The 72,089-nt window shown below is 37.5% G+C and overlaps 1 protein-coding gene across 1 annotated transcript; it reads right to left on the bottom strand.

Annotated features, from left to right (window-relative positions):
* Window positions 1-456: 456 nt before the first annotated feature.
* Window positions 457-27,964, bottom strand: GFPT2 (glutamine-fructose-6-phosphate transaminase 2). Its single transcript, XM_032238877.1, has 19 exons — window positions 27,725-27,964; window positions 22,419-22,526; window positions 19,870-19,968; window positions 18,497-18,622; window positions 17,595-17,653; window positions 16,846-16,980; window positions 16,162-16,223; window positions 15,922-16,001; window positions 15,438-15,555; window positions 14,303-14,466; window positions 11,954-12,049; window positions 11,736-11,833; window positions 10,591-10,711; window positions 9,840-9,997; window positions 9,360-9,474; window positions 8,673-8,800; window positions 7,985-8,152; window positions 3,262-3,423; window positions 457-2,337 (listed from the first exon to the last, which is right to left on the bottom strand). The coding sequence occupies exons 1-19, from the start codon at window positions 27,729-27,731 to the stop codon at window positions 2,293-2,295; spliced, it is 2,049 nt and encodes a 682-aa protein (XP_032094768.1). The 5' UTR covers window positions 27,732-27,964; the 3' UTR covers window positions 457-2,292.
* Window positions 27,965-72,089: the final 44,125 nt, after the last annotated feature.

Consider the following 72,089-nt stretch of genomic DNA (forward strand, 5'->3'; position numbering starts at 1 on the left):
ATGGATGGAAACTAATCAAGGAGAGAATCAACCTAGAACTAAGGAGAAATTTCCTGACAGAACAATTAATAATGGAACGAGTTGTCTCTAGAAGTTGGGAGTTCTCCATCAGTGGAGATTTTTAATTAGAGATTGGACAGCTATTTGTCTGAAATGGCATATAGATTCCGCAAGCAGTGGTTTGGACCAGAAGATCTCCAAGGTCCCTTCCAACTGTATTGTTCTGCTATCTCGGATCTTAATACAATGGGTTTTTAACAGATTATACATCTTGATACAATGTCTTTTTTTGCTTACAATCTGCCACTGACTCCAGACTTTAAAAATCAAATGTGACCCATTCTGCTTAGTCACAGAATATTGTAGACAGCTTTTATACATAACAGTTCTAGTAAAAAAAAATCAGATGCAACAAAATCAAGACATTTCTGTAATCAATGATTTCTTTAATTTGCATAGTGTTTTGGTTGTATGATGGTTAAGTAGAAATGTATGCACAAAATATGCAGTAAATTTATAGGGTTAAATACAACTATTCAAGAAAATATAGTCTGAGGCATGTATAATGTATTTCATCTAAACACAACAGTTTAACAAAAACACAATCAACTTTAAATGATGTTTGAGAAGTTTCCATTAACAACAGTACAGAAATATAAAAAGTCAGGTAAATGCAATAGAAATTCAGTTAAAAGTATACAATTGCCCAAAGTAAAATAGTCAATATACATGTGACTGCATTCACATTGTTTAAACCAGACTCATTCGTGGTCTTTGAACATTTCTGCTTGGCTGTCCTATAGCTGCCAACTCTGGTTTGTAAGCAGGAAGAAAAAGAGAGTTCCTGGTTTAGTTATGTTAACCAAACCACAGAATGGGATTCTACAGGTGTGAGCTACTCTGGCAGGAAGTCAGGTGAGAGTGACTGCATCATTTATTCTGGCTTAATAGATGTGTAAATGTAACAAATTAATACAAACTTAACAAGGATTCATTCCAAGCATTATCTACTAGTAGAGGTAATCCATATGCTAAATAACTTAAAAGCTATACATGTGTATATATAAATAATTTGTATTTAAAAGTAAGACAACCATTGTATGTACATGTACCCAAAAGCAAATCTTACCAATTTCAAAAGGACTTAGTTTGAGTAAACATGTATAGCATCAGGCTGTTCATAGTGTTGATTTATTCACAGTAACTCAGAAAAAAGCTATATACATATATTGCACAGTTGTAAAAAACACTATTCACTAAACATATGTAAACAACAGGTTTTTCTTTCTTTCTTTGGCAATTTGATTATTTCAGTAATGCTACAAGCAAGAGCACTTAGTAAGGTATGTAAAGGCACATTAAGCAGTTCCCCCCCCCCCAAAAAAAAAGTAAAGACATCTTTCCAAATATTTTTTACTTAACAATATGCTGGTTATTGGTTCATTACTCTCATGTTAAAAAAACTCACAGTAAAAAAAGTTATGGTTTGAAGTGAAGGGTCAGAATAATTAGAATACTTGCTTGAAACTCAAAAAAGACATTTAAACAAACCAGAGTCGATCTCTCAGACAAAAAATTACCGTGAGTTGTTCTGTAATTTCTTTCTCTACCATTTCCTAAGCATCCTATCACATAAAGGATGGGGCTGCCTGTAGCAATGGCAGGTGTGCACATGTATTTTATATTGATAGTTGTACATTTATTTCTAAAGTTGTTTGCATGTTTATTGGTCTCTTTAATAATATGTGCATTTTGTTTGTGTTTTGTGGACAAACTTTCTGGAAAGGATTGTATATGCTTTGATTCTGTTTTCTCCATTTTTTTTAAAAAACTGTACATACGGTTTTAGGATTTTTATTTATTAAAGTATGCTTTCCCTAATGATATTTTATTGAGTCTCGTTAGTTTCCCTTCTGAGAAATACATACTGAGCTTTTAGGAAAATGAGATGCTTGATCTCTGCCTTACACATAGAGAGTTCACCTTGGAAAGAAGAATGTTAACAGGAAAATTAAGGATTTGGGAAAGAAGAGCATTTATCCTGATGAATGGTATCTTTTAAAACTTTTAAATTGCACTGACAAAATTAAAAAACAAACCAGGAGTCCAAGTTTAGACATAACAAGTTGATTAAAATCACTATTTGAAAATCACTGTCAGATCATGGCTTCAAACTGCCAAGAAATAGCCATGATTGTGGTGAGTTTACCTATTGAAACCAGACTAAGTTAGGTTAAACAAAGCCTAACTTAGAATCATGAAATTATCAGGCTACATTTTATAACACAATACTTATTCTACAGTCACAGATTTAGCCAAATTTCTTGGGAAATCCACCTGAAAAAAGAAAAAAAAAGATTTTCATCATACCATAATAGAAATTATTCAATTTAAAAGGAAAATAAAATAATGACTGTATGTCTTTCCAAATTATGTAGATATTTGCCAAAACACTAACATCCTTAGGTAGCTGGCCAGTGGTAGGTTGCAGGCAGTACCCCCCGGTACGGGCGTACCAGAGCCAGCCTGAAGCACCGGATACTATTCGGGTATGGTGGTCCGGAGGGCCCACCCGCCGCCCACCCTCGCTTCTTACCATCCTTTTATGTCTTCAGCGCTTCTGCACATGCGCACAGTGCGTACACCTGCATGACGCTCCGCTGAGCAGCTGGAGCATCATGGAGGCTCGCAGAAGTGCCAAGACGCATGCATGCGATATGCGTGATGCATGTGCATCCACGTGGACGCCGGCAAGCCCGTTTCAACTGTACTGGTTGGAACAGAATCCGCAACCCACCACTGTAGCTGGCTTAGTTTGACTTCTGCATGACTCTAACTTTTCTTTGTTTCATTTCATTTGTACCATGATCCCATACTCTACATTCTTTGTCATCTTTTCATCTGTTTGTGATCTTTTTATAAGCTAAGAAAATGACAAAGTCTACAATATTCAATAGTGGTGATTCTGCAAATCACCACTGATTCTCTCATCACAATCACTGCTTGGCTCTTACTCCTATATTTTGGATAATAGGTATCACACACCAAGCAAGATGGTTAGTTCTGTCTTTACTGAAGTTTGCGGTTCAAATTAAAAGATGCCTAAATGCTAATCATTTCTTAATCTTTATAGTGACCAAAATTATTTCTAGCTAGTTATTTAAATTCTATCACATATTCTTGTTACCAATTTTGAAGAAACTAGGAAGTATCCAACTGTGCTTGCTTTAATTGGAATGACTAAATATGGAAGTAACTTACATCATATCCTCTGAGAACAGCCAGGTGGAATGAAAGCAGCTGTAGAGGGATCACACTCAAGACTCCCTGTAGACAATCAACTGTCTGTGGCAACTCAATTGTTTTGTAAGCAAATTTGGAGCTCTCCGTATCTTCTCTAGAACATAAAATAATAGGACGGCCCTAAGAAGCAAAGCAAGTAGTATGGATTAATATTAATAATTAATCAATTATTGATTATATATAGATTTGTTGTATTTTGCAAACTTTTCCAATATGTAGCAGGTTATTTTTAGTAATTTATTTATTTATTACATTTTTATGCTGCCCACCTCCCCTATAAGATTTAAATTAGGTTTTTGACTTTGTAAGTAACCCAGAGACATTAAGAGTGAGTTGGGTGGCCATGTACGTTTTAAAAAATAAATAAATGTAGCAAGAATATTAAACATTGAAAATACCATTGCATTTAAACTAAAATAATGCATACAGGTATTGATCATTTTGGCTTCAATCTAAAATGCAACATTCTAAATGCTTTAGCATCATTACTGATAAACGTTAGAACTGCAGTAACCCAATATAATATTAGATGTAGTCTACATGGTATGACAGGAATCATTACCCCGATCATCATCACTAGGTAAGGCTATTGCAAAGTGCAGTAATATCGATTAGTGATGGCAATCCTGACAGCCTCAATTGCCGTCATAACTTCAAGATTTGTGGGTTATTAATCAGAAGTGGCAAGCTCCTCAGATAAGGAGCTTGGGGTGCCACATTGGGATGGGGAAGGACGGGCAAGAGAGCTTAGAAGGCCCAGTGAAGGCCTCACAAGAGCCAAGAAGAAGATGAGTTTGCAAGCCGAAGCAATTTTCCAGAATGACTTGAGACTTTTGCTGCCAGGTTCCCCATTTACTTTGATCTTGGTATGTCATAATTTTGAGCTGCATCTGGATTGCAATTACTTGATCGTGGGGGTGCTACAACAGTTGTAACTTCAGACACTGCTTGTACATCCATTTTTTTCAGTGCTGCCATAACTTTGAACCGTGATTGAACAAATGGACATAAACCAAGGAGTGTATTACTATTATTACTATTTTAACAAATAGGAAACATTGTACTTTTTTAAAATGCCTTTTTTGTCTTCACTTGCCCCCAAGCTCTCAGCAAATTAAAAGCATGTATCTAGAAAATACAGCAAATTAAAATTATGTATAATGGGTAATATAAAAATATATTTTTGTGGGGGATTGAAAAGTACAGGGTGATATTTACATGCTCAATTTATCTAAAACTAGAGCCTGGAGAGAAAAGAGAATTCCTAGTAAATGCCACAAAAGCAAAGGCATTGCTACTGAAAGAGCAAAAAAGGAGAACTATAACATTCAAGAAATGCAACATCTCACTTTCCTTAAGAGGAATAAGTGAATTTAATGGTGGAGAGGTAGTGACTGAGATCTTCTTAACTTATAACTTTATGGAAAATATAGAGCAAATGGGAATATTTTCGCTATTTTCTCTTGTAACGCTTCTTATTTTAAAATCACTCATTCAGAACAGGTAAAATCCTCATTCAATTGGCTATTACCGTATTTTTCAGAGTATAAGATGCACCGGAGTCCAAGATGCACCAAGATTTTGAAGAGGCAAATTTAAAAAAAAAGTAGGTAGGTAGATAGAGAGGGAGAGAAAGAGAAAGAAATACAGTAGATAGGTAGGGAGAGAGAGAGACAGTAGGTAGGTTGGAAGATAGAGGGAGATAGATAGATAGATAGATAGATAGATAGATAGATAGATAGATAGATAGAAAGAAAGAAAGAAAGAAATACAGTAGATAGGTAGGGAGAGAGAGAGAGAGTAGGTAGGTACGTAGGTAGCTAGAGGGGGGGAGAGAAAAAGAAATACAGTAGGTAGGGAGGGAGGGAGAGAGAGAGAGTAGGTAGGTAGGGAGATGTTTCCATGTGTTGGAGAAGGAATGCCCCAACAGTGGAAGTCTTTAAGAAGATGTTGGATAGCCATTTGTCTGAAACGGTATAGGGTTTGCTGCCTAGGCAGGTGGTTGGACTAGAAGACCTCCAAGGTCCCTTCCAACTCTGCTATTGTATTGTATTGTATTGTATATTGTATTGAAATCGCTGATAATCTGCAGCACCTAAGACTTTGTTTCTGCTGGCACAGTACTTGATCAATGTAATTTTCATCAATCAGTTAAAGAGCTTTCCGAAAGGGGGAAAAAGTTTTTTGCACTCTGCAAACCTCGCGAAAATGGCCCCCCTTTTTTAAAGGGCATGAATAGCCTTGGGGGGAGGGGAACTTGCAGACTACTTCTTGGGGGGTGGGTGAGCCAAAAGCAAGCAAAAAAAAATGGCCCATTTTTCATGAAAACGGGTCCGTTTTTTTGTCAAAAAAATTGCATGCATAGCCTTATGGATGCTTATAGTGTGTTGCTGGGGGATGGGGGGAGAAACCGGCCTGTTTTTTTTTTTGCTCATTTCTGCCCTCCCCACCCCATAGGAGCTCTCTGAAAGCCTTCATAAGGGTATGCATGGCCATTTTGGTGAAAGGGCAGGGCTTCGGGAGGCAAAAAATGCTGAATTCAATGTATAAGACACACCCAGATTTTCAGCCTCTTTTTTGAGGAAAAAAGGTACGTCTTATACGGTATATGAAATGACAAAATATAACAGATAGGTTAGTTGACATCAAAAAGAGATTGTATCCATTATCTATGAATTAATTATTATATTAATTATTAAAAGCAGTTTTAATAGCAATTTCATTGTTTTTACTATCACAGGCATACCGTCAAGAAAACAACAAAAGCTTTTTGTCTAGTTCCAAACTCTAACACCATTGTGAAAAGAGATCGAACTAGCTTCACTTTTGTTCTTGTTTCTTTCTTTCTATTGACTTACAACAGTGGTTGTTAGGATGCCCTTTTGAGAAAAATTCTGCTGTTAGTTAAGTTCATAGAAATATCTACATAGTTACTTGCAACAATATACAAGTAGTTTACTATTGCCTTTTTGAGAATATTTTTTCAACTTTTTTGATTTAGCGAACAGCACTGAAATCCCCCGATTCTAGTTAATTAAAAATAGATGACTAAAACAATAAGAAAATAGTTTTTCCCTCTCTAATGGGGTAGTTTATATTGTTTTTATATTACAAAAGAGTGGTAGAGAATAATTAAGTATCTTATACTTCTGTTATAAAAATATAAATTTCTGGAAAAACATAGCATTAAAATAAACTACTAGCAAACTCCTTACCAGTTAAAACTAATTAGCATTTGAAGATTTTATGGATTTAAGAGGCAATAATATGTCTTCTTCAAAATATTTTTACAACATTGTCTTTTTTTCTCCCACTCTTACCTCTAAGCAGTTTACCGAGCTCTGAAGAATCAATTTCAGCTGAAAATTACATATTCCCAAATGATCTTCCAGATCATAATAGTATGACATAATTATACAGTTCTTAATATATTATTAAATTATTAGTATTGTACACATTGGGTCTCATAGTCTTAGTGACTCAAATAATTTTTATGAAATTAAAACATGTAAGAAGGCTTGATAGGATTAATTCTATACCTGAAATAGCAAACTCTGAACTCACAAACCCTCTATTTGCGTTATCTGAATTAAATTCAGCAAAAATTTACTTTGTTTGCTTTTGGAGTCAAATATTCCTAAAATTCAGACAAAACTTCAGGTCCAAAAACTTTGGCTTTTAAATCCTAAGACTGCTAAACCAGGGTTTTGCTACATGAGTAAATTTTGTACTCTATCAGATGTTTATAATTCTGCAGTGTTTAATCTCTTCCAGTTACCAGTTATATGTATAGTTCAGACCTTCGGTAATACATTTTATTTAAAATATAAAGTGTTTTCTGGGAACTAAGAAGATTTAGTTAGTGTAGTAGTACTGTTTGATCCAAGTATTCAGGTCTTTAGCGCTTCATTCTTCAAATAATCTTTCAAATTTCAAATGATGAGCTTTGTTTCAGTCTATAGATATTCCCCAATGATCTTGTTCATATACATTCAGTTAGTTTAATATTATTTTGGTCTTTGCAACTTCTCATGTAGCAAGCTTTAGAAGTCTCAGTAGACATCTTAAGAATTCTAGAATTCCTTCTTAATCATTAATAACATAACGTCTTTAACAATTCTAGAATTATTCTTTTGACATCTGTGACAGGCAAAAAAAACCCATTCCTGTTTAAAGGTAAAGGTTCCCCGCACACATATGTGCTAGTCGTTCCCAACTCTAGGGGGCGGTGGTCATCTCCGTTTCAAAGCCAAAGAGCCAGCTTTGTCCGAAGATGTCTCCATGGCCCTTTGGCCGGCACAACTAAATGCTTAAGGCACACGGAACGCTGTTACCTTCCTACCAAATATGGTTCCTATTTTTATTACTTGCACTTTTACATGCTTTCTAACTGCTAGGTTAGCAGAAGCTGGGACACGTAATGGGAGCTCACTCCATTACGAGGTGCTAGGGATTTGAACCGCGAACTGCCAACCTTTCTGATCAACAAGCTCAGCATCTTAGCCACTGAGCCATCACATGAGGTATAATCAGCATAATCAGGTATAGAATAACATGCATGTTATTCCTGCTGAAATGTTATATATAAATAATATATTTCATTAATATATATTCTTTATTTTATTCTTGCAACAAATATAAATATTCATCATAAAGATGAAATGCAAATGACAGTGTTTACCTGTCGGGCAGTGACCTGCTGTAAAGCATTCTGGCACTTGGTAAAGCAGGGATCCTTCATAATTATCATAATAACAGGCATTTGTTTATCTATAAGAGCCAATGGTCCATGCTTCAGTTCTCCAGCCATGATGCCTTCAGAATGCATATATGTAATCTCTTTAATTTTCTGCAAAGCAAATGAAAGAAAATCATGGAGGACAAAATAAAAATGCATTATGTTGGTGATAACAATCAAAACACAGATAAACACCAAAATCAGAACTGCAAAGCTGCTTTTTACATGCCCAAATTTTAATTAGTGATCATTGCTGTGATATGCAATTTTTGGAATTGCCTAGCTACTGTACATTCTAATTCTTAAATGCAAGTTAATATCAAATATTGTGCTGAGTCTAAGATGAAGAATCCCAAGTAATAATTATCCATTAAAACATTAATCATGTATTCTTTCAGTACACTTTAAAATTTATTCCATGGATTTATTCTCTCTGTATATTTCAGTTTAAGAAAGAGGTGGTGCAAAGCATCAATAGTTTTGTATAATGTGGGGCTGTAAATGTATAGGTGAACAAATAATCTGAAACACATATCAATCTTTTTACTTTCTCCAAAGCACTATTTACAAATATGTTTTATATGCTATGTTAGTTGTACTTTTGAAAAACTCAAAAGTTAAGTATTCATACCAGCGCCCCTTCCAAGCAAGTGGCATAATTATATCCGCGACCCATAACCAAAAGTGATCGTTGTTTATATAGTTCAAGCGCCAGATCATGTATTTTCTCATCCAAAGACAGTACTTCTTTAATCATCTCTGCCAACAAATTAAAACAGAATTATTTTCATTCTTGCAATACTATCAAATTTCAAAATATTTCAAAATATTAAAATTGAAAATTTAGACAGACTACATCAATTAATTTATGTCCTTTACAGTATAAAACATACTATTTTACCCTTTGATAGCACCTAATATCTGTTCATGAAATTTTACAGGGGTACAAGTTTCAACAATTGTTTATCCTGAACAGTTTTTAACCTTCACTAAAGATGAGAAAGAGTGGGGAGGGGGGCAGGCAGACAGAGATTGATTTAATTAAAAAACAGCGCTCTTAGTTTAATTCTACATAAGTGTAAAATTGCCCATCTATTAACAATACATCACACCTTCAAAGCATGATTCTATTTTATAAGAGTGAAGTACAGTTTTGTTCTCTTATCTCTTTGTCAACATAGAAATTAAAATGCAAGCAAATAATAAGAATCCTATAATGGAATACCTTTCAGAATTACAAAACTGAAAATTGATTTACAAGTTCGTGACAAGATTTTTTCCTTTTCACAACAAACTTTAATTTCCCATATGAACATACCAGGTAATGACTTTAAACTACTTATGATCTCCTGTCTTCTGTTTTGCAAGGATATCCTGTCTTCCGACATCATCAGACCAAACATTACGAGAGAAATAAACTGGCTGGTATAAGCCTAAAGATAAAAAAAAATCCTTTATTTGGTTGTATAGTGTATGATTCTAACACTATCTATTAGCATCTACTTTGATGAAACAAGTACCAAGTACAAGTACAGCCCATATCTGTGAGTATCAGATCCTGGCTCAGCCACTCATATCCATAGGTAAAGCTGCACAAGGGATACTTTGAAATCCTGGATAGTCTCTATAGTATAGATAGTATTACTATAGATAGTAATACTATAGTATTGACAGTTTCTTGCAACACAATGCTTTCTTAACAAGGAAGATACTTTATTGCTGCTCAAGGCAATATCAAGGCTATGATTTGATCTAAAAGAGATGAAGGTCAATGACAAAAAAAAAGAAAGAAACTTACCTTTGTACTTGCAACGCCAATTTCAGGTCCTGCATTGATATGTACTCCACAATCTGTATCCCTGGATATTGAACTTCCCACCGTGTTTGTAATGCCAACAGTCAAAGCTCGACGATTCTTACAATACTGTAAAGCCATCGAGGTATCAGCAGTTTCTCCTTTAACACATTATGACAATGACATCATTACTTAGATTAGAATGGCGGTCAAATTTAGAATGCTCTGATCTGCTCTATTCATCATGATACTAAACAACTTTCCTGTTTTGTGAACTTGCCAAAGTTTTATGTTTCTTGTTTTGGCTGTTTTAAATAGGAAGTAAGAATTATCTGCAAAATCTTTAAAAATGACTGCCATCCATCCGTTCAGCTTTAGTAGGAGATAAAGTATCATAGAGTATTCCTCAGGTCAGGAGAAGATTTGCATTTTAGAGTGCAAAAATAAATCTTAAATTGGTCCCAGAAATAGGAGTAATATTTTCTTTAAAATACAGGCACAGGGAACCTCAGCTTTGAAAAGCTTACATTTCAAAACTGCCAGGTGCAGTTTATGAGACACTCTGTAGAAAGCCCATTATACCAATAATAAAAGTCAACGTGAATTATAATAACATCATCTTTCTCTTGTAATGTAAATACAATTAAAAGCTTGCAATCAGGAATCTTGGTATAAATTAAGGTAATAATATATACCAAAAAGCATGTTTGTCAAATTACCAATATCTTCCAAATTAAAATGCAAAGCAATTTACCTGACTGGCTGATAAAAAAGCATACATCATCTCGAAACACAGGGGTATTCCGATCCAGAAAATCACTAGCCAGTTCCACCATGACAGGTAGCTCAGTCAGTTCTTCCAATACTTGTCGTGTCTGAATAAACATAAAAACAATACAACTGGCTTTAATTCTTTTTTTGACATCATGTGAGATTAGTATATTAGCTGAGTGAAGCAAAATTAATTGGTTTTATATAGGAATAATGCAAAATATTGCTTTAATTCACACTAAAAGCTTCAATGTGAATCAGACTGAGTCCAGGTTGGCAAAGGAGTGAGATAAGGTTGTATACACTCTGCTTACTTATTCAGTCTATATGCTGAATATATTCCTCGGGTTATGACAACAATTGGGATCAATAGTAAAAAAAAAAAAATACAGCACAGACCAGCATTTGATAGAACAGCCTTGAAGGCATTATATATTCAGGATGCGGCTGTACCTACAAAGATCAAAATCATGCAGGTTTGTAACAGTTTGTGGAAACAATATTTGCACTTTGAAGAAGCAGGATGGTAAGAGTTTCAACACTTTTGAACTCTAATGAAGGAGAAGACTCCTAAGAATACCACAGGTAGCCAAGAAAACAAACAAAAAGATAATCAAATCAAGCTAGAGTTTTCACTCAAGATACAAATGGCCAGGTTCAAATTATCATACTTGTGGCACATTATGCAAAGACATAGTTCTCTGGAGACATTTACAATGAGGGTTCCATGGTGCTTTCTGAGCTTGGTTCAGAACCCTAACCCTAATCCAAACTACAGTGCTAAACTAGCTTAGATGTTATCTAGTTTAGGTAATGAAATGACTTCAACCCTGAGTTACCTATATTATCTTTTATGAAGTTTTCAATGCTGGAAAAGATGGAATGAAAGAGAAAGAGGGTAACAAATAACAGGTGGATGGATTCAATTGCACTGGTGATATAATTATGTACTATACGAAAATCTGAAGGACCAAGCTGGAATCAACATCAACCCAATCAAAGAGTCATAGTTCTATTATTAATACCACTCCAAAAGCTTGCTCTTTTAAAACATAGAAAACTGCTATAAATATACTATGAAGAAATTAATTACATATGTTTTCATTTGTTGAAATAATTTAAACTTACAGCCACAGCAGCATGATAACTGGTTCCACATCCAATAATTATTAATCGACGGCATCTTCTGATTTCTTTCAAGTGATCTTTTAAGCCACCTAAAACAACTATAATTTCCAAAAAAAAAAAAAAAAACCAGAAATGATATAAAGACTTTAGTTCCGGGCAAGTTCCTATCAGACATGAATGGTAACATTAAGGGAGATTAGAATTTTCCTCGCATTTACCTTTGTTGGTTTCAAAGTTCACTCGTCCTCTCATAGTATTGAATACAGATTCTGGTTGTTCAAATATTTCCTTCTGCATGAAAGCACTGAAATTCCCTGTTGTTGTCATTTGAATAAAAATGGTCTGTTAATGTTACTATTTAATCAAGGATGGTATTTACAGCAAAATAACCTGTGACTGAATAGCAGTTTCAGTCACAAGCCAAATTGCTTACACTTGGTTAAAGAAATGCCTATTCCCATATGATGTGACCATGACAAAAGTCTTCCTTGGGCCCTTTTTGGCTATTACATTACCAAACAAAGTATGTACTTCCAAGGATTAGATTTTTACTAACATTTAATTTTCAGGACTAGTTAAGTTTTTTCCTCCTCATTATAATGATATATGTAGATCAGATAAGGAATCTTCTTAAAAGCATATTCAACTTACAACCTTAATAGAACCTGGAATTTCCATTATATATCATGACAGTTGTAAGTCAAAATAACCATGTGACCAACCATATTTTGTGTTATATATTTTGTGGCAGTCGTAAATGTCAGTTTACAGCAAAAAAGAGAGCCATAAATCATGGCCATGTAACTGTGGGACACTGCAAACAGCCCTAAATATAGGCAAATTGCTGAATACCTAAAATACAATCATTCTGCAGTGGGGGTAGGTCTGTTGGAACTTCAAATACAGATCATAAGTACCTTTTGGAGGATTCATTGTAATTTCACTGCAGACTCACTAAGTGACTGATGATAAGTCAAGGACTATCTATACCACTATCATGGTTTACCTCGTTTTGTGGCATTTCAAAATGATACTGTTTATATTTAGATGTGAGGTTGTATGTATAAAAAAGGTCTGATAAAATACCGTACAGCTTTTTTTTAGTTTTATAATAGCAGTACATAAACTATATTGCTGGTCCTATAAATGCCCAATGCCAGATAGGTAGAATATAAGTGGTTTCAATGTTTATTTGTTTATATTTATATACTATTCAACCCCAACAGATTCCAGATGATATACAGAAACTGTTGTGGCCTGTTGGCTTCCAGCAGCCAAATCAGAGGAGGCAGCAATATATGAGTTAGGGCCAGCATCAAGGCAATCTGAGAGCTCCGAGGGGGAAGAGGGAATGGAGCTGGCAGCGAGAGAGACAGAGGTGGAGCCTGAGCTGTCCATCAGTCCTGATGTAGTGTCAACAGCCCCCAGGTCTGGAGTGGCTGATGAGGAAGAGGAAGAACAGCTGGATCCAGTGCCTGATCTATGGATCCACAGAAGGCAGAGAAGAGGGGAGCAGTGGAAAAATATGGGCCGGTCCTTGGGACGGAAGAGTCACCGCTGCTAGCGAAGCCTCACCCTAGCTCTAGGGATAAAAAGCTGGGGGCAGAGATGAATAGGTGTGGCAGACAACTATTCATCTCCCTGCCAGAGAGATTTGTTATCCTGCTGTGAGAAAGAGGCTTTTTGCGGGAGCTGCTGATTCTCTTAATAAAGGAAACATTTAGTTAACCACAGAGGGTTTTCCGTGTTTGGGAGCCAGGATAGAACAGAAGCCTTAAAAACTTTACAACTGATATTAACACGAAACAGTACCTAAATCAGGGGTGTCAAATTCCCAGCCCATGGGCCAGATGCGTCATGCACTGCCCATGCCCACATACAGTTTAGCGAAGGGGGGAAAAGTTGCAATACATCATGTGATGACGCCGTGACGATGCGAGTTTGACACCCCTGACCTAGATGGTCTTCCAGAACAACTCCCTATGGAAGAATGTCCATGAAATCTCTCAAGCCCTTCCAAAAATGGAAAGGGTGGAGGCAAAGCATATTTCCAGAAGGAGTGAATTCTACAGTTGGGGATATCTCCAAAAAGTCCACTCTTCTAACTTCTCACACCCTCATGTAGATAAAATCCTTCTAGATTGCTCTAGACAGGTTGAACATGTTGCAGATGCTAGATCAGTGTTTCTCAACCTTGGCAACTTGAAGACGTCTGGACTTCAACTCCCAGAATTCCCCAGACAGCATTTGCTGGCTGGGGAATTCTATGAGTTGAAGTCCAGACGTCTTCAAGTTGCCAAGGTTGAGAAACACTGTGCTAGATGTTAACTTATTATGATTTGATAAATTTATTTGCCATCTATCTCGCTATGAGGCTATCGGACATTATAGGTCATAAGTAGCATTTCCAATACTTTCCCCCAATCAGTACCTTCTTTTTTTGTGGCTAGGTCTGTATCTGAACATCTGAATTCAGATGCAGACTTAGCCACAAAAACACATGGAAACATCTGAACACATAGAAAAAGATTAAGTTGATACTAGGAAAGCTGTTCCGCTGGGCTTACCCTTCATGATCTGCTGCAGCTCCATTTTCAAAGTTTGAATGGCTCGAGATGGGTCGTCAGTAGCAGCACGTTTTAGCCGATGAATGGAAAGCTTTCCATCAGCCACTGCTGCAATGTCATCATCTTCCAGAAAAATAACTCTGTTGGTGTGCTCAATTATGGCACTGCAAAAAAACAAAAACAAAAATCCAGGTAAGGTGTGAACTTTCAAGTGCAACAAAGCTTTGTTCTACGGGTGTACATAATAGCAATAGCAATAGCAGTTAGACTTATATACCGCTTCATAGGGCTTTCAGCCCTCTCTAAGAGGTTTACAGAGTCAGCATATCGCCCCCACAGTCTGGGTCCTCATTTCACCCACTCGGAAGGATGGAAGGCTGAGTCAACCTTGAGCAGGTGAGATTAGAACCGCTGAACTGCAGATAACAGTCAGCTGAAGTGGCCTGCAGTACTGCACCCTAACCACTGCGCCACCTCGGCTCATAAAATTTATAGCTACATAAGAGCTATAAATAACCAGAAATATGAATTATGCATCATCCAGTTCTTGACAGCAGCACATCCATGTCAGGTCATAGATCACCCACACAAACTAAAAAAAATCTGGAATCTGCATACAGGTACTAGGAACAATTGGTATTCTTTTGATATTATTGACATTGCATCCCAAACTGTACTATATATGACCACACTGAACACACTTTTATGAATTACCATTTAGATTCAGAACCAAAGGCTATTTCTCCTTGCATATGAGCCAGAAGCAGTTCACCAGTTTTTCCAGAATTATTTTGCACACTGGCTAACTAAGAATCAGGATCCAGGGCTATACAAAGCAGCTTTAAAAAAGCAGCTTGACAAATTCAATCGGTTTGAGCTAAGGACCCCCTCCTCAAACAATGAAATGTCCTTATCATACAGAAGAGTGAGTAGCGCTGCTTTGAAGGTTTTCTCTAGTTGTCTGCATTTGCAGGCATGGACAGGACATCCTTTGGAAATGTCAAAAGAGCAGCTGGGGAAAATTGCTGAAGCAGCTAATTTCAGCCTCACAGAATATGCAGCTATTTCATTGTTTCACTTGGGCTCACGTGCTTTGCACAATCCTGCTAAAGCTACACATCATTATGTCTGTTACCTTGCATCTGAAGCAAAGAAAAATTCAACCGCTTTATCACCCACAGCATGAAGGCAGGTTGAACTGTCCAGTCTTTTCATTTTAGTTTTGCATATGTTCTTTACGTTTTCTATATTACCTATCAATGAAAAAGCATGCAAATGTAACATCTTTAAATCAGCAGTGAGTACTCAAATTCATCAGAGTTGAAATCAAATTATTGAACTTCATGAAATTATATTAGAATCATTACTATCTCATTAAAAATTACTAAGAAAATGAGGCAAGAATGTTATGCATACACACCATTGTAATTTCAATACATAAATATAACATTTGGCAGAATTTTGAAGTAAGGGTTTATTTAATATAGTTAATATTTTTAGTACCATAGATTTTTAGTTAATGGACTGATAAGAAAGATTTCTGGCCAATATAACACGTCCCTTCTTCTCCATAACCTTCCCGAAATACAGGGAGGGTGATAGTATTTATAATAACTTACATGTCCGATATAAAATGGGAATTTGTTCTGTGGAGAGCTTAGATTCACTACGAACTCCAATAAGTAGAGGACTCCCCCTCCTGTCAAGTGATAAAACAACAATGAAAGTGGTTATGTTCATTTTAAGAAATACATTCTGATATTTTTGCTTCAATGAAGGATCTAAATCTTGGGTGTAAGCTTTGTGCTGATATCTATTTATCAAACATCATAGCCCAATTTATAGTTTTATTTACTTACCTGGTAGCAACAGCTTCCCCTGGATAATGGATACTTTTGAATACCAGTGCAAATGCACCTTCCTACGTAAGAAGAACATCAATATTAAAAAAGGAATGAATGGGATGCACATCAAAATTATTTAAAGAATAAGATAAAATATTAGTCAAAATTCCCTTTTCATATCTTTCGTGATCCCTAATAAGGCAGTAAATTTTTAAAAAGTAGCAAATATACATCATTCACTGACGACAATGTTGGCATCTACATAGGAGGGCGATATCCAATTAACTCCATCAGATATATTTCTAATAATGAACAAATTAGCTTCCTGATTGTCAGTGGGAAGGCTTGTATTTTTAATCCATGTCCAGCTGTAGAATCCATATACTGAGCTTTATTAGGTGATTATTTACAGGCTGCGGCCTGACCCTTGGTATCAGATTGATAATTCTTCAGGAAAACAAAGATAGATTCTAGGAATGCATCTGGATTTCTATTTGGGTTTGTGTCTCCTTTTTTACCTATGCTCTGGACAAGTAGATGTTTTTGTAGAAAAGAAAATATAGCAAGGTATTTTGAAAAGGCTCATCTCTTTTTAAAACACACCCAACAACCTCATTTGGTTAAACTCATTAGGTGAAAGATAATTCAATATTATGTAAACATTACTGATACTAGGAAATAAGAGAATCTCCCACTCACCAGCTGCTGGATGACTCTCTCCACCAGGACAGAAAAACTCATGTCTTCAGTTTCTTTATTGTCAAATACATATTTGATCAATTTTGGAATGGTTTCAGTATCTGTTTCAGATTCAAATTCATAACCTTTGGTCTCCTAGAATGTTTTAAACAAAATGTTAGATTCGAGTTTCTTACCTCAGGCTGTTTTCATTCATATGTAATAGCGTCAAGAGACATCTAAGATCTTGATCACTATTGGCTCTAGTTCCCATTCTCCAGGATGATCACATTTGCAAGCTAGATTTTATTTAGGTTTCATTGATTAGGACTTTATTAAACATGCCATGGAAACAGCATGAAATTAACGTTGCCTCATAACAGTATAGAATCACAAGATTAATTCCAGCCAGAAACAACACTGTCTTATTCTCTAGCTCAGTGTTAGCCATTTTAACATCTGGGTTGGGGGATTCTGGGATCTGAACTCCACACATCTTAAAGTTGCCAAGTTTGAGAAATGCTGCTCGAGTTGCCCCGTGCTAACACTGGAATCACATAGGAAGGGAAAGGAAAAAGCTGTAACAAAGCACTCTCTTTCATAAGAGGGTACTGAATCTGGAACTCATCATCTGGCATTAATTCTAATGATGGGCAAGGACAGATCTCTCTAAAGAACTGAAGCTTTACTTCTACACATAAAAATAACTCCAGTCACACAGTTTGGGGTGACACAATTTTACAATATGTGTTAGATTACTGTCAGCTTACCAAAAACTTCCGTAGGTCTTTGTAATTTGTAATGATTCCATTATGGATAACAACAAATTCTGAAAAGAATATATATGGAAATAAATAAGTAGGTAAGAGCAAACAATGAGACCTTAATTCAAAAAGTGGGTTGAAGCTGGTTATTTATTAAATTGGCACTAGTAAAGTGTTCTGTAGAATTCTAGTTTTTTGTTCTTTCATCAATGAATGGCCAGCTTGGTCTATGTCAAAGAGACTGACAATGAACAGCCAGTTCCAGAGTTGCCAGATGAACTACTCAGCCGCTGTAAGGAGAGTTGGCTGCACCATCCAGTAACCAGGCGACCTAGCTGTCTCCTGTCTTATAAAATGAGTCTGAACTTCTACCCGCTCCCAGTCCAAGGGCTTGTCATGCAATGAGCAGAGCAAAGGCATTCTACAAAGCTCCTTGCTCTTCCAAATGAGAAACGTTTGGCTGCTTTGGATTTGGGACTGTCTCATGGCAAGGTTGCTTGACTTTGGGTGGTTGATTTTTCTAGTGTGCATGTCTGTGTGTGTATGCGCATTTGCACTCAAATTTCCTTTGCTGCTCATTTGCTTCAGAAACTTCTGCATAAAGTTTGCAACCACCTTCCGGTATTTGTGAGTGCTTAGCTTGAGATAAAGCCCAATGGATATCAAGTAATATTACTATCCCAATAAAGTTTTGGTTTAAAAATCAGAGAATATTGGTTGTTTGGAAGAATATGGTTTGGAGAATATTGGATACTCTAATACCAGCAGATTCAGGTTCTTGTCTTTCATGTGTAAATATTACATGTGCAAAATTACTTTCTGAATCACCTATCTCATTTAACATACACTAATACGTGATGGTGGTTAGTGGGTTTCTGTTTAACCCCCCCCCCCAAAAAAATACTTACCATTATTTTTATCTGATCGTTGGGGATGACTGTTGATAGCATTTGGTGCTCCGTGAGTAGCCCACCGAGTGTGAGCGATGCCAAAATGTGTCTCAAAATCTGCTTTTAAATCCAAGCCTTCTTGCTCTGTACAGGACAAATGTATAATAATTTATATTCAAGATGATAGGCAATTCTAAATTTCCAGCTTTTCAATAATAGTTAGTGGCTATAAAGGGTTTTTTTTTTTTACATTGCAACCATAACTGAACCCAGAATTACAATTGTAAGTCATTGTGGTAGTTAAGTAGGTACTATGCAATCATGCACAATTTTCTGACCCTTTTTGTGATGGTCATTAAACACTGTGGCCATTAAGCACACACAGTGGTTGTTAAGCAAATCCATTTTATCCAATGGGCGGGTTTTGCCAGACACCATAAGTAAATGCCAGAAACTGGTAAAAAGGGATAAAAAATGTTGTCACGTTACCACAGGACATTACAAATGGCTCTTGAACTGGTTGTCAAGCATCTAAAATGCAATCATGTGATCATGGTCTGTGAATGTGTACAGTTCTTAGAACTTTACATGCATAAAAGTATGTTCTAATAATATCACAGTAAACCCATTCTATGCAGAAATCATCATACACAAACACACACACAGTTAATTTCTCAGTACAAAATATATCACTTCCAACACTGAGCAAATTCAAAATCCAGATGAAAATGTCTAACACTCCATGGGAGTCAGCAATCATTATTTGATTTATTTATATTTTAATGAAATAATTTGCTTTAAAGACTTTTTTTTATTAAATTAGAGCCAAAAATGATTTAATGTTTTGTTAATGACATACATAACTTGCCTTGTTTGTTTTTTCTTATGATTTAGGTGTGACTTCTGTTACAGTTAATTAGATCTCAAATGAAAATAGGATTTACATCATTCTCGTGTAATAACTGGTAGATTTAACTTCACAAAGTAGAAAATATATTTCCATCTGTCTTTCCTAGGATATTCTTACTCCTATCAGAGGTTTAGACTCAACATGACATTGAAATATTAATGAAAGGCTTGACTTGTATGATGTACCTATTGCATGTACATATAATTCATATTAAATATTACTCCACAATCTCATATAGTGTTATAACTGCCTTTATATACACATGAATAAAACTTATAGAAAAAAGGTAGTAAAATGTTCAGAAATCATTTGATAGTAAAATGTAGAATTAAGACAGATGAAATTTTTGTTTAAGAAAGTGTAATTGTAATCCTGTCAACTGGAGATTGAGTCAAAGTACTTATTAGTACTATTAGTAGTACTTCTAAATGATATATTAAAGATTGGCCATACATATACCAAAATGCAGTTTTATACTTACTTTGCAATTCCTCTTCAAGAGCCTTTACTTTTCCTCTTTTTTTCACCAATTTGATGTACCGTTCTTTATCTTTATTATTGTTCCCATCAATTGCAACACCTGTGATATAGAGTGTATCTTATTGTATACTGTTTCTGATTATTTAACTTACTGTACACATTTGCTTAAACAGAATATCAGGATTTCTTTTTCAGTAGAGATATTTTGATTGATTTATATTTTAATGAGAGGATTTGTCTTGAAAATCCTTTTATAAAAAGATAACCATAAAAGTATTTAACATTTTGCTGAGGCTTCAAAACTTGCCTCACCTGTTTTTCCTTTTATATCTGATTACAATTTCTATTGATTGATCACGCAAGTCAGTCTTGACTCATAGCATATTTATTATGTTTAATCAAGTCATTTTCCATTTTAGTCACCACATCTGGTTTTTCTCCATAACGATCTATTTCTAACCTGTTCTTTCAAGTCTCATCTCATCACTACCACAGCTGAGGCTGTCCATCTTGCTCCTACTCTTCTTTCTTTCCTTCCATTTTCCCCAGCATTACAATCTTTTTCACAGAACTGGGTCTTTGCATAATACATCAGAAATAGGATAGTCTAATCATTTGCACTTCTAGTGAAAGCACTAGGTTGATTTATTTGATGATTCATCAGTTTGTTTTCTTGGCTGTCTACAGTATTGTCTAACACCCAAGTTCTAAAGTGTCTGTATTCTTTCTATCCTGTTCCTTTTTATCCTTTTTCTTCAAGCCTAACTTCCACTTTCGTGGAGGATCATGGGGAATGTCAAGGCTTGCATATCATGGCATTTGAATCTTTTCCAAGGTTTTCATCGCTACTCTACCAAATGCATTTCATGACTGCTTGTTCCTTTAGTGTTGATCCAAATATATCCTAAATAATTGATAATTCTAAAGCTGGTTGCCCTACCTATTGCCATTTATAATCTTCTTCATATTTAATTTTAGGCCCAATTTTTTTTTCATTGTGCTCATTGACCTTATTACTAGGTTACATTTTTGCCTTTCAGGGTAGTCATCAACCTAGCACAAATTATGTTTCTTCATCCAGTTTTAAAACCATACTCATATTCTTCCAATCCAGCTTTCTTCAATATGATATCAGCGTCCCAAGTAATTCACTCATTGAAAGCAGAACTCCAATACAAATAGATTCCTCAAAGAACAATTTATTGGACACATCATATTGTCACCACTGGTGAAAACAGATTCTGAAAGTTCCCGCGATTTTCACCTAATTAAAAAGTGAAATTTCTCCCTTCCCCCAAGTCATTGGTCACATTGTCCAATAGTGGTGATGGCAGGTTGCCTGGTTACTCCACTCCTCCTCTTCTCAGCCACCTGTTGGAATGACCTTGGTTCCCACAAGATTTTTTTTTTATTTTGACGGCAAAACCAAGCTATCTAATTTTTCTCCTCTCTTTCTCTCCTTCTGCCTTGTGGCAACCATGAAGCCTCAAAGATGGGCTCAGCCAGGTTCACTTATTTATTTAGAATAAATAAAGGAGAGTGCAACCCTGTCACACACTCCTTTGCCAACTTAGGCCCAGTCTATTTCCTTACTGTGGTTTCCTGGCTTGTGTATAAATTGACACAACCTGTTTTAAGTGATCCTATAGGTTAAAGTTATTACAAAATAAATAAAAAAACTCTATTTAAGATTGTCTTGTAAGTTTATTTGTAACTCATGCCAATGGTTCAACAGTATATTTTTAAACATTGACCAAGAACCAAATATATCTCACAAAATGAAACAAACATTGATTTGTCTGTTACAAGTCTCTGATTGCCTTAATTATAAACTCCTGCAGGAAGAAAAAAGTGAAAGCGCATGCAATTCATCGTAAAAATTATTCAGAAATCTGACTCAGTGTGACACAAACACATATCATGTAAGCTTTCACTTCCTCAATTATTAAAATAATATTAAATGAAGTTAGAATTCTTTCTATGGAAAAGGACGGAACTGACTCATCTTCCTTACAGTGGGCTTCACGCATTGAAATAATACATGGCTTGTTTTTAACACTGTTAAATAAGCCACAAGAAGTTCACACATCACATTAAACCGCAAGCTACAGTATCTAAGCCAGTGATGGCAAACCTATGACATGTGTGCAAGAAGTGGCACATAAAGCCACTTCTTGCACACCTGGGCAAGTGTGCGCTGCTGCCAGCTGTTCTTCCAGGTTCCGACACACATAGTAATCTTCCAAGACCAGCTGGCCAAGGCACATACCAGAACCCGGAAGAGTAGCCAGCTGCCATGCACATGCACATTGGCCAGCTGCTCTCTTCCGGGTTCTAGTGCTCCAGCGCATGTGCATGCATTCCAGTTTCAGCACTCGATGCCGAAAAAGTTACTCATCACTGATCTAAGCCATTGTGACTGAGTTAATTACAATATAGGAAGCCTGTCAATATCTAATCTATTCAGAGACTACTTCTAACATGTTTTTCGAAAAGCAATAGAAGCAATATAAGACAATTGTCAATGTCCATGTGAGACATTTTACATACCTGCAGAATCATACCCTCTGTATTCTAGTCTTTGCAGTCCTTTTATTAGTGTTTCAAATATCTCTTTCCTTGTCCGGGGCACTTTGTAGTTCAAATAAGCAAAAATACCTGTTGAAAAGAGGGCAGTGAAGAAAAAAATCAAGAAATGCCAATATTTTGCCATTCATAACTTAATATGATTCTGTCTTGCCCCATTATCCAAGTTTATAGTACAAGTATTTCTCGACTTATGACCCCATTTGACTCCCAAATTTCTATAGCAAAGCAAAAAAGTTGGGTTTTGACCCATTTTACAATTTTCTTGCTGCACTTGTTGAATGAATCACTATTTACTTTTACTCTTTTACTAATCAGATGTTGAGCTACAGATAGATGGCAATATATATTATCTAGCACCATAAAGTTGTACTTTTGGAACCACAGTTAAATATAGGATTACTGTTTGTAGAATAGAGAAGGAAAATGCAATACATTTTAAAAATGAAATCCTTTGTAAGAGGAAAGAGGAAGCAAAATAGTTACAAGGAAACTGAATTATAGCTAGAGATGAATCCACTCAGCATACTGTCTTCATCATGGAAAACAGATTTCTTGGTGAGGAGGTGAACTGTAACATAGTGAGCAATGCATAATTTGCCCCTAACTTGGCATCTCCTAGATTAGCTTGGATTAAAACACTTAAGATTCCTAATCAGTTAGACAATACCTGAGAAATTCTGAGACTTTCAGTCCATACATATCTGAAAGACAACTTATTTGAAGAAGCATCACTACATACCCAAACAACAAAGATAAGGGCTGCTGATCTTACTTCTTTGAATTAAATATACAAATAAAGAACATAAAAGGATCCTAGCTTAATTCTGGTTAAATAAGCATTGACATTCTTGTGGAATTTCCCCACTCAGGAAACTTTTCTTTACCAACCAGTTGCATTCCTGAAAAAGGAATCAAGAGCTTCGAAGTCTTTTTAGGATATTAAAGGGGAAATCTCAAAACAAAGGTTAGCTTGTGTAACTTCTAGCTAAACTCCCTGCTTGAACTATTTTATTTTTTTAAGTGTCACAGTAAAGGTGCTTCATTCATTTATGGAGACTAAGATCTTTTCCTGTGCCATTATTTCTGTCCAATCATTTTAAAACACCTCTATCCATTTTGGTTTTTATCAAGCCCAATGATTAGGTCTTCTGTAAGCAGAAATACTTAAAGCCTTTTCTTATCTCTTGAATGAAAATAACATGCGGAAGAGAAAAGATTATGAGGTCAAAGGGGAAGTGGTCTAGTTAACAATAGAAGTTTATTGACTGGGTAATGTTTGTACTACTTGTTATTCATGTTTGTGCATTTGCCATACCTTATTTATTCCACAATAAAATGATGTCTATTTATACTGCCACAAGGATTTTTAGAATGTTTTCTAGCCTGAACATTTATTAAAAACTTTATATATTTTAAAAGTGTCTAATTTTAAGTGTTTTTAATGGTAATATTATCGCTTATAAAAATAATAGCGCTTAAAGGTGCTTAAAACTAGACAAAAATATCAATTTCCAAATAAAATTGCAAGAATATAAAAAATAATCCTTTGTGTTAGGGGAATAAATAGGGTATTTTCAACTATGATTGACATTTGTACCTTTTACTTCCAGTAAGAAAAAATGCAAAATATGATACAGAAGTTTATTCCTTGTGAATTTAGAATTTGGGCTGTTCAGGTTCAATTTTTTTAATCTCTTGGAACTTCAGGTTGATTTATTGTACAATCCAAGCTATTTCTAAACCAGCCTGAACAGCACTAAAACAAGAGAGGCCCATCTGTTTATAGAAGGAAGAAAATGAGAAGGGGGATGCTATTGGTCACACCTACTATTGAACCATGGAGTTAAGAATCTATAAGTCCTGTGATCTGAACTTTAACTTTGTGTTGGATTTGTGGCCTTTATATTTTGAAAATGAACAGTCAGTGGGTTAATAGGAGGTATGATGGGATGTATATGTTGAAACTAAATTTTCTTTCCTCAAGCTTACATAACTGTAATATATTCCTTGGCAGTCTAGACTACTGCTATCATTTTCAATGAAAAGTCTCTAGTGCCCTCTGAGTCTCTTTGTATGCTTCAATAGGAGCATTGCTAGAATTCAGTATAAACAAGAAATCTTTACCGAGCTCAGCACACTGACTCCATTATGGATAAGTCCCTCAAAAAGGCCTTTCCTGGAGTGACCAAAGCAGAAAAATATTGCCTCAAATGAGGACTTTGTTAGATCTTTTATATGCGTATGTATACACGTATGTATATATGTGCACATCTGACTGTCTTTTGAGGGTATAAACTACTGATTTATAAATACTGAGAATGTGCAAAAATGTTAGTATTTTAAATATTGCCCTGGAAAAATAGAAAATTACTTGAGCTGATTCCGTTAGAAAATTGTTAACAGTCCTAGCCCCAGGAGTTTTTGTTGGACTGGGGCAACTTTTCTGTTGTGATTCATGCCAGCAAACAGGATTTAATAAGTTTTACTAGACGTTTCCTAATAAATTTGTGAAATATTAACTATAATCTAGAGTTGTCCAGATCAGTTCTCGGCTAAATTCTGACTTAGGGTTTGTAAATCTGTTTTTGGGAAGGCAGAGTATAATAGCTGTTCTCATGCAGTTAATTAGTCAAATTCCTCAAGCGCCAAATGTGAAATGTACCTATTGATTATCTTTAGGCACGTGGCAGAAAATTATCCTTTAAAACAGCTGTAAGACATCATAAAAAGAATCCATCCCAATCATAATTGATCAAGAAGGCTTTTTCTTCAAAAGCATACAAAGTTGGAAATGGATAGCCATGCTGAGCACCTTGAACTTTTGGAGGAAGTTCAGGACATAAACTTAATAAATAATGTAAGTACTGTTGGATTCCTATCAGCTATGCCCACTAGTTATTGTAGCTGGGAATAATAACATTAAAGGGCAATCACATTTAGGGATCATGTTGATGTGGAATTCTGGAATGGTAGCTCCAAAACATCTAGAGATCTTTTGGGTGAAGAAGATTGTACCAGCATTAGACATTAAGGTGTTTTTTTTTTTGCTTAACTGAGCACTATAGTTCTAATGTGCTAGAAATCCCTCCAGTTAAAATAATGTACTGACTTAGAAACCTAAGCTTTTTTCTCAAGGACCTCACAGGTAAGTTTATTAAACTCACATGGAGTAAGAGATTGGCACAAAAAAGGTCAGTCTGGCTTATTATTTATGATGCTAATTGCATACACAACTAGATTGCTATGTATAACAACATATGAAAAGGTGAAACATCAGACATATTTTACATTTTTTACATAGCTTTTGTTTGGGTGGAGATATTTTAAAGAGATTCTCATCCCAAAGTAGGAAGCTTCCCTTCATCACTTCCAGCAACATTTTTGGAACAGAGTTCTGATTTATATCTTATTTTACCTCACCAAAATTTTCTACAACATCAATAATGGAAAGTGCTTTGTAATCACACCAAACCCTTGACCTAGTATTCTGACTCAGCCATACAATCTCTTGATCAGCATTTGTTTGAGCAGTGGAACATCCCTATTTCAGAGTTAAAGCACAGATCACTTTAGATGAAGTGATTTCAGTATGTTTGTTGATAGGTCTTAAATGAGTAACCAAAGGTAACACAAGATATTCCTTATCAGCTTAAGCACAATAAACTAATTATGAACAATTTAGATGAACCAGGTTTTCTGAAACAATCTTTTAGAACTCGAAGTCATTACTTGCTTACCTTGCAAAGAAAATACATTAACTGTCTGGAAGGAAGCTGATTTCCTGTTCTAATATACAAATTTAAAACAAGTTTCATTTGATTTTTCTCAATTCAAAACCTTATTTATGGTTCAGTTGTATAATCCATACCTACTGTAAACAATCCCTTTTATTATATTTATGGACACTGGTCCCGTTTTTCTCTATATTATGCCACTGTCATAGCTGTGCTTAAAAGTGCATGAAAAGATAGGCATTGCAAGGAATTGCGACACAAATCCGACACCCACACTTCCTATCCCAGATTAACAAATGCATAGGAACTGCAAATGGGGAAGACTTTATCCACATTTATAGAAACCTCAGCCTGTGCATGTGTAGTTCAAACACCTTTTTCAAATTTTAAAAGGACTTATACTGTTGTTTCTGGTGAAATGCAGTTTGAGCAATGATGTGCAAAAGTTCACTTTTTCAGCCTGAGGACCTATTTGCCATCAATACACTGCAGTCCAGGAAGGAAACTGCATACTTGAACTGTCCCAACAAGCAATACTGTCCCAATAATTCCTGAAACTAAACTCTCCCTGTTGTAGCTTTACTTCCTTGTTGTGAGCAAGAATCATTTTAAATGTGTACTTTGCTGATGATTCAGTACAAAGCATTTTTAAAAAGTAGAAATATTCTCCAAGTATATCATGCACTAAATAAATAATTCATTCCCCAAGTAGTATTCCCCAAGTATGGAACTTGGAGTAGGAAAATTTAAAAAGAACTGTGAATGAAAATTAAGCAGCTAGCAAATAAATAAATAAATAATCCTGAAGGAGCACTTCTGCTTGTCAACATTCGCTTTTATTTAAAGATTGATCCTGCTAATAATCAGAGGTTAGATTTTCTATAGTATCCATTGCCTCAGAGCCAAAGGCTAGAAGAAAGCAGCTCCTTTTTGCCCCGACTTGCTTTCATGCCTTCACCCTGCCTCTCTCCTCTTGAGAAGATGCATCAACCCAATGAGCCATGGGGCAAAACTTGAGTTTGACTTAAAACTACTGTTCTCCATCCAAAACTAAAGGAAGGAGGCGGATGCTGGAGGAGCAAAGCTAAGCAAGCACATGGTCAGGTCGTCCCATTCCAATGGCCACCAGCGGGAAGGAGGGGCAGTGGAAGAAGAAGAAAGGAAAACGAGAAGGGAATAGAGATGGCTTATAAACAATTCTCCTCCGGTGCTTTTTATGGGCGGTGGAGGAAGAGCGTTGGAGGGGATAAAGCATTCAGCTTCCATTTCTTTTCCGACCACCGGGCAAAACACAGCAGTGTTTCCCCCTAAGGAAGAAGGATTAATCTTACTACTCGATCTTACTACTGCGGAGCTTTTACATGGCAGGCATTCCTCCTCTCCTTCTCCCTCTCACCCCCCCCCCGAACAACTGCACCCCTGCTTTGGGCCCATATATGCAACCCCCTTCTGCCGTTCGAACTGCGCGGAGAAGCTGGCAAGCAGCCAACTCCGCTCCCTCCCCTTCCCTCCCTCCTTCCCTCACTCACTCACCGCACATGGTTAGTCTCTGACCGCTCACCGAGCCCCGTTCTGTCGCTGGGAAGCTTGGAACCCCGCTCACCTCCCTGTCACCTCCTCTTTCTCCTTCGCCTGCCTCTTTATAACGTGTCTTGGATCAACCCCCTTGGGTGGTGGTTCATTGGCTGAGCGCGGGAGCGCGGGGAGATGGGGCGGGTGATGGTGGGGAAGCTGCTTCCCAGCTTCTTGTTTGCTCCAGCCGTCACCCTGACTCACGAGGTGGAACCAAGACGGGTGGGGGCGGAGGGAGGAACGAGAATGAGAGATGGAAGGAAAGGAGGGGATTTTTTGTCCCCGGGAGGAGTCGCCTACGTCCCGGGATGGGGGGGGGGGGTCCGCTCTGCCTCCAGATGTTCCCGAACTCCAACTCCCAGCAGCCCACAACCAGCGTGGTCAACGAGAGGTGGAGTTTGGGGCTTTCTAGAGGTTCCTCCTCCGTAATTAGCGGCTGAAGCGTAGCAAATGGTCATCATCATCATCATCATCATCATCATCATCATCATCATCTGAACCCCGATGAATCAATAGGCTTCAATATCAGCATTTGTCATCCTTCAACTCCCACAATACTTTTGGGCAGGCTGCGGGGAGTGGGGGGGGGGGTATTAAAGTCCAATGCATCAGGATTGATGCCTCACCTTGGGAAGGTAAACTTTTATTTTAATTCCCAGGGATTATGTGCTACTGTTTATCAAAACAATCCTATAGGGCAAATTAGAAAGGTTTGAAATCAGATCAGACTATTCTTCCAGCCCAGGGAATGTCGAACAGTGTTGTTTCCCAACCCAGTTTATGGAGGACAGAAATGGCACCTATGGGCAAAGGTATGGCCGTATGGGCCTCCTTTTTCATAGACAACCCATGAGCTGCTGGCACTAAGAACAGACTAAAGATTTAAAGACGCAAGTACTGTTGCATAACTTTTGTGGACTACAGACCTGATCACATGTGTGGGGTACAGTTCTACAAAGGAAGGGAAGAATAATAATAGGAACGGTCAGAGAGAAAAACAGCGTAATGGTCATTCAATTATTGGGTGTGACTTAATATTTTTTTGCATGGGTGAGCTAATACCAGATCAAAAATCTTAGGTCTCTGTTTAATGTTTGAAAAACGTTGGGTCTTCAGGTGTCACAAGCATTTCTGTGATCCTTTTGTTGGAGTTCTTGTGAATGTTTACCGCCCAGACAATTTGGCAGCAATGTCTGTTAATCCTATTTAACTGACTTCTGGAACCTGAAAGAAAAAGCTACGCAATTTCTAATTATGCAGGAAATAATATACCCACTGCATTTTGAAACTTTTCTTTTTATAGCAAGTAAGAGTTCAAAGGAATTCCACCTCAGGCCTAGAATATTTGTTTTCATGATGATTTTATTCAAGGAAGTTATGTGAGTTTCGGCAGAAGCATTTCTACAGGCATATTCTATTTATGGTATTTCTAAATGACTAAACTCTTGAATCTCTCATAAAGATGAGAAAAATTGCACGTTTAATGTTCATTTTACACATCAGAAATATTGATTTCCTAATTCTAAAAAGACAATTTTCTACCTCAGCATAAAGGAATGGCCTTCCACTTGGATGTCCTAAATGCATAATGTATTTAATTATATTTTTGCTTGCATTGTTATTTATCAGGGTATTGATATTTTTATCTATTCCTGTCCAGTCGCTTGTGCAGGATATACTATAATTTGAATTTGTTAATGGATGGTAGACAATCATTTTAGGCATCAGCAAATTGAAAGGGACTGGATTGGACACTTTCAGTCAGAAAGTCATATTGTTTACTATTCAGGATATGAAATTATGAAGAGGTAACACCATCACATTCATCGTCGGGAAAGATGCAGTATAACAAAGCCAATACTTGGGTACAATATGGTCAATAACTAAATAAGATTAAATACACTTTGCAGACGATCTTTAAATTTGACATTTATCCATGTTTACGCTCCAATCACTGATGCAGAAAAAGAGGAGCTTGATGAGTTTTATTTGAGTCTTCACTCACAAACAAATCATGCTTGAACATTTTGTTGATATTAGAGAGTATCAACAAAATGTGCAAGGAAGATGCGCTGTTTGTGAATGAAGACTCAAATGCCAAAGTTAAAAAATAATACTAAAAAATGAAACCAGAAACCATACTCCAATTATTACTGTGTTGGAAGGTTACCAAAATCAGTGGAACAACTACAGAAAGATGTGAAACAATGTTGGAAGATCAGAAGGACTTGGTTGGGAAAAGATCATCTGGAAAAGATTTATCTATGTGGATATTTATTTAATCATATTTGTATAGTTGCTCATCTCACATAGTGAGGGGACATACATTATAAATAAAAAATATGAAAACCATTAAATATATGAAAACCATTAAAATGACCAATTTAAATTAAAAAATAAGTAAAAAGTAGAAAAAGAAAATGGTGGCAAAAGAGACAGAGTGTATTCTACTAATTATCATTAATTACATAATATTGAATTAATTATCTATTAATTATCTATTATTATTCATCTAACAGGCCCCATTCTATCATGGGATCCCCAGCTCATTGAAAAGACCATTTTTAAGGGCCAACAGGATTGGGATCAATCTCACCTCCCAGGAAATGATTTTACCATAGGGGGACCACATCAGAAAGACTTTCTTCCTAGGTCCTGCCTAACAAACTCCATGGCTGATAGGATCCATAATATGCCTCTCACGCTGATAACACATAATTAATCAAAATCACTTCCAAAACTCTATTGTATCTGTTTCAAGTTAGCGTGAATAATATTGTGAATAAGCCAAAGATTATAGACAAGGTAATTAACTTTCTCTTTTGGCTTTGCCTTCATCTCTTTTCAGTGGACAAACAACTTCTAGTCAAGGTACTGTGGCATGAGTGGGAATAGCATGACTTCTATGCAACTGGTTCCATCCCGTAGCGTAGGAAAACTGAAATTGACAGATGAGCAGCAAAAGCTTGTTATTTTCCGGTCGCTGCATCAGCAAAGGTCAGGTTGCTGCCTCTAAAAGTAAACAAACACAGAGATAATATTTCAGAATACAACTGAAAAAGCATTTTAAAAAAACATTGCATTATTAAGTCCCCTCTTTTTAATCTATTAATTTATTTACATAATATAATATATTCCCCATCTCCCATGAATCTGAACAGTTTTCAATGATAAAAAATGTGCGTAAAAAATAAAATTAGAACGCTGCTCTCTGCCCTTTTACCTTAAAAGGTAAAAAGGATAAAAAGGGTCTAAAAATATGGAGTGTGGAGGTTGATAGGAAACTCAGAAACTAAAGTGCTGAATGAGAGGACAAAGGCTGAGAGAGAGTACGTACAATTCGCATTTCTCAAAACCCTCTTCCGGCAATTACTTCATTGCTTCCAAGGAAATTGATCATAAAGATTTTACAAACATTGATTGTGTTAGTGTAGGTTTTACAGAGGAATTATTGAGTCTGTTATCTGCACCTCTATAACTTTCTGGTTTGGCTCTGCAACCAAACAAGACAGACACAGAATTCAACAATAATTAGAACTGCAGAAAAAACAATTGCTACCAACCTGCCTTCCATTGAGGACCTGTATACTGTACAAAAAGAGGGCTGTGAAAATATGTACAGACCCCTCACATCCTGGATATAAATTGTTTCTACTTCCATTCTCAAAAGGACGCTATAGGACACTGCACACCAGAATAACTAGACACAAAGACAGTTTTTTTCTGAATGCCATCACTGCTAAATAACTAATGCCCACAAATTATTTACTAAGACTGAATTACTATTATTCTGCTCATCCTTCCTATTACCCATCTCCTCCCACTTATGACTATAACCTTGCTGCTTGTATCTTTATTTTTTATATTTTTTGTTTCCTAGTATGATTTGATTGCTTATCAGTAATCTATGACTATCACTAAGTGTTGTATCTTATGATTCTTGATTTTTTTCTTTTTATGTACACATAACATATGTATCAAAGACAAATTTCTTGTGTGTCCAATCACACTTTGCCAATAAAGAATTCTATTTTACTCTATTCTAAGAGGGAAAAAAATGTTTTTATTATGAGTATGCCTTGTGGAATAAATTTGGGATTCTCAATGCATGACTATCCTGTAATAAATTGTAAGTGAGAACAAGACCAGTATAATATCATGTTTGTAGACAATATGAATTGCTAATGGATTTTGCAAATGTATCTGATTGACCATTGTATATCCAGTCAGGATGTCTGGCTCAATGGGCTTTTTGTCCTGATCCAACTTTATTCATCTTGTGTTCTCTGAATAGTTTTCAATGAAAGAACATCCGCTGTGTATGTCAGTACATTGCAGATAACTAGTGAGTTGCAAGCAACAGTATGTTGGCAGTATCTAGATTAGAGATCCTATCTTGCATAGACATTTGTAGGGTTGCTAAGTGAATGCCTTGGCTTTGGCTGCACTTATGGCATATGGTCAAAATTTGGCAAAACTGGAGATGTTACTCTTACTGTTAGCAGGAAATGTTGCATCTGGCATCAATATGACTAGGGCTAGTATCTATTTTGCTAACAAGGGATATATGAAAGCCTCAATTGTCCAGAATCATATCTTTTTAGTTGGTTGTTTTTTAGTTTGCATTTTTTACACATTTTTATCATTGTAGAAACTGCCTTTTTCTTTTTTTTCTTTTTCTTCCATTTCTTCTAATTGCATGGCTATTATAGTAATCTATATACATAAAAATGAAAATGTTCGTTTGTTCAAAATCTTAAATCTCCAAAAGTTCTTCACTGATTGCTTTGAAATTTTGACACAACGTTGCATTTGAATACGTGTATGTTTTTTATATACCTATATTACATAGATGCCACACCTGTGACAGGTAAAAACATGTTTTTTTTTAAAACCAGTGCCATCTGTTGGACGTAAAAGCAACACACACTATACTAAATATTTCATGATTCCATTTCAATGTTTCTGATTGCATTGTTATATTGAATTTTCATAGATTTTGATTTATTTTCATTTTGATTTAATTATTTCGTGTGACATTGCGTTGGAATTAAGCTGTGTCGTTTACCATAGCGTTCATTTCATGAATATAGTAAATTTGGAACACTTCAGCCTCTCTCCAGCTTCATCCCGATGGTCCCTTTATATGTGTGGCTGGGCTGCAGCGGCACCTTTTCCCCTTTCCGCCCCTCCTCTGATGAGCTTTGGTCATTTCCGCCAAGGGGAGCCAAAGCTCTTCAGCCTTCCCTTCCCCTCTCTCCCCTCTCCTCCCACCAGGCCTTTGCTGTCTGTGGTGGGGCGGTGCCTGCGCCATCCCTCGGCCGCCTCCCCCCGCCCTTAAGCCGGCCTCCCCCAGCCCAGCGGAGCTCCAGAGGAGGCAGAGGCGGAGCGTCTCCTCAGCCCGGCCAGCCACGTGCACTCTCCACCCCCCCCCTCACAGTGAGCCAGCTACAGCCTCACCAAGGCGGCTCCGATGGGGCAGCAGCAGTGTCAGCCTGAGGCACAGCGGGGCTGGTGCGGCCGCTGGGTGCCCTGTGAAGCGGCGGCTGAAGTGATGGCAGTGTCTCTGGATGGGACCTCAACCGGCGGGGGCTGCCTCATGTCCCTGTTGCTGGGGCAGCTCCTTCTCCTCTTCCTCCTCCTCCTCCTCCCCAGGGGACACTGGCCATCTCGCTGCCCACATTGAAGGAAGCTGGGTCGGGGTGGCAGCCACCTCCTCCTCCTCTCCTCAGCCCGGCCGAGCCGGCGCCTGAGGGAGGTGTCGTCATCATCGGTGGTGGCATTGGGCCTTCCTCCTGCCGGCCCCAATGCAGCAGCAGCAGCAGCAGCAGCCTGACTCAGAGGCAGAGATGCAGGAGAGGAAAAAGAAGGTACAGCCCACGATATGTGCCTCAGTGGGCCGGCAGCAGCAGCAGTGGCACCAGTTTGGAGGACTTCCTGCCCAGCCTGCTGGCCCAGCTGATGCCATCTCCCCCAGCCTCCACCGCCACTTCCATCTCGGGCTCCTCCTGCCCTCTCGGGGCACCTCTGCTGCAGAGCCTGGCACTCGCATGGAGTGGAGGATGGGTCGGGGGTCCAGCGGTTGCCCAGTTAAAAGAAGAAGAGCAGCTTCCATATAACCAGCATGACCCCGGCGCAGATCTCAGCCAGCCTCAGCTCCAACAACAGATTGCCGAAGACACAGAGAGCTACGATGACCTGGACGAGTCGCACACCAAGGACTTCTCCTCTGAGATCCTGGACATCTTGCTCTCCCGGGCCACTGACTTAGGGGAGCCTGAGCGCAGCTCCTCTGAGGAGACGCTCACAAGGCCAACAGCCCCGGTGCTGTCTCCCCCAACCAGCCTCGCCTGGCCTAGCAGCCTGAGGCCTGACCAACAGCAGCGCCCACCCGTCACCCCACTACACCCACGAGGGACTCCCCCAGCCTCGCACACTGGGGAACCCCCACCCATGTCCAGAGGGGCCCCATCCAGCCCATCATTCTGGAGGCTGCCTGTCGCGGGGAACTTGGAGGGCGCCAGGCCGGGGCCTGCAGGAGCGTCCTCCATGGCGGCTCTTGCAGGGGCCATCATGGCTCACTTCCATGTGGGAACTGCCTCTGCTGGGGGAGTCTGGCCAGTGCAGCGAGTGGCAGGGCCCGTCAGGTGGGCAAGACCCTCATGAACCTTTGCCGCAGCTGGCAATGGCATGACCCTGCCCGGAGGGAACCACCCTGGGAATGTTTCCTTCTTTGCATGTTGTTGGTAAATGTGCCCGGTCCAACAGCTTTCCAATAATTGAAAATTGTTTCTCACATGGACAATTATATGTTGCGTGTTCTAGAGTCGGCAAACTAGACAATCTCTATATCTGCACAGACAATGGAACAACAAAAAATATTGCATACCCACAAGTATATTAGAACATATGTTTAACATATTAAACGTATTAGAAACTTGCGCTTTCTCTTTTCTTTCTTTTCCATTTAACCAGACTGGGCCACAACAACGTGTTGCTGGGTACAGCTAGTAATAGTAATAAAAATGACAATAGTACAAGGGCAATTCACAAGGAAAAAATCTGCTTGTGTCGCAAATGCATAAGGGAAAAATATGAGAAGGTACAGAAAGTTTAAGTGAAATACAAAAAACTATTAGAAGGTAGAGTAATTTGATAACAGATTGATCTGGAGCTCATATAGGAAAAGAAGATGTACAAACTGCTTGGAATAGGGTTGTAAGTTCTGGCAAAATACTTAGGCCCACAAAGGGCCAAAATAAGAACTTAAGAAGAGACTTGAGAAAGAACGGTATTTAATTTTGATCAGAGTTAAAGACTGGGTCATCAATTTCAAACACATACAAAAGAGACATGCAAGGAAAAGCCACACCTTAGAGAAGATATGATATCCTTTTTATACTGTTAAAAACATATCGTAATTTTTGGAGTATAAGATGCACTTTTCCCTCCCTAAAAGAGGGTGAAAATTTGGGTGCGTCTTATACACCAAATGTAGTCCTGTCCACCCACCAGTCCCCACCCTTTGGCCTGTGCCTCCCAGCAATTTGCCTCCTTTCAGAAAGCAGAAAACAGCCTGTTTCAGCTTCAGCTTCAGCACGAGCAACTGATTGTCAGTTGGATAAGCCTCCCGATCATCAGCTGTTTCAGGCTGCACGGGTTGCCATTGCCTATTGCTGACTCCATGTCCCATTTTTGGCCTCTGTGTGCCTGATTTTCCACCCATTCCAATCCCCGCCACCTGAAACGGGCAGAAAATGGGGAGCACAGAGGCTGAGAACGGGCATGTGGAGGCTGAAAACGGGATGCAGAGGCCGAAAAAGGGGCACACGTAGGTGACAATAGGTTATGGCAGTGACATGCGGTGAGGTTTATACCTGGTGAGGCTCAGCTGGGCATCCTTTTGTGAAACAGCTCAGCAGGGCAGTGGTCGGCCTCGGCGGGGGGGGAATTTGCATCGCGGGAGCAACCAAGCGCCCGAGTCTGGCCTGCGTCCCGCAATGCAAAGTGCCTCGCTGCCCCCGCTGTCTGGCCTGCGTCCGCTGCTTCTCCAAGCTCCGCTGCTGGAAGTCCCGGATCGCCTCTGGGGGAAGGCTGAGTGAGAAACGGAGCGAAGCTTCTCTGTGGCCTCCTGGCACTACGCACAGGCTCTCACAGGAGCGCGTGCCAGCGGCCGGTGGCCCGGAGCGGCCCCAGCTGTGAGACAAGGGAGCGCTTAAAGTAGCTGCTGCTGCTGCCACCGCCCCACCGAGCGAAGGAGGGGCAGTGGCGGCGGCAGCGGCTGCTTTAAGCGCTCCCTTGTCTCACAGCCGGGCCACTCCGGGCCACCGGCCACTGACACGTGCTCCTGCAAGAGCCTCTGCGCAGCGCCGGGAGGCCGCACAGAAGCTTCGCTCCGCTTCTCACCCAGACTTCCCCCAGAGGCGATCCGGGACTCCCAGCGGCGGAGCCTGGAGAAGCAGGCCGAGGCAGCGGGCGGCAGCATCGGGGATGGTGGGGCACTTTGCATCACGGGAGCTGCCAAGCGCCCAGGTCTGCAGCAAAGAGCCAGCCTCCTCCTTCTCTCCCACTCCTCTCTCCTCTGAAGCACGCCCCGCCCAACGTAAGCATGCTCAAGAAGACATGATTGGCTGCTTCCAGATCAGGAGGCGGGAGAATTAGTGCCTCTTTTCCATCTGAACTTCTTTGCTTTTTAACTCTTTCTTAACTTTTAGAAGGCGAAAAATACCTTATGGAAAAGAGGCCCCGAGTTCTCTCGCCTCCTGTTTTGGTTAACACTAAGCAGACACCAAGCCACTGTGAGCTGGAATCTGGTAGCAACTATCTTGGCTTTAATTATTTAAAAAAATATATTTAAATTTATTTCTTTTTCCTGAGGAGACTGGTGAGGCTCCGCCTCCCTTGCCTCTAGTGACTGCACATCCCTGGGTTATGGCAATTCCTGCAGCCTGAAACAGCTGATTCTTGGGAGGCCGATCCAACTGACAATCAGCTGCTTGTACTAATCAGGCTGTGCTGAAATTGAAACTGAAACAGGCTATTTGCTACAAGGAGGCAAATTGCTGGGAGGCAGATTTTTTTTCTTATTTTCCTCCCCAAAAGGTAGGTTTGTCTTATGCTTCGGACCATCTTATACTCCAAAAAATACGGTAAGTATACAGCCCAATTCCAGCCAACCCCCCCCCCCATTCTAGTCAACCTCAAATTTAGGTTTGTGTATTCTTTATTGTCCTGCAAAGGAGGAAGACCTCCCAATTAGCCTTATCTCATCCTCAAGCATTCCTTTGTTCTCCCAATTGCCAACTTGGCCCCCTGGTGCTGCAGGGAATGAGGTTACACAGATAAAGGATAAATTATGGCTAAAGTGTAAATTGTAAGAACCAGTCTCCGAATAGCACTAGAGAAACAGGAAGATTGATATGCGTTCAGATCAATAGGAGGAACATACATTTGACAGATACCAGATACTTTACAGAGGCCTAATACAGCATATGTTTGTTACAGGAAGTTAGTTACAGGAAATACAAATATAAAGGCATAATGTAGCACATTCTTGTTACAAATACAAAGGCATAATATATATGTGTTCATGGAAACAAATGTTTATAGAATAACAAGTTTCCACTGATCCTAATATTCCAGTATATTATATTCTAATATTATTTATTACATCCTTATTACCATTCCCTTTCAGGGTGAAAAATATGTTATCAGTCAACCGTGATCTGTTGAATCATCCTACTTTACACACATAAGCTTGGCACTGTTTCTGCTTTCCTGATTCTCAGAAAAGCCCTGGTTAATTTATCCTCCTCCACTTCCTCCTCTGACCTGTGGAACTTCCTGTCCTTTTGCCAGGAGGAGGGGGATCCATCTAACTATGGACCACAAGGAAAAATGCAGCCCCTTTTCCATTTCCTCAAAGGTCCCCTTCCTCCAAAGAGGAGGAGAGTTCATCTTTCAACTGCCAATTCCCCCTGCTTTTTAGCAGGCATCCAGTCACTCTTTCACCGTTTCTCTTTCCACATATAATATAGGCTTATGCCATTTGTCCTCCCCTCATAACCCTCTGGGGTGCCTAGTGAAGTTGCTTCCTTTTTCTCTTCAGGTGACCCACAGAACTGCCTGCCACTTGTTTTGGGGAAGGAGAACAAAGGGTGCTGTGGAGTTCAAGGAAAACAATACAACTACCCATTTTAGCATATTCCCAAGGACTCCTACCCTCCAGGGGGGAAGAAAATCCCTCATTGACCTTTAGTGCTTCCCAGCTACCAAAACCTGCCAGCAGGCATCAGAGTCCCTCCCTCATTGTTCTCTCACAAGTCATGGCATTCAGAGATTTCAAATTTTGGCTTCAGCTCCAAGCCCCTTACCCAACTGGGAACAGAAGCCAGAGAGAAATGGGAAAGGGGATAGGGATCTGATTAGTGGTGGGATTCAAAAACATTTTACTACCAGTTCTGTGGGTATGGCTTGGTGGGTATGACAGAGAAAGGATACTGTAAAATCTCCATTCCCACCCCACTTCAGAGGAAGGTTACTGAAAAATCAATTTTCCTCTGGATCAGTTGGGACATGAGAGGCAGAGAATAGATGGGGGTGGGTGGTCAATCAGAGGTGGTATTTATTGTTTTCCGAACTACTGAAAATTTCCTCTACCGGTTCTCCATAACTGGTCAAGACCTGCTGAATACCACCTCTGGATATGACCTCCAATCTTCCCTTCTGCCACACAATATGTAAGTTTTTGGGAAGTGTAGTGGTCTTGAAGTGGCCACAACTTTGCAAAATTTTAATCCAACAGGACTCATGGGCTCCAAATTTTGGATTCATTCTGTCAGTCAACCCATTTGAAACGTGTTGATTCAAAAATTGTTGGTCAATTATGCACTATTTCACACAATTGAAGGCTACAAAGTATTAAACCTTTAAACAGGTTTTTGAAGTGTATAGATAGAATACTGGAGAAGTGCACATAGTTACTCAAATGAGAAATATGAAAAAGAAATTTCTTAGTGGAATGATGAAACTACAGAATCTATGGATAAGGGAAAAAAAGGCTTTCAAAGGAATGATTACTGCAGAAAGGAAGGCTGAGATATTGTATCATAGGCATAGAAGGAAAAAAAGCTGCAAAGAATGTAGTCAAAGAGAACAAGGAACAGTTAGATTAAAAAAGGGAGAGAAAATGAATTCTTATGGTGGAAATAAATAGTTGCTGAGGAGCGGGGTGAAGAAGGTTAACCAAGTAGCTTCCAGCAGAGCCAATGGAAATGAAAAATAATAGTTATGAAATCATTTGGAATGAAAGTGAAGTGAGAGAATGCTGAAATGAGTATTTTGGTGATTGATATGGGAATGATAGTGATATGGTGATATGTTGAAAAGTAGAACTGAGATGAATGTTATTTTTTTTTATTTTTTTTTAGGTATTTATTGCATATTTATAGGCCGCCCTTTTCCCTGAGGGGACTCAGGGCGGCTTACAATCAAAGGGGAAAGGGAGTGAAGGACAAATACAAAAAGAAATGTGAACAAAAGTAAATTAAACAGTAAAACACAACATTCACTCAGCATTCGGGAGGGGCGAAAGTAGACTTATCCCCAGGCCTGACGGGCTAGCCAGTTCTTGAGGGCTGTGCGGAAGGCCTGGACGGTGGTGAGGGTACGAATCTCCACGGGGAGATTGTTCCATAGCGTCGGAGCCGCAACAGAGAAGGCTCTCCTCCAAGTAGTCGCCAGTCGGCACTGACTGGCGGATGGAATACGGAGGAGGCCAACTCTATGCGATCTGATGGGACGCAGGGAGGTAATTGGCAGAAGGCGAGGTTATAAATGTTGGTGCCTCCCCCTCCCCCCAAATAGATGAAAAGAAAGTAATAAATTCTGTTATAATATTGAAAAAGTGTGAGTATGCATTGTAGATGATGTTACTGAGGAATTGTTAAAATATAGGCTGTCATATGCTTATGGGTGGCTGTGCAATTTATTTAAAATGAATGTGAAGACTGCCTCTGGGCCTGACAATTGAATAAACATTATTCTTCCCCTGTACAAAAGGACAAATACAAAAAATGAAAATGGGTTACGTGTGCAGGAATTCAATCAAATTCTGATTGAAAAGGTAAAAAAGATAGCTATGATCAAAATGTTGGAAGCTATCAGGCTTCTCTCAATAACACTAAAAACAAGCAACCACTATCATGCATACAAGGATGCAAACGTCTCATATGATTTTTGATAACAAAACTAATGAAGCTACAATTCTAGCAGCTGCTATCTATTAAAAATGAGCCCTATTAATAATGAAATCAAGGTTCTGTTTCTGCTAATTTTTGCTCTCTTGTGAATGGTGTAAAAGGCTTGAAAATCACTTTTAGATGGGAAGGAGAGTTTTTAACCTGTCCCTGATTTGAGGAATGGAATAACTGGTTTCAAACTTTTTGCCTCTAATGCTGTGAAAACTGGTTCTCATAGCAGTTTTCTGCCATAGTGGATGTGCTCACAATTGTTAAGAGTCACTGAGAACTGTATTAATGTTGACTAGGGAAATGTTTTAAATTGTATGATAAAATTAATTGGCTTCCGTTCTGGAAAGATTTACAGAAATACGAACTGAAACCTGAGTATAAGATGAAAATAAAGCATATTTGCTGCTTGAATGGTTTTTTTTAAAGGACTATCAATTGCAAAAGGATTAGAATTCCCATTATTAAAGGCTAAGCCTAAATGGGAGTGGGGGGCGAATAGCAGGTGATGACTAACGCATTCCACTCTCTGTAAATTTGCAGAAAACTCTTGGTTAGGATTTTTAAAGAGAAAGGAGGGTGATCTGCGTAGAAATGGTTGAATTCAGATTTCGTATCTGTTCCTTCTTAGTCATTATATTATTCCTGGGAACGATGGGGCCAGTCAGGTAATAAACTTGAAGCATATTTAAGCATAATATATATTTAACATATAATATAGGCTGCAGTGGGAAATATTTCATTGTCTTTTTCTTACATAACTTGAAGAAAATATTCTCCAAGACCCTACCCTTTAAAGGGTTCTCATTTTTCTGCATTCATATTGATAAAATCAAAATTACTTCAAATGTAGCATGTAGAACTAATTTTAAGAATCTTCTACTAAAACATTAATTACACATAGTTAAAGGGTTAATGAAACATTTAGTAGCTTTTATTATATAGTTTTTAAGAACCGTACAAGCTGATCATGATGTCTTATAAAAGCAAGTAATTATTTAAATGTTACCGTTCATTATTTAAAACATTTAAAATTACATTGCAAATAGTTTATTTTCTTAAGGCTTAAATAAGATTGTGTTTAATAAGTACCGTAGGTAATAGAATGGAAACAACACTTTCATGTTAAAATTAAATTTAATCCTTTTGTTTCAATGCCTTCTAAAAGAAAAGGACTAAAATGGAGATTTCATTACCAAAAGATAATATCATCACGTAATAACATAATATGAAAACTACTTTGCTCTAGTGCAGGGGTATCAAACTCACCTTGTCACAGCATCACGTGACATATCAGGACTTTTCCCCCCTTCACTAAACTGGACATGGGTGTGGCCAGCATGTGACACATCTAGCCAGTGAGCCAGGAGATTGACAGCCCTGGTTATTGGATAAGGCACCAGACTAGAAGCCAGGAGACTGTGAATTCTAGTCCCACTTTAGCCATGACAGCCAGGTGGCTGACTTTGAGCCAATTACTCTCTCTCAGTCCAATTCACCTCATAGGAGTGTTGTTGTGGAGAAAATAGGAGTAGGAAGGAATATTGTGTATGTTCGCTACCTTAAATTATTTATAAAAATAATAAAAGTGGGAAATAAATAAACAAATAAACAATAAATAAATATGGATTATGCAGAAGCAATACAATACTGCATGCATTTAAAAAAAAATAAACAGTAATTTTATTGCCATTGCTCTACAAAACTTTTATTTTTAAAATATATTTTTATTTTTACATTTAAAAAAGTGCAGTACCGCAGAGTCGAAGTGACCATACATTCACATTATACACAATTAGCCTCAACCATTAACTATTAGCCTACTTAGTGCATTATCTATCCTTCTGTCCAATCACAATATATACAGTTTGTTCCAGTCTTGTCACCTTGTCTTATACTAATCATAAAATCTGTTCCAGACTTCAAAATATTCTGTTTCCCCTTTATATTTAAGTTCAGGAGTGAGCCTATCTGCTTCCACACAGGCCAACACTTTTCTGATTATATCTAGCTCTGATGGTGTATTTTCTTTTTTCCAATACTGCACAAAAGTTATGCGCACCACAGTTAGTACACGTATAATTAGATAGAGTACATTTTTCTTAAACCCCTCCGGTATTAGGCCTAGGAGAAAAATTTCTGGTTTAAACAAAATTTGATCTCCCACCATTTTGTTCCAACCATGATTGAACCATTTTACAATATCTTTTGGCCTCGTTGCACGTCCACCACATATGATAAAAAGTGCCTGGTGTTTTTTTTCACTTCCAACAATTTGGGGCCAGATTTTTAAACATTTTGGACAGCCATGCTGGGGGAAGATGCCATCTGTAGAACATCTTATAAAGATTTTCTTGGACTTCCTGGGAGGAGTCTACTGGTGGTGGCAGCAAAAAATCAGCTGCCTCCGAATTCCTGGCTACGTACCTGTTTAGAGGATCTTTCATCTGACGTCTTATCAGCTTTTCTTATCCTTCAGGCAAGAAGGAAATAAGAAATGGTTTTGCTGGCAAATGCTCTTCGATTTTTGCAGCTTTTGTGCTTGCAGGGAAAGGGGGGCTAGCCCAAGGCAGAACGGCTGTCCGTGCTGGGAACTTCAAACTGCCTTGTGCGGGACAAAGTAGGTCTCCCCCACTCAGTTCAAAGTTTTGTTTGATTTAATCTTATCACGAGCTGAATCCGTTTGCGTGGACAATAATTGTTTATCAACATTTTAGCTTCTTTTCCTTTTCTCCTCCGAAAAATTATTTACTTAGAGGCTTTTAAAATGGCGCCGAGCAGGCTGGTTTCTCCGGTAATAACGAACACTTTTTGTTAATTCTCACAAGAATTCAAAACAAAAGAGATTGCTTATCATTTGTTTTGGTTTCACAATAGGCCAGCAGAAGCTTTTTAATTAGTTTCATTTCTACAAGAATTTTACTCCTTCATTAATCTTGCTTATCTGGAAGTTAAACGGTGATGAATCTGCTGAACGGTCTTGTTACAATGTTTACTCACTGAAAGTTTTGCCAAGCCTTAAACTTCAAAATAAAAGGGGAACTCAGCCTCTTTACTTAAAGCTGCATATTCAGGCAATAGAGTTTTATTAACTGCAGGCAGATAAATTTTGAAATGGCTTCAAAACCAAATATTAACTTGAAGTCGTCACCCTCTACTTCCAGGGGCACATCCTCAGTGCCTGGCACAAAGTTGCAGCCTCCGCTTCCTACGCCCCCTGCTGGGGATGTGTTAACGAAAGAATTTTTCCTGAGTAATCTAAGCGAGGCTCTTAATGCACAGACAATTAAAATGGAAGATAAGTTTAGAGATAATAGAGAGGTGGTAAAGCAGGAGAGAAAAGAGGAAATAAAAGAAATGAAAGAAGAAATTAAAAGTGAAATAAAAGGACTTAAACAGGAGCTGTATGAGAAATTTGACGCTAAGGTTGGTAAAATTAGAGACGAAATGCTGAGACTTGTAACTGTATTAACAGAACATATTTCTGGAATGGAAGATACTCTAGAGGTTCTTAATGATGCCAATGCTAATTTGACATTGAAAACAGAGGTGGTGGAACAAAAAGTGGAAAATGCTGAAAAAGAAATTATTATGATACAGTACCGACAAATGGAGTTCGCATTAAGAGTAAGGGGGCTGCGTGAGGAGAAACAGGAGAACCTGAAACAGATCCTATCGGAAGCTTTTGACCGCCTGATGGGAAGACCAGGGACCAACCTAGACTGGCAAATTGACAAAGCTTACCGCGTTAACTCCTGGTTGGCAAAGCAGAAGCAGCTTCCTCGAGACATCGTTATATATTTTACTACAAGAGAGCTTAGAAATATGGTACTGCAAGCGTCTTATAACACTAAGCTTCAAATTGGCGGTCAAGACCTGGCTGTTTTGAAAGAGATACCACCTCAAATGTTAAGAGCCAGGAGAGACTATGCTTTTTAGGTCGAAGAACTCAGAAATCGTCAGATACAGTATAGATGGGATGCACCATTTGGCATCATATTTACATTTGATAAGCAAAGGTACTGCCTCAACTCTGTATGGAAAGCCCGAGATTTTTATTATAATATATTGAAGGCCGGATACCCTGCACCATCTGGACCTAGAGAAAGACCACAAGAAGGACAGGATAGACAGCAAACTACACAACCACCAGACAAGATGGAGCATCTCTCTTCTCTAGAAGTGCAAGGTGCTATGGAACCAAGACCTAGCCGCATGACTACTAGACGTATGGAGAAACAAGCTAAAAAGCAACAGCATCAACAATCATCGGCCATCGATCAAGGAACTACAATAACAAATGTGGAAGCAGTGGGAGGAGCTAGACCTAAGGTTAAACAGGCCATGCAGGAAGCTCTAAAAATGCTTCAACCAACCAAAGATGACAACTAAGATTTTAACATGGAATGTCAACGGACTGAATTCTCCACAGAAGAGGAAGAAAATATTTCATTATCTCAAACAGTTTAAGAACGATGTAATTTGTTTGCAAGAAACTCATATCAAGTCAACTGATCAAAAATATTTGATCAACTCAATAACTGCAGCAAGACTGTTGGTGGCGCAATATTGGAAGAAGGAAGACTTGCCTACAATCCAAGAATGGACATTGAAAGTGACAAACTTAGCCGAGATGGCTAAAATATCAGCATATCTTAAAGATCATTCAAATGAGAGATATAAACGAGACTGGAAAAAATGGATTGACTATATACAAAATAAATACGGGACCAAGAAATTCCAGTTAGCCTATGCTTAAGATCAGAAATGATTTAAACTGTTAAAAGTTAGTTCAGTAAGAAGAAGCTAAGGTCAATGCAGAATGTCATTAATTTCTTTATTTCTTTTTTCTCAATAGATTTTAGACTGTGTTAGTTAAAAATCCATACCGTATACGGGTTCTGGGAAGTCGGGGGGGGGGAGGAGGAGGGGGTTGGGGGTGGAGGGAGGGAGGGGCACACACACACACAAAAATTGTACTTCAATGTCGTAATGATTGACAAATGATGAAATATTTGTGTTTTTTTTAAAGAAATAAAATAAATATTTGAGACATAAAAAAAAAAAGATTTTCTTTATACGCCATAGTCAATGCTAGTTTCCGATTAAGTATCCAAAGTTTTTCCCACTTAGCCAATTCCACATTATAACCAAAACTTTTCGCTCAGGCAACCATTGTTTCTTTGACATGTTCTTCCTCAAGTTTATATTCCAATAAAAATCTATACAGCACTTTGTTTTCTGTCAACTTGTTTTCTGTCTCTATCAAAAGTTTATCTAACACTGTGTAATCTTAAGTAATACCTTCCTTCCTCCTGTCCTGTGCAAACCTTGATTGTGTCTGTAAATAAGACCACCATTCTACTTGTATCCCTTGTGATGCCAATTCTAGTTTTAATCTCCCCCTGTCTGTTCAATAACTCTTTATATGTAACAATATTTTCCATATTAATTACATTTGGGTGTATATATGCTTCCATCGTAGATAGCCAAATGGGTATTTCGGTATAGTGGTCGTGTTTAATTTTGTTCCAAATTAATAACAGGGGCTGTCTGATATAGTGTCTAATGAAATATTTATGTGCAGATCCTTTTTCATACCATAGGAAGGCATGCCATCCTGCTTAGAAGTCATGACCTTCCAATTTGAGTAACCTTTTATTTCGCAACATTATCGCTCTACAAAACTTATTGTTGGTGTCACAAGTAATAATAGATAAAAGAAACAGATTTTGAAGATGGCTGAAGAATTATACTAAGTTTGGTTTATAATTTATCTTTGCCTAAAATAAAAACAGTATTCAAAGAAATAATAAAAAGATAAATTTAAATGTGTTTAAAGGATAAATAACATAATACATTACTTGCACACAAAATAATTATAAAACTTATGAAAAATTATAAAAGCTAAACTGGAAATAAATATATTGATGATTTTTTCCCCTTGGAAACGATGTAAGAGAAGTCCTTTTTTGCTCACTAAAAGCAATCCTCTGAAAGAGATCATCTTAAGGTATAAATAATTCTATAATATATCAGACAGTGTCTCAGATAGTTAAGTCTTCAGCTGTCAAATGTGTTTAAATTTTATCTCCAACATTTTCAGTTGAACTCAGAAAGCATAGATAGGCAACACTCACTGATTCAGCAATACTCTGTTGCACCTCTGAGGAAAATAGCAGTTCCAGGCGTGGCACGACAAAACCGCGCTAGTCAAAAGAGCGCCGACAAATACGCGTCGACAAGTACACGTCGTCATTAGCGCGCCCACATTACCGCGTCGATATCAGCGCAACGACGGCAGCGCGAAAAAGTGAATGCTTTGAATTAACGCTAGGAAAAGTTAACGTTTGTTTTAACCACAGTAAAAATTAACATTTGTTTTAAATGTAAAATGCAGCTTTTGAATGTTTTTTTTAATGTTTGTTTTATATGTAAAATGCAGCTTTTGAATGTTTTGAAACAGTGAAATGTAAATAAAAGTTTATTTTGTTGCATCAAATCAATCAGTTTTGTTGACTAGTTTTATTATTATTTATTTATTATTTATTATTAAGTTTATTATGTCACTAAATAAGTTAGGTTTAGGGGTTTTGTTTAGGGTTTAGGACTAGTTTTATTATTATTTATTATTTATTTATTTATTATTATTTATTATTAAGTTTATTATGTCACTAAATAAGTTAGGTTTAGGTTTAGGGGTTAGAATTAGGTTTAGGGTTAGGGTTAGGGTTAGGGTTAGGTTTAGGGTTAGGTTAGGGTTAGGGTTAGGGTTAGGTTTAGGATTAGGTTTAGGGTTAGGTTTAGGGTTAGGATTAGGTTTAGGATTAGGATTAGGATTAGGATTAGGATTAGGGTTAGGGTTAGGATTAGGATTAGGATTAGGATTAGGTTTAGGATTAGGTTTAGGATTAGGTTTAGGGTTAGGTTTAGGATTAGGTTTAGGGTTAGGGTTAGGTTTAGGGTTAGGGTTAGGTTTAGGGAATAAAGATATCAATTACAGACAGTAAAATGTAGTACTAAAAGTTTATTTTGTTGCATCAAATGGAATAAAGATATCGATTACAGAATCAATAAATCAGTTTATTATGTCAGTAAATAAGATTAAAAGTCAGCAGTAGAAGCATATTATATCATTAAATATACAGAATCAATAAATCAGTTTATTATGTCAGTAAATAAGATTAAAAAATGCATGCGTGATTCTTTGACAGTTGACAGCTGCAACATGTTAGAGCGATTGCGTCTGCGTGATGACGCCACGCTAGCGTCGCATTTTGTTGATACATAGCTTGGACAGGCGCGGATTTGCCCTCCGCCCTTATGTCAGCGCGGTAAGGTTGATTTCGCTTCAGCGATTCGGACGGCGCGGATTAGCCCTTCGCGCTTATGTCTCCGCGGAGAAGGGCTTCGCGATATTGTGGTGGAACTAGTTCCAGGACACCCTGAAATGCTTCTGGTTCTGATAAATTGCTCCTGGAAATTGCCAGCCTGTCACTGAAATGTCATGGTTAGGAGGTTTGATATAATCTAAAGGAAGAGCAAACTGCTATGGCATTTTTTTTTACTGCATCCGGTTCCCAAATTGGCAAACCTTTCTCAAAAAAAAAAAAAAAGGTAATCAGATGAGTCCATAATATCATGCATTATGTAGTTGCGACATTTTGCACCAATGATCTTAGGCTATAAACAGAACATGTATTATTGTTCTCATATTCTATTCAGAAATAGCAACATAACATAACATAATATAACAGAACAGAACAAACAAATATAAATAACATAACCTTCCCCATTTGTCAGATGGTCACATACATTTTTTTCCTTTCCTGAAACAGCTAAGGAAGGAAAATAGGAAGGCTAATGGATTTCATGGGGAAGCCCTGTGAATCACATTCAACTCCTGCTTTTTTTAATGGAAGTAATAGCCTGCAAATTTTAAATAGTCATTGAAACAAATTGATGTTTACCCTAAGATTTTACCTTTATATAAGTTTTTTTAAAAAAAAAAACCTTTTTTCAAAAAGAGAGGTTAAAACATTAATTGCTATGAAGCAATTTTGAATACTATTAATAATAATATGAAGAGCACTTTAATGTAATTTGAAAATACATATGCATAGGTATTTCCAAATTCCAAATATACAAATGATACACTAGAAATTAGTGTGTAGTGTAAAATAGTTTACCTAAGTAATACTGTATGTGTGTGCCTGTTGTGTGTCTATTGGTGTCTATTTGTGCGTGTATACACTGTGTACACACACACACACATATACATACAATACTAGGTAAACTATTACTGAACAGGTAGTCTTCAGTTACTGATGGTAATTGGGATTTGAATTTCCATTTCTAAGCAATATGGTCGTACAGGTCATTGTCACATGGCTGCATGTGACAGCAATATTAGCAGTCCTTACAACTTCCTACCAGTTTCCGACAAGCAAAGTCCGTGGAGAAGTTTTAAAATGGCTTCAGGCAAATATGAGTGGGTGGCTATAGAAATTGAATTAAGTAAATAAATGACTGCTACAGGGCAGAGTAGGGCCCCTGAAGGTCCTGTCCAGAGCAGCTTGAGTGCAGAGAGGCTTGAGGTGCCTGCTGTGGGGCAGGAGAGGGTAAGTGAGGGACCCATGCAATGCAAGCACAGCAAGGTTTGTGGTGGCTGCTGCACACTGGGGGAAGGTGTGTGAGGGTACATGAGGGCTGTTGCAACATGAGCACCAGAAAGCTTGGGTTGTCTACTGCTGAGATTTACCTGAGCAGCTTTGTTTTCAGCTTCCCCATTGACATTGCTTGTAGGAAGCCAGCAGAAAAGGTTGAAAACGTTTTCCTCACCATCATAAGTTCCAAAGGTTGCTAAACAAGTGATTGTTATCTGAGGACTAACTCTAATACATTAGACTGGAATGAATTAGAATTAAAATGGAATATAATAAGCGTGGTTTTATGTATTGGCACTGAAGTGATGTGATTTTTGTACAATAATCATTAAAGGGATGCCAACATTATGGGTCATCCTAAAAACAGTTTACGCCAATATAATTGCATGAAAATTCCTGAAGGCAAAAAGAAAAACAAAAGATCTACTAACCCTTTACTTCCATCACCCTTAAACAACATAACTGATGTCTGTACTAGCCAGGAATTGTGGGAGTTAACATATTATACAATTGCAGGATTAATTTGGAAAGACTGTGGTAGCTAATAGGCATTGGAAGATACCCAGCTGGTCTGCCTGACTATCACATATGTAAAACAAATTAAGATAAAACAGATTTAAGAATGATCTGCCAAAATGCAATGGTCAGAGGTGTCAGGCAGTCATCTTACGTGCTAAGTGCTTTTCCAGTGACTTCACTTAAAGGGATTCACACATTTCCTTATACATGATAATACTTGTGTACTTTGCAGAATATGTTAAATGAGACAAATAATTTTCCTTGAGAAAAAGAGGCAAAACAAACAGTGTTGGGTGTCATCTGCTAAAAATTCAATTTGCAGAAAACAGCATTTATTAGGAAAGGTTAGGTAATGGTATAAATTGCCAACACTAACTTTTTATCACTGACACTAAATACTAGGCTTGATATCCATTGATTACATGCTGTTCCTTTTATGACATGTGGGATGAGGAAAGTATATATTCCTTCCAACCCAAACCAATTTGCCAGACCTTCCATCATACAACCGATGGAATGACAGCCTAATTATTTGTAGTGGGGGAGGGGAGAAGGTTCATATATTAGCTACTCTCTCTAGGAGTAAACAAGACTGATAATTAAATCACTTCCTCTTCTCCATCAATATTGTCACCAGAACATCAGCATCCCTTTTGAAGGTCAAAGATGATGCACAGATATTCCTTAGCACATTTCCCCCTAAGCTTCTGCAATTTAATTGGGTCAATATACACCAGGGAATGGGAAGGGCAGATGACAGAAGAGGGTGGAGGTAATAGGAACATGAAGAAGCAGTTTCATCAGCTGCTGCCCTTCCAAAATGTCAAGCTTGTTGTTTGTCTATCAACAGTCTGTTTTGTTTTGAGATGTATGAAAAACAACATGCTTTTATAATCCTCCCCCCCTCCCCGCCCGAGAATGGTTTCTAAAAGTCCTTAAAAAATAACTCGCTCTGGAGGACATGATCTGAGTATTCCATCCCCACAGATTTATGCTTGTAAATGTATGTATGTATGTATGTATGTATGTATGTGTGTGTGTGTGTATGATGTATGTATGTATGCATGCATGCATGGATGGATGCATGCATCTATCTATCTATCTACCTACCTACCTACCTACCTACCTACCTACCTACCTACCTACCTACCTATCATCCATCTATCTATCATCTATCTATCTATCTATCTATCTATCTATCTATCTATCTATCTATCTACATGTTTCCCCAAAAATAAGACAAGGTCTTATTTTCTTTTGACCCCCGAAATAAGTATTTGGCCTTATTTTCTGGGAGGTCTTACTATTTTTGAGGTACAGGAGATGGCAAGGGTCGTCACCTCACAGCTGCTGCTGCGTTGCAATATTTTTGGGGAGGGCTTATTTTCAGGGAAGGGCTTATTATCTGGGAAGGGCTTATTTTTGGGGAAACAGGGTAGATTGTTTAATTTACTTTCTGAAACATAGTTGTAGGGTTCAAGTTCTTTTGCAACATCAAATAGTCCTCATTTAGCAACCACAACTGGGACTGGCAACTCCGTTGCTAAGCACCATGGTTGCTAAGTGAGACATTGCACAATCATGACAGACTCACCATGGCTCTGATCATTCAGTGGTTAAGTGAGTCACTACAGGTTTTTATTTAGTGAGATATGATATGGCCATGAATTGCAATTTTGCTGACGGCTTCTACATTAACTTGGGTTGTCAGCAGCCGGTTGTGAATCATGGAAACGGCAATCATGTAACCACGGGGACGCTGTGACAATTGTAAACACCTACTATTTGCAAAGAGCCTGGATGCCAATTATGTAATTGCAGAGATGCAGTGGCAGTCATAAATACAACGACTGCTCATAAAATTACTTTTTTAGGACAGTCATTAAGTGAGGTCCACCTATACTCACTTATATTCAAAATGGAAATACTATTATTTATTATATATGCTATAGAAATTAACACGAAGCAGAAGCACAACACAAAGCGTGACATAAAACAACTTGAATTGAGTACATTTTAGGTCCTGTCCATCTTAACAGAAGGAAGTTAAATGATGGCTCTTTTAAAGCACCTTATAGACAATAATACATACAGGTAGCCAATGACCTATGACCACAAAAGAACTCAAAATTTATATGGCTAAGCAAGACAATAGGTTTTTTTAATATATTTTTTATTTTTAAACATAAAAAACAACACAAAAAAATTCTCATCCATTACATACAGCACGTCGTTTGGTTACAACGTTTTTGCATCCATATCGTCAATTACATATACAATCACAGATTTTCCATCTAATATAACTATTAATTGTAATTGAATATATGTTGTACAATGAAAGCAAGACAATTTTAAAGTGAATTTTGCCCTATTTTATAACCTCTTTTGCTCAAGTAGTTAAGTGAATCACTGCAGTTCCGGAGGCTGCCCAGAGCACCGGGTATCGTTCTGGTATGGGGCTCTGGAGGGCCCACCTGGCCATCCGAGCTCCTTACCTGTCCTTTAAAGCTTTCGATGCTTCCACACATGTGCATAGCATGTACAGCTCCTGTGTGACGCTCCGCTGAGCAGCTGGAGCGTCATGGAGGCTTGTGGAAGCGTCTTTGGCAGCTACGGAGCGTGCGCGCCACGCACGTCCATGTGGGCAACGCCGGGATCCGGAACCCATCACTGCTGCAGTTGTTAAGTTAGTAACATGGTTCTTAAGTATAAGTATAATCTTTATTGTCACTGTATTTAAATACAACGAAATTGGTTATAAGTGATTCTGGCTTTCTCATTGACTCTGATTGTCACAAAAGTTCACAAAAGGTGATTATATGACCCTGGCACACAGCAACTGTTATATATGCATGCCACTTATCAAGTGTCATAAGTCACTTCTTTCAATGCTATTTTAACTTCGAACAGTCTTTAAATGAATTGAAGATAAATCGACTGTTGAAGAATGGATCTTGAAATTATCTGAATTAGAGATGGCAAAATTAATTGCTTTGATTAGTAGTAATGGACTAGACAGCTTTATAAGACTTTCTACATGTTAAATACAACAGCAGATGGTTAACAGAAGGATTTAAAGATTAGTATAATGTTTAGCTTAACCTGTTCACTGCTTTTTCTTCTTTCTTTATATGCATGTATGTGTGTGTCCGCGTGCGCAATGTGCATATGCTTATGTACCATATATGTATATTTATGTATGTAAAAGGAGAAGAGGATTTATTGGTTTCTCTTTTTTTCCTGCACCCAGCGAGGGTGGATCCTATGTGTTAAATTTATTTGATCACTGTTTCCTCTTTTTTTGTACACTAATTTTTCTTCTTCTTTGTTGTTGTTAGGGTTGAATGTATGCTTCTGTTTTGCTTGTTTTTCTGTTTGGTATTTTACTTTTTATGATAAAATAACAATATTTTAAAAATCAAGCAATACCTGCATTTAAAAATTAAATACATAATGTCAATTAATAATATATGCAACAGGCATAATACTAAAGTAACTAACAACTCTAAGACACTGTGGCTATCTAAAGCCTGGATGAAAGCAAGTTTCAGTTTCTGATTTATTATTAACCTAGGACTATAGATCAGAGTTCCCCTATCTTTCTTTCTTTGCAGACTGGAGGGGAGAGTGGGGAGAGGGTTCTGGACATGTGGTAGATGAGTGTTCTTGCCCATCACTTCTGATCGGCTCAAGGCCCAGTAGTGGCTTGGGAGTTTAGAGAACCCTACTATAGATTTCCAGGTGTATTGAGACAGTATGGCTAATTAATCTAGGAAATCTGATATTTCATTAGCATGCCAGGAAGAGGGAAGGAAGCAGACAGAGTAGGTAAGTATAAGCTCATTTTCTTCTCAGCTTCATCTATTGTGTCCAATGTCCAAATGAGCACTATGGAAAACACACACAGGAATCACCAAGCAATATATACTGGAAGTTACTTTCCCATCTGTATGAATTCCATCCAGTAACGTTCTGGAAAGGGAAACCGAAAGTATTACTGAAGAATAGAATCTAGTGTGGATGCTTTAGAGAAACCTCCATTGCCAACTACCTACTTGCTGTCCTTCCTTCAAATTGAATAAAGGCAGCCTTCAAGGGACCAACACTCTTTCTACTTTACATAAATGATCTTTGTGATCATGTTATAAGCAGCTGCGTCCTCTTTGCCGACGATGTAAAACTAGTTAACACAACAGATAATTCTACTACCCTACAAAATGACCTAGATTATGTATCCAAATGATCAAACAATTGGCAACTTCAGATCTCTGCTAACAAATGCTCAGTCCTACACATTGGCAATAAAAATCAGAATATCAAATACATGCTGGCAGAAACAATCTAAAAGATGACCCACACTCCGTCAAAGACCTAGGAGTACTCATTTCAAAAGATCTAAGCCCCAGAACTCACTGTAACAACATTGCCAAAAAAGCATTCATAGTTGTCAAACTTATTTATACAAAGTTTTCTCTCTGATAATGCTATACTGATAACTAAGGCATACAAAACCTTTGCCAGACATATCTTGAATACTGCTCACCTGCCTGGAACCCACATGTATTTTTGGACATTAATACATTAGAGAGGATCCAGATGTATTTTAGAAGAAGAATACTCAACTCCTCTGCTTGCAATAAAATTCCTTATATCACCAGGCTTGAAATTTTAGGCCTGGATGATCTTGAACTACACCATCTACATTCTGACCTAAGCTTAGTATACAAGATTAACTGCCATAATGTCCTACCTGTTAGCAACTACTTTAACTTCAACTGCAATAACACAAGGGATATCAATAGATACAAACTAAATGTAAACTTGATTGCAGAAAATACAACTTCAGTAGTAGTAGTAAATGTCTGGAACACTCTACCTGATCCTGTTGTTAGTTCCTCTAACTCCCATACCTTTTACCTTAAACTGTCTACCGTGGACCTTACACATTTCTTAAGTGGTGCCTAAGGGGGTATGCATAAGCCAATGGTGGCTTGCAGGTGGTACGCCCCAGTATGGGCATACCTATGCCTGCCCGGAACACCAGGTACCATTCCGGTAAGGTGCTCCAAAGGGCCCACCTGCCCACCCATCGGCCTTACCTGTCTTTAAACTCTTCGGCACTTATGCACATGTGCATGGGGCATACAGCATCTGCGCAACTCTCCACTGAGCAGCTGGAGCTTTGCGGAGGCATCACGCACTGCGCGCATTCATGTGAAGGACCCTGGGCCCCAGTATGGTTGCAATGGGATCCGGAACCCCCCACTGGCATAAGCGCACCAGCATGCCTACCGTCCCTGTCCTACTGTTCTCATTTATATGTATTCATTTTATCTGGTTTTGGCTATGTTTTGTTTACTTATATTCATTTATTTGTGCCATTTTTTCATATGTCCATGTCTATGTCTATACTGATATTTGTTTCCTTGTACTTAACAAACAAACAAATAAATAAGAGGCAGGAAAAAGGAGATCAAAAATATATTTTTTGGATCAGACAAGATTAACAGGTGGAATAACTGGAATGTAACTTGGATTCCTATGAAAACTGAAGGTGCTCATCAGAAAAGTTTTCTTGATATATCTTCTTTGAAGAAGTTATCTCAGTACAAATAGAGAAAACACTGTTAGTTTTTGTCTTAACCAATTTATAAATAGAACGTTTGGTTAGAGGCTGTGCCAGCTCAAAGGCTAACATTAATACAGACTCATGGCTGTTGATTTTACGTGTGTGTGTGTGTGTGTGTGTGTGTGTGTGTGTGTGTGTTATGTCAAAGCACCTGGTATGCCCAAATATAGGAGGGAACACACTGCTTTCCTTTTGCCTTTCAGCTCCAATGTGGCCCAAGGTTGGACACCTCTGGTTGTAGAATCTGGAGTGTGGAGGGGACTGGGAAACTCCCACCTTCACCCCGATTATTGCATCAGTCTTCCTAGCTCAGCTGATAAGGGAGAAAAGATTGTGGTTAGGGGCTAATACAACTGCCTAACATTTAGAAACAGCCCAGGTTGAAATCATACCCAGTAAGGCAGTGGTGGAATTCAGCTGTTAACTTTCTAAGCAGTTCAGAGAACCAGTTGTTGGAAGAAATCTTCCCCCCCCCCCCCACTTTACAGGGCTAATCCTGTAAGGAAGGCAGGAAGGAAACATTCTGGTGCTATTTCTAGCCTAATCTTTATTGCCCTGCTTACAGAAACTGCTTCTCTGGTTAACCCTTATTACATTGTAACAGCTAAGGTGAAGCGCCCATCAACTTGAGTGATGTTGAATTGGCCACACCCACACGGTTACATGACCACCGAGCCACAACTACCCAGCTGGTCATTAGGGTAGAGAACTGATTGTTAAATTATTTAAATCCCACCACTGCAGTAAAGGTATGACTAGCTGATGAGAGCTAAATAGCTTGAAATAGATCTATACTAGTCTCCCTTTATTTAATATCAGCACAAAGGCAATATATATGGTATTTACACAAACATGAATACTTGCTAATTGAGCTTGCCAATCTCTTTTACTCCTTTCCCCACAGAATTCTGAAACGTATAAAGTTAATAAGCTTATGGATCATGTTATACAAATAACATAGCATACTATTTGCTTTTCTTTTTCTTCCTAATTCTTGCATGACTCTGAAAAGTACACAGTGTATTTCTTCATTAACAAAATGTCAAATATTCTCTTGATGAAAAATGGTGTATTTCCTGGAAAAGTAACTTCCAAGTGAGTACAAAGGAATTCATGCTGATGCACAAAAGCATTACTTTATCTCATCATTTAATGACCATATAAATTATTAAAGATTGTCCCTGATATTAGTTGAGCCCTTGTTCTAATGACATTATATTGCCCTCACTGACAGACTAGTGCGAGAATAAAAAAAAAACATAGCCTGTTGATCTATTCTATTAGATTAAATAAGTACTATGGATGATAGCAGGCCCCAGAAGAAAAAGACATGAACCAAATTTTTCAGTTAGGATGGTTTCAAAATGTAACAGAACTATTTGTAATCCAGCTGAGCCATTGCTAACTGTGAAACATGTTTTTCCAAAGTATACATTTGTATGGATACATTTAAAACAGGAAGAATGAAACTGTTGGAAATGAGGAACTGAAAGTAATGCACACAGGTACAGAAAGTGACAGTCAGTGAAGTTGTGAAGCATATATATATGGTTAGAAGAAAAGTATAAAGCATAGGACTTGGGGCCCTTTGATTTATAGCAGTCCTTTTAGGCCCTACTATGAATCATTGATTGAACCCCATTGTAATGGCTTGTTAATGCAAGTGTATTACTGCTATTATATATTTTATATCTATTCATTTATTATCTTCCAAATTATTAGAAACAATAAATCTCTGATCTTTAAATAACAATTATTGCTTGTGTTGTTGTCTTTGTTTCCTATTGGAATTTTCTTATGACACTAGTACAATATTACACAATTGGGGGAATACTTCAAAGACTGTTTCCCAATCCACATCTTCTTCGACAGAATTCCTAACAACATCGGGCCAGCTGTAATTTTACATGCCAGAATTGCTTCTCTCTCATCTTATTAAACCAATTTCTTCCATTTTGAATGCCAAATTTTCTTCAGCCATGGTGCTAAAGAAAATAAAAGCAAGATTCCTTCCAAAATAAAACCCTCTCCCAAACCCAAGAAAAGACAATCAGGAAAAAAACCATTTGGGGCCATGTTCTTTCTTTCTTATTTTTTTTAAAGATAGGCCTAGTTGTCAATCTAATAAACCTATTTTTAAGATATGAGTTCTGACAAATGTATCTTTTTCCACTGGCAGCATTCAGCTATAACACCAAATACCTCTTTATATATTCTCTCCCTTATGCTTGCAGCCTGATGCCCCACTTTAGTTTATCTTGAAAAGATTTGTATTGCTTAACAGCAAATTATCTTGATAAATGACAGACATCCACATATCAAAGTCTCTTGCTAAATCCAAAGATTCTCTGTCTGTCTTCTCTGATGTTGTATCTATGATGTGGAATATTATTCCTCAAAGGTTTGGAAGATCCTCACCCTTCTGTTCATTGGTGAAGATATATAAAATCTGGTTCTTCCTTGGGGATTGGATCAGATTACGGAATGGCTATGTGTAGAATTAAAGACCTAGAATGAATTATCTATGGGGTGGCCTTGGTTAATTATTTTCCCGTTATTTCTATTACCTCATATTCTATTATTCATGTTTCTGTCTGGAAAGTTTATTACATTGTATTTTATCTTTATTCTATTTGGAATTCCTTGTCTTTCTGTTTCTATAAACTGTAAATTGCTCAGATTTACTTAGTGAGTTGAGTGGCCATATTACTGCATGAAGAGTTGAACTCAATGGTTTCTTCTATCCCATGATTTTGGTATGGTAGCCTAGTAATATAGGTTACTTCAAAGGTTAATTCAAAACCAGTAAGCAGCAAGACATTTATTGGACATTTGAGTTGAAAACTCAAGCTATATACTTTAAAAGTTTGTCAAGGAAGCTGTGTTTCTGGAACAATCCCCTGAGACACTGTAATATTGCAGTAATAGCTGAATGATTCTTCTTTATAACAGAATGTTCTGTAAACCCTATAATGCTGATTTATTACACTGGGTCCTAAATGTTATTATCTTGAATTATTATATCAGGAGATCTTCTCTGAAAATACAGAATTAACATTCATAGAAGAAAAGCTTACCGGAGAAGCTATTTGAATGCCTGTTCATTTTCAGTAAATGAGATCTGTGAACCTCCTCCACATCTGCTTCAACTACATCATCATTTGCTTCAACCACTTCTTCCAAGTAAGTTTAAGGATGAAAAAAAAATCTGCTAATGGACTCCAGAGCCTTGGATTCTTCAAACAGCTGTATTTTCTAAAAGCTCTTTTGCAAATGGAGTCCAGCTGCATGAATAAAATAATAGGGACACAACTGTGATTACTGTATGTTTATTTGGTTTATAATGTATAACGTAAAGTGATATATGCAACATGTAAAGTGATATAAGGTGATCTAATGAGAATTTGTAAGAGGTAATTAAACCAAAATCTTTATTATGGTCATAGACTAGAATAATAAAAATAAAATGCAACAATAATTCTAGAAACTAAGAAATATAAAATACACAAAGTAAACTTTTTAAAAATTAGCACACAGAGAGATACACAAAAATAACTTACACAAAGGGATATAAACATTAACTAAATACAAAATGACCTCATAAAATCTAAGATATGGCTAATTAATATACCACAGAGCAAACATTCTTAACTAATAATACTTGATAAGACTGCTTTGTGTCAGAAATATTTTTTCTTCTCATACTACAGATTAATTGTGACAACTGCATTTCCCCCAAATGTATATCAATTAAACAAATTAAAATCATGATTCTATTAATTATTATTACTAATAATGCTACATTAATTAATATGTATTAAATTTATAAGTTAGAATGAATATTAATAAAAATACAGTAGAATAGTGAATAAGAAAAAATGTGCAATGTATGTCTTATAAAGAATGATCAACTATATTTAAAATGACTCACCTTAGAAGTAATGCTAACATTTGGATTCAAACCTAGCAACCCACCAAGAAGCACCCTTAAATCAATAGCGCAAGTTAAACATTACTGACTTAAATCTAATTTATTTCAGTGGAGCTAACCTGAAACCATCCCTAAAATTCAATTCATGGAAGAAAAGCTGCATCTAAAACCAATTAATCAATATAGAGATAATTAAACTGTGCTTTGATGAAATAGACTTTAGCATTGTTTTCCAACTTTCATGGGCACATATTAACATGGTCATATAACTCATTAGCGATATAATATTTTATCTGAATATCTTCATATTATGGGCGGAATAGTGTACATTTATTTCACCATAATATGCATCTTTGTGCATGCAAACAAGTATGTCTTGGCTAGCAAAAATAAAATATTTTCATAAAGGAAATATTTTTCAGGAACAGAGGTGTAAAATTTGAAGATTTCATGCATTCCTTTTCCCAGATAGTATCACTAGATATATAAACCTAGGATATTTCCAGATATTTTGACTTTCCTGCAGGCCCAGTTTTTTTAATGTAAACATTATTATAGATCTATCCAGATTTATCCACAAGAATATGGTTTTTTTTTAATTTCTGAAAATAATGTGTTATTGAATATGCTAAGTGTTCTATGGAAAAGCCTTTGTAGGAATAGATAATTGTTAAACTTTTCATAATAGGAACAAATAATATTTTGTCTTTACTTCCATTGTAGAGAAGATGACAAAAGCAAAAATAGGTCCAGAGAAGGGAAGACACACCCTACCAACATATTTAATTAGCTGAAACTTACGGAAAATTATTCTCTTCCTTTGGGCAGAAGGGGAGAGAAAATGATAGACAAATACAGAGACATTGACATACATTAAAATGCCATTTCTTCCTCTCCAAATGAAACATTGGAGATCTCCTCTCCTCTCCATTTTTCTGTATATTGGGAGCTTCAAGTGAAGTTGGCATTCACAACAGAATATGAAGGTAAAGGAGGTGAAAGGTAAATGATTATGATGATTGGGTGCCCATCAACTTAGTGACAAGAGAGAGATCTTTAGGATGATATGTCGCCCAACTGTTCTCTAGTCTCCCAACAGTGCATACAACAGTCCAGAATGATATAGGGTCTCCTGTTTGAGCATGGGATTGGACTAGAAGACCTTCAGGTCCCGTCCAACTCTGTTGTTCTGTATTCTACTGCTGGCCATCTTCATGTTAGGCCTTTCAGGTAGACCAGACAAAAAAAGCAAAGATATGAACGTTACTACATATTCAATTTAAATATATTAAGTTTATTAAAGGGTTACAGTAACAGAATTTTGCAAGTGGTGGAATTGATGTCCAGTGTGGTCAGATGAAGTTTCACTTAACAACCATGTTTTTTTGGTAACAGAATTGCCAGTCTGTCCAATAGTGTTTGTTAAATAAGAAGTACTTATACCACTCAATATGCATCCAATCTTGGATGTTGTCATTCCTTGACCACTAGGATATTTTGAGGTGATCTTATCAATACTTATCAAGATAGGGATTGGATATCAGCTTGCTAAAAAACTGATGGAATCTCACACGATCTGAAAACAGATCGTGACCCGTCAAAACCGCACTCAACTAAGCCGCACCCGATTAAACCGCGTCGCTGACGTCATCAACAGGGCAACAACAGCCAGCGCGGAGAAAGAAGGGCGCTTTAAATAGCGCTTTGAAAGCAAGCTGATTCAACTTAAGGTAAGGGTTAGGTTTAGGGTTAGCTTTAAGGTTAGGTTTAGAGTTAGGTTAAGGGTTAGGGTTAGGTTTAGGGTTAGGGTTAGGTTAAGGGTTAGGATTAGAATTAGGATTAGGATTAGGTTAAGGGTTAGGTTTAGGGTTAGGTTAAGGGTTAGGTTTAGGGTTAGATTTAGGATTAGGTTTAGGGGGGTTAGGTTTAGGTTTAGGGGTAAATTTTAGGTTTAGGGTTTACAGCGTGCTTCTGTCTCCGCGCTGTTGTTGCCCTGTTGATGATGTCAGCGACGCGGTTTAGTCGGGCGCGGTTTAGTCGAGCGCAGTTTTGTGGTGGAACCAAAACAGATATGGTTTTGTTCAAGGTATCTCTTTGCCTCTCAAGCTGTGAAGATGCAAGATCAGCTGGCGACCCCCTGGGGGAGGGTCTTTTCTGTTGCTGCTCTGGCGCTCTGGAACGAGCTCCCCGTGGAGATCCAGAACCTTACTAACCCTCCCGGCCTTCCGTAAAGCTACTAAGTCCTGGCTGTTCCGGCAGGCTGGGGGCTGTTGAAGTATCCAGCCCCGTTTCATTTGCGACTGTTGTGTATTTTAATATTGTTTGTATTGTCTTATTTATCCCCTTCCCCGTTTCATTGTGAGCCACCCGGAGTCCTTCGGGAGTGGGCGGCATACAAAACCAATAAACGAAACGAAACGAAGACCAAAATAAAGGATTATATAGTGAAAGTTTTAAAAGACAATAATGGGCTTTCCTCAGAGTTCAGTGATGATTAACTATTCTGAGTACATTTGTTACCTAGCAACAGGGCGGGAGGCAAGTTTGCAGCAGTTTTCTATATATCATTTCCAAATGATATATTTTCTAAATGTTTGTAATCCAGATATCATAGCCTTTGCTAAGATAATGATTTGAGAACAATTTCAGCTGATGTACCATAAACCTGGGGTTGATTTGAACAGCCACAATAGATCAGATTTAGAATAGACTTGTGCTTCCCAAATTTATATGTGTAAAGAAAAACCACTTTTACCCAACTTTGTGTAATTTACCTAGGTTTGAGAAGTATTGGCATGGATGGATTTCCCCCTGGTCTTTCAAGTCTTCCTACAGTAACTCATTGCCACTGTAACTAAGCACACCAACCCAGTTGCTGGTCTTCATCTTTTCTTCTTTCCTTCTACTTTTCCCAGCACAGGACAATTTGAGCCTGGTCACTTCTGCCTTGAAAGAGAACTCAAGGTTGATTTCCTTGACGATCCATTTGTTTGTTTTCTTGGCAGTCCATCATGTTTTCTCCAACAGCAAAGTTCAAACGTATCAATACTCTTTCTACCCAGCTTCTAAATAAACTGAAGAATGTAAAAATAGGCTTCCAGCTTATTTCTACATTAGTAAAATTTGAGGAACTCTTGCTAGACCCAATGAGTTTAATTCAGCCATTTCTGTAAATAGTAGTACTAGAAGCGCTCTGTTTAGCATATTAAGATTGTGGAGTATCTCTAGACAGTGTTGGAATTGTAAACTAAAATGTTTTCACACAAATTTTATGGTGTGCCAGCGACAAATATGGTGTCGATCTCAGATTATAAATCCTATAATTGTGAGCTAATATGGATGTTACCATTTTTAATAAAACTTTATAATATATACGACATTAATAGCATGAATCCATAGATATTTATTCCGAAAAGTCCCAATATATAAAGTCTCTCTTAATCCTTCATAATAATTACTATCATAAACCAATAATATTCTTTAAGTTATGGAAAGCTATTTAATTACTGAATAAATTATTTTCTATGCATCTTTCTTCTATTTCTTATTACTGGTTCTGCCACAGGAGATTTGAACAAGAGGTTTCTGACATCAAACATGCATTGCATGAAAATATAGAGATTCAGTAGAGAGAGGTGAGGAAAGGTTCAGTTGCCACTTTTTCCTAATACTGCCTATCTGGTTTTTGTTAATGATGGAGACACAATTTACCTAATTTTATTTCTTCCTTAAATACAACTAGCAATCTTTTCTTGGGGAAAAAAGTCTAATTCTCTCACCCAACCCCCTTTTCTTTTTAATTTACATTCATGCTGCCATATGCCTGGCAAATTCTCCTTACAGAAACCAGTAGGTTTAATTTTGGGGACCTTAATTCAGTTCAAACCAAACCCATTCCAAAGTGTTCATTCCTGTTCAAAAATATTTGACAAATTCATATGAAATATAATATCTTTTTTTTTTGAATATCATCTTGTTATGGAACACAAAGTCCAAAACACTGAAGAATTTACTGTACACCAGAGCCACTGAATCATAATGTATCCAAAGTCAAATGCTTGCTCTTGATGTGACTGAATCTTTTGCTGTTCATAAAATTGCAACAATTTTGATTCCATCAGAATATGGCAAAGTTTGATTTTTTAACATTTAGCTTTGCTTTGGCTAATATATTTATAGCCAACCTAGATGCCAGCAAAAATAAAAACAAAATGCTGATTCTCATGTAAATCCGGGTCAAATTCTTGTACAGCTTTAATTACACAACTCAGCTCTCACCCTCTTTCCTTTCCCTAGTTTTTATCTCATTTTAATGTTTTCTTTTTCTTCCAACAAATTGAAATCTATTTATTTTGGCAATTAGGCTAACTTGGGAAATGGGGGAGACATCCGTTTATGCTGTAGCTCTGTTTTGTTGTCCTTTAGGAAGAGGCAGCAAAGATGGCACTCCAGTTACACACAAACACACAGACATAGACACACATTATGCACAAATATAGACACCAACACAAATTGAAAATGTTAACGTTCTTGTCCCCCTCCTTCCCAAAGGAAGTAGAAAGGTAATAGTTTGGCTTTTTCATAGCTTGCTCTTCCATCTGGAAGAGCCCATAGCAAAGTCAAAAATGTTCCAGTTACTATTCTAAAGAGCAAATACCAATCGAAGCTAATTGCTTCAAACATAACACCCAGATTTCAGAAATTAGGCAAAAGAAAGCAAGTTTTAATCCTTCTTATTAAAAATGATTTAAAACGATAACTTTATTGTTTATTTCCAGTGAAAATGTTTCATTATACAAACCTGCAAGATTATATTATATTATCTGTTATACAGGCTAACAATTAGTTATTAAAAATAAATGATATACTGGCATTTATTCTTGCCTAACGCTAACACCAATGGAATCATGGTTCATGCACACAGTGGTGAAACACCTCTCTCAATCAGTAAATCGCAAATCGACATATTTAATGCATTAGAAGGAAGAGAGTCACGTAATTTCAAAACAAAAAAGTGCTGAAGCTGCTCATGTGGAAATTCTCTATGTGGTTTAATGTTGCTCAATTTTGTAGACTTTCCATCAAGAAATTTAGACAGTTGCTTAAAACTACAAAGCCTGATTAAGAACTTCCATGGTGGGTCAACATAAGCTAATATTACAATATTTCAAATTTCTGGCACAACATTAAATATTTTTTAACTAAAAGCTTTTAAACAAAATCAATTTTAAAATGTACTTAATGGCTTTATAATAATTCATTGTTGCAAAAGCAGAAATTTTCCTAGTAACAATTATTGTTAATTTCCTAAGATTCTAAAGCCTTTATAATATATTTTTCCATGAATTATAGTATTATCAATTTAATTAACTTAGCTACAATACTTATGTAGCCAAATAGCATAAGCCAGACACTTGACAAAGATCAACTAACTTGCAAAAGTTCGGTCGTTTGCTGAAGTACAAAACTCTTTCCAAAAATCTCTGGAATGAAAGAATCTCATGGAACAGTTCAGTATAGTATTGACATTAAATACTAAACAGAAATACTGAACATAAAAATGAAGAGAGAAGAGATGGATTGGCTGGAATCAAAACCACAAGCATTTTTTCCTTTGCAACATTTAATTGCAGCTCTCATTTATATATATTATGGATGGATGGATACATAGTGGTCTTATAAATAAACATTAGTTGAAGTTTCACATCAGATCAAAAGATCTCAGAGTGAGATTGTTGAATTCTTATGTTTCAGTTATCTTTAGCAAGATTAAATTTTGTAAAAATGAGAAAAAAATGTGCAGTGGGACATTACAATTCAAATGCCATACCTGTTACAACATCACAATGCAAATACAAAATAGAATTTGTGTTGCAATACATTCTTCATTTGTCTGCCTGCAGATGTCTGTGGCATTGAGAAAAAATGTCATGGTTTGTCAACTCCTAGTATATATTTTATAGTAAACTCGGTTCTTACAGCCACAGTTCTTACCAGGGGTGGGTTCTGGTAGGTACTACTGCCGGTTTGTTCATGTGCACGCTGTGCATGCACTTGATATGCACTGCACGCACATGCACAGTACAATTAAAATTGTTCTGCGCATCACAGAACTGAAAAACAAAATGATGGCGCCTATGGTGCAGCCCAGAGAACCAGTTCAGGGGTGTCGCAGGCTTGGGTCACTGCCGGTTCCAGTGACCCAGGCTGCCATATCACCACCAGTTTGGCTGAACCGGTAGGAACCCACCACTAGCTCTTATTTAACTATTCATTCAAAGGAGAGTTACCACTGGATTACAGAAAATATTTAGGAGAAATTCTGAGAGAATGTTGTGCATTCTCATATAGTTCTCTCAGAACTATATCCAGCAAACACAAGATTGTTGGGAGGATGATATAAGAAAGTCAAGGGATGGTACAGAAATTATTTCAGTATATGATTTTTTAATCTTTTTATTGCTAATAAATCAGGGTTAGAGGTTCAATGTCAGATGAGGTATCTCTGGCATTTCAAACTCCAAGCACCTACTACAAAACAGAAGGCAGAGATAGAGTGTGAAGAACCAGAAAGAGTCTGGAAGATGGAGGCAAAGCATTTAAAAATACATTTCTATTTTATTAACCCACTTATTGTTCAATGTTGCTTGAGGATACAATAAATTTTAACTAGATACTGTAGCAGATTCTAAGTTCTGATTTTTTCCAGAATTAATTTTTTATAAGTGCAGACCTAATTCAATCATACTGATACGATTACTACAGTATTCAGATATCATTCATAGTTACACAGACACCATTTGATCATTTTGGAAACTTTTTTTAAAATCAAGAAGTTAAGACTTTTTAAAAAGTGGATTTCATTCATATCTTAATGAATAAATAAACAAAACAAACAGATTTTCATTAGAATCATATTCAGTAAAACCTGAATTCATTAGGATTATATTCACTGAAACTTGAATTTAGTTACAGTGAAGCAATGTAAGTAAATGTTTCCATAAATGAAGATATAATTCATAAAGTTCAGTTCTGAATTTTGTGAATATTTTCTTTCATAGTAACTGGTAGCCTAGTATTAGAAATGGAGTAAGCAGACTTGTGATGAAAAAATAGGAGATACAAAAAAATTGACAATATTTTTATCTCAGCCTTATATAATCTGAATTTTTCTTTTATTTATGATGTTGCGTATGGGTGATAGATAGGAATTTAGCCATGCCAAAATTGATTCCTCCAATTGAACAGAGAGCATCTGAGCCATTTGCTTGTAAGAAAAAATGCAGGCTCATGAATAAGTATGTAATATGGTTCCAAATGGCATTACAGTCTAAAGTCTGGTTAGATATTTTCAGTTGGAGTAGTACCTTGAATCTCCTAAGCATGATTTTAAGAAAGGTAGATGTTACCACAGGGAGCGGGGAGGGGGAGGGGGGGTTGCCTAGAACAGGTCTTCTTTTGTTATCAAGAAACCACCAGAGGAACCTGTTGTACATATTTTTCCTTAATAGATTTTTGTTAAAAAGAAATATTATGGTTTCTAGGTGACTTTCTTGCCAGACAAAATGGGTGGAGTTTGTGGCTGGGAAATGAGATTTCAGGGTTTTGGGAATGGAGATGAATCATACTCTATTGCATAACGAATCATTTAGATCTGAAAAAAATTGGAACCATCACATATTTTAGGACATGGAATATGGCAAAGTTCAGAAAAATTAGAGATGTTTAACCTGATGATAAATATTTTGCTCTCATATAAAAAAGGAAAAAGTTGCCAGTGCACATACTTATTTATAGTGGCATAGTCTAATGTATATATGAATGAACAAATCCTTTAATCACTGATAACAAGGGAGATAATCAATCCATGTATGCTTATGTCTATTGTCTATACAGAGAGATACTTGAATGGCATGCACAGTGAAGACCCACTTGAAATTAGGCATATATTTCACACCAGGAAAAGAGCCCTCCTGGGCTTTTCAGAACATGTCCAATCTCACTCCTCATATTGGGAGTCCTTATAGCAAGATACCAGAATATGTGACTCTCATTTAATTGCCTCTTTAAGATTTTATTACTTTATTTTATGTCTACTCAACTGAGTTCCTGGGAAATTTGACCACTTCTTAGATACATTTCTATCAGATATTCAAAGTTTTGAGGCAGTTTTCAGAGTAGCTGCCATCCTTATGCCTACTTCAATGTCCTCTCAAAATAATGAGGGTGTCTACTTGAGGAGATCTCAGAGCAAAGCATGTTTTTGTTTTGCTCTGAGGAGGTCTAGCTGGAAAGTCAGAAGAATCAAGGAATTGGTCTTTTTCCTATATCCTTTCTAAGGTAGATAATTTAATCTGCCTGGTGTGCAGATTGGTCCTAATTCATTTTGTTTTATAGAGGAAAATTAGTGGGTGTTCAAGATATTAGATTTACAGCTAATCGGCCGTTCCCCAAAAGTGATAATGGAATAGTATTGCTTGGCCGCATTGGACAGTAGCATTCTTGGGGCTTTATATTCAATTCTTATGGTTTTAATAAAATTATATGAAACTGCTAGGAAATATCATCCAGTGTTGTAAAACTGTATTTTAGGGTGTAGCACTCTCCCTCTCCTAAAAAATTGAAATATCTTGGGAAATATTAAGACGGCAGAATACTATATTTCCCCGGATCAGAAATGGAGAAACATGTTTTAGGCAGGAAACAGACTCACTCTTAATACCCCCCACTTTCCTTAATGGGCCATTACAATGCCCAAGCCAGGCTATTCTACATAACAAAGAGTTTCCCACTTCAGCTGCAGGGAGTAAGGCATGATATTATTAGCCCTCTACCCATCTCACCACAGGACACCTGGGAAAAAGCAATGTTCAACCAAACTTGGACTCCAAACAGCCTAGAGAGCTGCCCCTGCATGGCCCCATGGGACTCTGACAATCAATCAGAATACATTTCTTACACAGGAACAGGAAACAGAGAGGTGGGGCCAAGCAGACTATTAAAAAACCCAGCAAGCCTCTTCTTGCTCTTTTCTTCTTCTTCACCCAACATCTTGAAGCATATGATCACCTTTTTCTCCAGGACCTCAAGCCATGTGGTCCTGTCCACCATTAAACCATCTTTCCAAACAGCCTCCATGTTTCCAGTGTCTTTTTCACAATTGGAACTGAACCTAGGAGGACATTTCTTCCAACAAGGGGAAAGATCTTTTGCAATCTTGAGCCATTGTCTGAATCAGTGGTGGGTTTCAAACATTTTTAGAACCTCTTCTGTAGGTGTGGCCTGCTTTGTGGGAATGGCTTGCCCGCCATGTGACTGGGTGGGAGTGGCTTGCCAGCCATGTGACTGGGTGGGCGTGGCCAACTTGTAAAATGTGGTGAAACTCACTTAACAACACTCTTGCTTAGCAACCAAAATGTTGGCTCAGGAGTGTGCAAGTCTTAAAGCTGTCAAGTTACAAGACCCCAGGGGTGTTCAAACTTGACAGCTTTAAGACTTGTGGACTTCAACTGCCAGAATTCCTCCTCTCGCTCTTCATCTTGATGATGTGCAGATGGGCGGGGGAAGGGAGCTGGAACCAGTTCTAACCGGCACTGTAGATTTGTGGAACCTCTTCTATAGTAGAGGTTAGAACTGGCAGGAACCCACTCCTGGTCTGGATATAGCTAACAATTAGAGACAGATCAATACAATGGGGTTGAACAAGATGTCTTTCAGGATAGGCCTACACAGGACTGGAAGTTGAGACTAAATCCAGAAAGTTGGTTTTTTTTCTTGAGGAATCAAGAACTTTGTGGAATTCAGTTCTGATATGGAATGGTCAGATGGCAGTGAGAATCAGGCTAGTATATGCTCAGCTTCAATTTTTCCACCAACTGCATCCCTGCCTATCAAATTAAGATCTGGTCCCAATTCTATTACATTTACATTACTGGAATACAGGGTCTGCCCTTGAAAAGCATTAAAAAACACAAGTCCAGATGTGGCGGTCAGTTTATCTATTATGTCACTTGAAATACTGCACTTCAAATTTCTTTTAAGCTTAAATCAAGGAGATCCTAGAAGATTAACAGTGAGCATTTGAAAATCTGCCTTCTGTTTAATGTCTAGCATCTGAGGCACAGGGTGGGGTTGATGAGTGTTCAGGCCATAGTCTAATCTATGTAGTAATAGCTCAGTAAGTTGTCGCTTTATTGTCTTTCAGATAATATTGTTCCATGATCAATGCTGCTATTTGGAATTCATATCTCCATAAAGTCAGGGTGGGAAGGAAAATCTGAAGCTATTTATTATTTTGCAATTTTTAATGTTTAATTCTTTTTGTTCCTTTATTTGTCCTTCTCAAGAATTCATTGAATGGAGGGGTGATCCTATTCCTCACAATGTACAAAATGATGCTTTAGAAAAAATAACTACGATGAAGAATAGTCTGAACTTTATATCCTTATATTATGGCCAGCAGCTTCATTAGTGTGGCCAATTGACATTTTATGCCCAATGATTGAGGCAAGATTGTCAAAAGGCTTCTTTTCAAAGATACTTTGAAACAGGAATAAAATATTTAGAGGAAGTTCCAAAACTTTTTGTCTTCAGAATTCATGTCAATATGGAGTGACTCTATAATGAGACAGCAATTGCTTCCAGATGCTGAACTTCCTGAAGCCTCTGTCTCTTTCTCCCTCTCCCTCTTTTCCCTTTACTCTCTTGCACACACTTGGAAATTGCTCAGTAATAAATGTCTAACCATAATCACAGATTATTATAAACGCCTACAGATGTTAATAAACCCATTCTATTTCACAGGGCTTATGAGAAGCATTATTCCATGTCTAGGGTCAACTGCATCCCTTCACCTCCTCCCACCACTTAATGAAAGGTGCGTAAGGGGTAAAACTAAGAATAAGACAAATGTAAACATTTTCATTACTATAAATTCACTCAAGATCTGTTTCAGGTTATAAGAATTGTTCCTTTTACTGACTATGTTCAGTTCTTCACTGATTCAATTCACTCCAGATGTGTTGGGTCTACATTTCCCAGCCAGCATGACACTTAAGAGCACTAGTGAGGAAAGGCTGAAGGACAAATTCCTAGGAGCAAGTGTCATCTGGTCTCCTTAATCTGAAAGGGAAAACTAGAGAGGAAACTGTAGCCCGTAATAAAGGAAATATAACTATTCTATGTTCTCCTTTCACTCACTCCATACTTTATTACCATAGCCATATCTAGAATGGAAGAATATTTAACATAATGTTTATGAATCTCAGGCTGGAATATTAAGTCTCTGAGTTAATCCTCTACCATTTGAAGATTTTACAATACAGACTTCAGCAACACATGAAATGCAAACTGCTAGATATATAAGCTGGATTCAGAAGAGGATGGGACACCTACATTCATACAAGCATCTGATGGACAACAGAAAAGCCAAGATAGTTCCAAAAAGATGTCTATGTTTGCTTATATTAAGCTTGTTGGCTGTATAGATTGCAATGCTTTTTTAAATGGATATGCCTTAAAGCCTAGGTATATTGAGTTATCTTTTCTATTGAAGAAAACAGCAGTTAGAGTGATATGTGGAACAATTAAATTGTTTAAAACTGGTAAAAGAGAATGCCAGAGTTGCAAACTATTAGAAATTGGAATTCAAATTGTTGGGGAAAACAATCTCATAATGCTAGTGATAATACTTCAATGTTTAGAAGAAGCATGTAAGATTTAAGCTGAGACTGCAAAAGCCAGTTTGTTGCTTAATATTAAAAAAAATAGTAATGATATGTCAAGAGACAATGTAAACCCAATGCAAATAGGCCAAGAAAAAAATTGAGGGAGCAAGACTTTATTTTCAAAGAAAAAAGGTTGAATAAAGGGGAAAAAAACCTATGTATTTTAATGCTGGATAAAATTATTCAGAATACCCTGGAACCCTATCCCATTTCTTCAAATTAATTGTTCAGTTGTAGATAAAATGAAACCAGACTGCTCACTGGTAGCCAAAGTTAAATATTTTGGACATATAATGCAAAGACAAGAATCAGTGGAAAAGACCCTGATGGTTGGAAAAGATGAAGGCAACTGAAAAAGTAGTCAGCAGAGGACAAGGTGATTACTATCACTAATAACACAAAGCAAGAGCTAACAATAACTCATAAACTCAGTTAATGACATTCCTGGCACCATGATGTCTACTTGGTCATAAAAAGTTAGAGGTGACTGAAGAATAACAATCTTGAAAGTACAGATCAATCATGTGCCAAATTTTCTCTCTCCTCAAATCCTTAGCACCTCTTTCTGTCCCAATGCATCCTTTGTTTGAAGAGAGAATGGAAATTCATAATGGTACATAATTCATAATGGTTCAATTTTTTTTTACTACTGGTTCTCTGGGTGTGGCTTGGTGGGTGTGACAGGGGAAAGTTACTGCAAAATCTCCATTCTCTTCCCATTCCAGGGGAGGGATACTGTAAAATTTCTCCATTCCTTTCCCACTCCAGGGGAAGGATATTGCAAAATCTCCATTTCTACCTCCCAGAGGTGGTATTTGCCGGTTCTCTGAACTACTCAAAATTTCTGCTACTGGTTCTCCAGAACCTCTTAGAACCTGCTGAATTTCACCATGGTACGGGGTATAAATTATAACTCTGACACCATTCCAAGTATGTATGCTTTGCAAATTTAAAACAGTGAGGATTTCATTGGGAAGAGGGAGGTGGAGGGGAGTGAAGTAGACCAGATAACTTTAAAATTAAATCATCTCTGGTTTACACATTTCTACATAATTGGCAACAAAAGTCAGAAACTAACGTTCAATTGGCCAGATGCACCAAGATTACAAAGAATGTAAAAAGAGCCTTATACTGGATCAAAGAAATATATATTTAATCCAGCAACCTTCTCCCACAATGAGTAACAGAAGGACCAGAAACCTATACTAAGAGCAATAGCACAATCAACAAATAGTTGCAGGAAACTAGGTTTTTTTTTAACCAATTCATTTAAAAATTTGATTATACATTTTATTTACTTTTAAAAAATAAATATTTTATTTATTCAACCAGATTGTACATCTGAACCAAACCTGGATCTTCTTTTGCACTGGATAATCACTGCTAGCTTCAGATAAAATATACATTTTAAAAATGTGCCTTTAAGGTTAACAAACGGTTAATAAATATCAGTTAAAGTAGGCACTGTTCAAATTGGAATATATAAAATACATTCTTTATTTTGGATGTGATCACACATTACTAGAATGAGACATTATGCTGCATGAATAGACAGACATGGTTAGGTCAAATCCTTGACTAAACACTGTGTCATCCAGCATGCTTGT

Source organism: Thamnophis elegans, chromosome 2 (assembly GCF_009769535.1).
Source record: "Thamnophis elegans isolate rThaEle1 chromosome 2, rThaEle1.pri, whole genome shotgun sequence".
Lineage (NCBI taxonomy): Eukaryota > Metazoa > Chordata > Lepidosauria > Squamata > Colubridae > Thamnophis > Thamnophis elegans.

Bases quoted from the DNA above. Each gene is read 5' to 3' on its own strand.
- GFPT2 (XM_032238877.1), bottom strand. The intron at 16,224-16,845 runs GTGAGTGGGAGA...CTTCTTACGTAG, and splicing joins AGAGAGTCATCCAGCAGCTG to GAAGGTGCATTTGCACTGGT. The intron at 14,467-15,437 runs GTAACAGACATA...GTTTTTTTGCAG, and splicing joins TTCTTTGCTTCAGATGCAAG to TGCCATAATTGAGCACACCA.